At 49.2% G+C, this 70,627-nt stretch overlaps 1 protein-coding gene and 1 long non-coding RNA gene across 3 annotated transcripts; one reads left to right on the top strand and one right to left on the bottom strand.

Moving 5' to 3' along the window:
- Positions 1-29,649: 29,649 nt before the first annotated feature.
- Positions 29,650-68,255, bottom strand: FHDC1 (FH2 domain containing 1). Of its 2 annotated transcripts, none has more exons than XM_079154538.1 (12): positions 68,132-68,255; positions 61,442-62,073; positions 53,647-53,708; positions 53,029-53,131; positions 45,861-45,946; positions 45,554-45,654; positions 43,415-43,485; positions 43,212-43,319; positions 41,074-41,144; positions 38,683-38,800; positions 34,413-34,577; positions 29,650-32,148 (listed from the first exon to the last, which is right to left on the bottom strand). In XM_079154538.1, the coding sequence occupies exons 2-12, from the start codon at positions 61,934-61,936 to the stop codon at positions 30,073-30,075; spliced, it is 3,456 nt and encodes a 1,151-aa protein (XP_079010664.1). In that variant the 5' UTR covers positions 61,937-62,073; positions 68,132-68,255; the 3' UTR covers positions 29,650-30,072. The 2 variants fall into 2 exon arrangements, with proteins under 2 accessions (XP_079010664.1, XP_079010665.1); XM_079154539.1 differs by lacking the exon at positions 68,132-68,255 and adding an exon at positions 66,865-67,030.
- A 179-nt stretch (positions 68,256-68,434) lies between these two features.
- LOC306670090 lies at positions 68,435-69,919 on the top strand. The gene is made up of 2 exons (XR_013766315.1): positions 68,435-68,611; positions 69,061-69,919. It is a non-coding gene; the product is annotated as an uncharacterized lncRNA (long non-coding RNA).
- Positions 69,920-70,627: the final 708 nt, after the last annotated feature.

Raw genomic sequence — 70,627 nt, 5'->3', positions numbered from 1 at the left:
TGCTGATCTGAATGTAGAGAATGAGGACAGGCTTGGGTGGAGGTGGGGAAGCCACAAAGCAGGACAGGCTGGAATGAGAGCAGCCAGACTGGAACCACCACAGGCCTGTCCCAGGGCATTGCCTGCCCGTCAAGTCAGCCGTGCACACTGGGTCTGCCCGTGGGAAATTTTAACTCGTGCCCACTGAGGCGCAGAAGGAAAGTGACTGTAATGGGTCACTGGGCCAGGCCTCTAACTTAGACTCTGAGTTAGAGGCTTCTACCCTACAAAAGCATAAAACCACCTCTCTTTCCAGTGCCCCCTGGATTGGATGCTAAGCCACAGAGCAAATCTTAGAGGGAATGGGGTCCCACCCTGCTGAGGCCCTGGGTCTGAGGCTAGGCAGAGGTGGGCCTGGGCAGGGCACAGACAGGGTGATCACTGGGGACCTACCCCAGATCTAGGATTTGTGGAGTCTGAATCTTATCTGATGGAAGGGTACACTCTTTAAAAGAAAGAATACAAAATTGTAAACACAAGATGAGGTCTGGGACCAAGGAAGGCGTTTTACCCTTCTTGAGCTTCACAATAAATGAACCCTCACTGTGACCTAATCAAAAGCGGGAGGGGGTGTGTATGAGAGTCCTGGAGCTGCTGTAACAAAGTAGTACCACAGACATTTTTTTTTTTTTCTCTCACAGTTCCAGAGCCCCGAAGTCTGAAATCAAGACGTCTGTAGGGCCATGCCGCCTCTGAAATTTGCAGAGGAATCTCTTTGCCTCAGCCCAGATTTTGCAAGCCTGTCTGCCACCTTCAGAGTTCTTTGGTTTGCACCCAAGTCCCTCCAGTCTCTGCTTTTGTTGTCACATGTCACATGGTGTTCTTCTCCCTGTGTATCTGTCTTCACATGACCATGTACGCTTGAGGACGCCAGTCATTTGGGGTTCGGGCCTATTCTACTTCAATATGGCCTCATCTTCACTAATGACATCTGCGACTACCCTGTTTCCAATAAGATCACATTCTGAGGTCCTGGGTAAGAACTTGACAGAACTATTTGGGAGGTGGGGGAGGGAACTGGTCAACCCACAGCAGGTGGTAGGAGAGGAGGGGCCAGTAGCAGCTGCAGTAGAAGTAGCTGCCCTCCCTCTGGAGCCTCAGGGCTGGGAGAGGCCCAGCGGCTGCTCCTGTGGCTCTCCTGGTAGGAACACTTTCCCGCCTCTTCTCCAAACCTGCAGACCCTCTGCTGCCGGAGGCCCTGATTCCTCATCTTCTCAGCATCTCATCCCTGGGTCCAGAGAACCTTGGTGGTCTCCACTTAGAACCATCACGGCACCTGTGAATGTGGACCCGTGAGTAGATGAAGCATGTGCCCAGGTGAGGCCCCCAGAATGCAGTGCCAGGGTGCTCTGGTCCCTGAGGCCTAAGCATTCACAGCCTGGGCAGGCAGCACCAAAGAAGATTTGCCCACATACCCACACAGCAGCTCTGCATCCGGAGCCATGGTCCCACAAGGGCTAAGTCCCGATACCTGCCTCAGCCTCCCGAGGTGCTGGGATTACAGGTGTGTGCCACACTGAGCCCATTGGGATTTGTCTTTTTAATCAGGCTTTCCCTGAGCACTTTGGGTACGAATAGCCCAAAGCATTCTTGGTAGCAGGGAAAACCAGGCTGGGATTAAAACTCACAGATTCCTGTAATCCTAGTGACTCAGGAGGCTGAAGCAGGAGGATTTCGAGTTCAAAGCCAGTCTCAGCAACAGTGAGGCACTAAGCAACTCAGTGAGATCCTGTCTCTAAATAAAATACAAAATAGGGCTGGGGATGTGACTCAGTGGTTGAGTGTTCTTGAGTTCAATCCCCAGAACGAACAAATAAACAAAAAAAGCATAAATCATCAAATCATCACAAAATGGGTTACTTATATTCAATACACCATAAATCATGGGCTGGCCTGGTCACTTCAACATCCTAATTAACTGAATGCCTGAGATGCCAGCTCATTCTCAAAGCCTTCCAATGCCACCCAGCATGGTTCTTCTATGCTGATGCCAAAGACCCCTTGCACACAGTCGCAGATGGGAACCGGCTCTGGCTGTATGAACTTCCCGGCTGTTTGCACTTTGGATTAAGAAGCAGCGTCTAATTCAGGGATCCGGTTGCACTTGTGCAGGAGGCACCTGCCGCAGCTCACAGGCTGACCAGTGTGTTGAAAGCATGCCTGAGCTTGCTGAGCAGGGCAAGGTTGGACCCAGCCCCACGCCCACGCCCCAGGGCAGGACACAAGGGCGGCCTCTCTGCCCCTCCAGTGGTGCCATTCAGGACCCTTCTATGGCTCTTAGACTGGCCTTTGTACCCACCGACCTGCAGTGGGCTCATGGACTTTCACTGAAAGAGTCTAAACATCTGTTCCTTTGCCTCTGGCAGATGTCCATCAGAAAGCAAGGCTGCCCATCAGAACCTACCACCCACAGTGGCCTCCTGCAGTCCCACCTTCAGCTCCAGCCCCAGGGAGGACTGCGCAGCAGCAGGTCAGAAGTGCACCCCGTGTCTGCTGCCCTCAAAGCCTGCAGCAGGCCATGACCCAAGGGAAGGTTTTTTTTTTTTGGGGGGGGGGGGATGGGGATGGAACCCAGGTGCACTTAATCACTGAGCACATCCCTGTAATGTATAAAGCTGCGCCCCCGCCCTTTCTGGTGCAGCCATTTTCCCCGCCTCCCAACCACTTGTCAATCTGTGGACATCCTAGCTAGCTATTGGTTCATCAATCAGCTTGCAAGTATCCTTCTCCAATATTGGTCCCCTGTTAGCCTGGCAGAATTCAACCGCCATCTTTCCTCTCTTGCTTCTCTCTCCTACACACTTTCTTTCTCCTCCTTGCTTTCCACTCTCTCTAGCGCGCGCCCTTTCTCTTTCCTTTCTCTTTTCCTCTCATTTTCTCTCTTACCCTGCAGAGAGAAACTCTGTTTGCTTAATAAACTCCCTTATGTGATTTCCCGTGTCTGGCGTGATTTCATGGGATTTCCTTACAATCCCCAGCCCTTTTTTATTTTTCATTTTGAGACAGGGTCTCTCTAAATTGCTTAGAGCCTCACTAAGTTGCCGAGACTGGCCTCGAACTTGTGATCCTCCTGCCTCATCCTCCCCAGCTGCTGGGATGATAGGGATGTGCCCATGCCTGGTAAAGGAAGACTTTTCTTTGCAGCTGTCACTGTGCTGGTCTTGAGCTGAGTACATGCAACCTGGTGACAGAACACTGCTTTGTGTGTGTCACCTAACTTTGGGACTGCATTCATCCTGCTTGGCCTGGCCAAAGCTCTGCAAGCCAGGAACATCTGTTAAACAAGTAATATGTTATCTGTAGGGACCACATCTATTTTTGCTCTACCCAGTGACCAGCAGAGTGAACTGCATAGAAGAGTCCCTAAATAGGAGTTATTGGTTGAAGGAGCAAATGAAGAAGTAAACAACATTTTGGAGGGACGGATTTAGAAGAGAAGCAAAGCAGAACAGGCATGATGATCCAGCTGAACCGTGTGGAGCACGTTCTAAATCCTCTTCATAGGCTACTGGGTTTAGTATCACTAGCACAGCTGCAGAAACACGGTGCAGAGAGGATGGCAAGTCCATCCAAGATCACTCACAGGGAGAAGAGGTTCAAACCCAGGCTGCCTGAGCCCATGTGCATGGCTATTCCTTCCACTATGTTCAATAACACGTTGAGGATTAAGGGGTCTGCAGCTGGCTCTTGACAGGCCCCTTGCTGAGAAGGTACAGAGAGAACCAGGGAAGGATAATTACCGGGCGAAGGCTTGCTGTGGGAGCCACAGGGAAATTCTACACACAGTCCCCAGAGCAGACGGGGCTCCACCACACACCTGCAGCCTCCAGTTGCTGGAATGTGGGGTTTCCCACAGGCTCACCCCATAGATAGTGGGATTTAGAGGAAGATAAAGTAATCTATACTCCACAAACACTGTGCTGGAGAAAGGGTGAATCTTGACAGGTCTGAAGCCTCTGGCCCAAGCTTGGCAAGTGCAGCCCAGGTGCCAAATCCTGTCCCTATGACACCTGTTTGTTTGTGACCTGTGGGCTCAGAGTGTCATTCACATTCTTTGATGCTGAAAGAACAACACCATTTCTTGACGTGTAAATGTGATATGAAATTCAAATGATAGTGCTCATAAATTGAATTTATTGGAACATAGCCACACCCAATTGTCCATTTATTCATATGGGTGCTACAATGACAGTGACACAGAACACATGGTCCACAAACCCAAAAGCATTTACAAAGTGATTTTTTCTTTTTTTTTTTTTTTTTTTTTTTTTTGGTACTGGGGATTGAACCCAGGGGTGCTCAACCACTAAGCCACATCCCTAGCCCTTTTTATCTTGTATTTTGAGACAGGGTGTTCCTAAGTTGCTTAGGGCCTCACCAAGTTGCTGAGGTTGGCTTTAAACTCACAATCCTCCTGCCTCAACCTCCTGAGCTGCTGGGATTACAAGCATGTGCCACCATGCCTGGCTACAAGGTGACTTTTTATTAAAAATGTTTGCATATGCCTGATTTGGTTAATACTTCACATATTGACACATGGGCTTAGCCTGCTTTTATATAATTATTAATTAACTCAGAATATGATGGATCTGGTGAGGCCTGAGAGTAGATAAGATAAATATGAAAGAGCAGAATGTCAGAGAAACAGTCCTCCGGGTACTAGGCTGAGGATCTGAAAACGAGGGTCTGAACTCGCTGTGTGGCCTTGGCTGGCTCTTTCAACCCCCTCAGTTTTAGCAAGTTCCTCCCTCCATTTTTACATGGTTAGCTGCCGGGATAGCAGTCACCATCACTGGTTGTCATAAGTGAAATACTTTGCCAACCATGGTGGTGCACACCTGTAATCTCAGCTATCAGGGAGGCTGAGAGAGGAGGATCACAAGTTCAAGGCCAGCCTCAGCAAATTAGCAAGGCTCTGTCTCAAAACAAAAGCAAACATGCAAACAAACATATATTTATAAATATACATTTTTATTATTTATTTCAGGGCTGGGAGTGTGGCTCAGTGGTAGAGTATGTGCGCAGCACATGAGAGGCCCAGGGTTCCATCCCCAGCCCAGGAAGAAAAGAAGTGAATAGAAAAGAAAATGAAATTCTGTCCATTTGGTGAATAATTCCCAGGAGGCTCTTAAGTAGGCCTGCTTCTTCCCCCATTTCTCCTACCATCTCCCCAGATTCAGCAGCTAAAGGAGCAACACAGGGTGCTGCTGAGCTACCAAGATCCAGCAGCACCCCACGACTCCTTGTGTCGGCCAGGCCTGTGCTGGGTGGGTTGTTATGTGTCAGTATCAAGTGCCCCGTGCCGTGTTCTGTGAGTAGGACACAGTCATTTTTTTCTTCCTTCTGCTTTTTTTTTTTTTTTGTACCAAGGATTGAACCCAGGAGTGCTTAACCACTGAGCCACATCCCAGCCCTTTTTTATATTTTATTTAGGGACAGGATCTCACTGAGTTGCTTCAGGCTTTGCTAAATAGTCGAGGCTGGCTTTGAACTCACGATCCTCCTGCCTCAGCCTCCTGAGCTGCTGGGATTACAGGTGTATGCCACCACACCTGACCCAGTCATTTAAAAAAAAAAAATTCATAATTTCAATCCTTCAGCATTGTCTAACTTCTGGTCATCATCATAATGTTCTGATCTTTTGTCTGTACTTGGTCCCCAGGGAAGCAACTGAAATAGAGGCGGCAAGCAAACGACTCCGAAATCACGTTACAGGAAGGCAGATGGGGGCAGGAGTGGACTCTTCAGGGGCGTCTGGCCTGTTGGATCATATTTTGTGGTGCTAGACATGGAACCCAGGACCTGCATGTGCTGGCAAGTGCTCTGCCACTGAGCCACACCCTCAGACCATGCTTACTGTGAGTGCACAAGGTGCTGGCCTCCACCAAAAGCATCTCCCTGTGGAAACGGGTTGAGATAAAAGTGGTCTTCACCCTGTGGAGCACAGCCAGCTGCTGGCTGCGCAGGCCCAGCCAGGAGGACTGGGCACACACTTACCTGATCACCCTACTGGGCCCAGGGAACTGGATACAGTCAGAAAGCCACCCCCACTCTGTCCAGGGGAGGTGCCCTGGGCCACTTCTCCTAGGGACCCCATTACCATTTGTTTGCATGCAAATGACCCCTTTCCTCTGCCTGAGTTGACTGTTTGGGGAGCTGAGGCCACTGCTCCCTCCTGGGTGGAAGGGTCTCTAAGGAACGAGGAGACCTGGTGCAAACCCAGCTTGCAGCTGGGTCACCCACCCATCTGCACATGAGGGGCAAAGCGGATCTGCAGCCGCTTGAGTCCAGGTCTGATGTGAGAGCTCAACGAGATAAAGCAGGTGAACAACCTTGTGCTGTGTGCCTTTCTCTTCCTCTCTGTTAAGTTGTTCATTTGGCTCTTTTCTGGAAAAAAAAAAAAAAAAGGCCCACACATCTCCCAGCCCCTCCCAAAAGTGTGTGTTCAGGGCTGGGAGGCAGGGTGAGACTGGAAGCTAATGGCTCCAGGGACCCACAGCCAAGCTTGCTTAATTGTTTACCTAACTTTTCTTGATTGAGAAAGATTCTATAATGCATCAGGCCCTGTGCCAAACCTTGAGCAGAGGGACCGTTCTGGGTGTACAGATGTGGAAACTGAGGCGTGATGTCAAATGACTTGGGTGCCAACACCCAGGACATGAGGCTCAACCTTCTCTGCTGTCAGATGAGTACTTCAGGAAACCTAGACCAGGCGATTGAGGTGGCGCACGTCTGTAATTCCAGCAGCTTGGGAGGCTGAGGCAGGAGGATCTCGAGTTCAAATCTAGCCTCAGCAATTTAGCGAGACCCTGTCTGTAAATAAAATGTAAAAATGGGCTGGGGATGTGGCTCAGGGGTTAAGTGCCCCTGGATTCAATCCCCAGAGGAAGGAAGACAGGAAGGCGTGTGGGTTCTGCCTGCCTCTTGTTCCTCAAGGCTGGGCATGTGAGTACTTCTGAGCCCAGCTATTCTAGCAGGGATGAGGAGGGGCAAGGATAATATTTTGCCACTTGCCAGGTTCTCTGGCTCTGGACTTTAGTAGTGTCTTTTGTCCCACCTGGTCACTTCCCAGTGAGGCACCTCAGAGCCCCCCACCCCATACCATTTTCTTTTAAACTGGGGATGGAACCCACTCTACCACTGAGCTACATCCCAGCCCTTATTTTTTGTTTTAAGACAGGGTCTTGCTAAGTTGCTGAGGCTGGCCTTGAAGTATCTATCCTCCTGCCTCAGCCTTGCAACTCATTTGGATTATAGAGCTGTGCGCCTGCGCCCAGCAGAGCTTCCTGTCTTGCTCACTTTCTGGGCCCTCATGCCCACTCCCGGCCCCTCCAAGTCACAAAAGCCCTGCCCTGATATGTCATTCAGGTGTGAAAGAAATGTTCTCCTTCCCACAGCCTCAGAACAAGACCTGAAATCCTTCGCTGAATTCTGAACTCTGACCTCTCCTGCCTCTTGGGCCTCGTTTCCTGCAGGCTCCTCACACGTGTCCGCTGCTGCCACACGAAAGTACAGCTTCTTCCTGTGCCGCCACCGTCCTTCCGGGGGACTCAGCCGTAGGGGGGTTATCTCCTGAGGTCACCACCCATCTCAGGGCACAGGAGCTACCAACCCTGCCCGACCTCCCCCGCTGCGTGTGAGCTTAGAAATCTGTTTCACAGCTGCTGTGAGGTGCAGCCGGCCCCCTCATCACACACACACACACACACACACACACACACACACACAGGCGGGCGCGTGCGTGGCGCAGCTGGGTGCTTTGGGGGGCCGGGCCTTTGCGGCATGACAATCACTGTCCCTCACCCTTGGCCCTCACGTCCTACTCCTCCCACTTATCTGCCAGATCCATCCTGAGGTAGGAATCAGGAAGTGACACTCCCGGCTCTACGTGGGTTATTTTCAGCTCAGGCCACCATTTTCCATGCCCCAGCCCTGGCTCTTTGTAGAGGTCACCCTGGCTGAGGTTCCTGTCTGGAAGCTGCGAACAGTCTGGATCATGGAGATCCCTAGGTGTCGTGAAAAGACAGGCCGTGACACAGGCTGGCCTGCTGGCTCAGAACGGTGTGAGTCCATGTTCTGGGAACCCCCATCTCAGGCTGTCCCCAAAGCCCCTCAACAGGAGCCCTGACTCCTGCTGGTATTACTGGATTCAAGCCGGAATAAGGAGGGCTGCCTGGACCATCCCAGGGTCCCCGCGGCAGCTCTGAAAGGGTACCCCAGTTCCTTCACACCCGCACTCTGGCATCATTATGGCTGCATTCCTGAAAACATGAGCGGTCTCTCCCGACAGCTGCAGAGCACCTACACGGTAGCAGGCCCTGGCTGTGCAGATAGGGAACCTGAGGCAGAGAACAATGAAGTGATTTGGGTTTCAGGACCCATATCGTAAGTCTCAGGCAGTGCTGGGGTTCAAGCCCAGGGCCTGGGACCTACCAGGCAAGAGCATGACCACTGAGTCACACCCACCCCAGGCTGTGATTTTGAAATAGCATCTTCTCTTCCCAACAGGTAGGTCTGACAAACCCTGGACAGTGTCTCCCAGGATGCATTCTTGTGAACACTATCCCTGCCCAGGGCCCAGTGGAAGAATGTGTCCTAAGATCAAATTGGGAAATTGTCACACATACATTTAATTCCTAGTAAAGCCTCTGAGAAGTTCTGAAGTCAAGAAAATAGTTTAGCCTGGGTACATTTCTTTGCTAGGGCTCCATGAACTGTGTGGTTTAAAGAACAAAAATGCAGAGCTGAGGGTGTAGCTCAGAGGTAGAAAACTTGTCTAGCATTCGTGGGTCCCTGTTTTCCATCCCTGGCGCTGCAAAACAAACCAACAAAATAAATAAAGAGCCAGGTATGGCTATAGCGCCAGTTGCTAGGGAGACTGGGGTAGGAGGTTCACTTGAGCTCAGGAGTTTGAGGCCAGCCTAGGCAACCTAGTGAGACCCTGTCTCACAAAAGAACAGAAGAGAACTACAGAAATTGTCTCCCCATTCTGGAGGCTAGAAGGTGCCAGAAGGATTGAGTGACTGAGGGCTGATGGGGAATCCGATCCTGATCCAGGCCTTCCCCAAGCTTCTGGAGGCTTGCTGTCAATTTTTGGGCAGCATTGACTTATAGGATCATCCTGATTTCTGCCTCCATCTTCCCAAGACATTCTGGCTGGGTGTGGGTCTGTGTCCAGATTTCTTTTTATAAGGACACCAGTCATATTGGATGAGGAGCCTCCCTTTTCCAGACTGACCTCATCTTAACTAATGGCATCTGCCACGACCTTATTTCCAAATAAGGTCACACCCTAAGGCACTGGGGTAAGGACTTGAAGCACATAGGAATTTTGAGGGGGATACAATTCAATCCATAGCACCAGGAGGTTTCAACTTTAATTTTGACTTCTTGGGATTCAAAAGAATTTGATGAAATAGCACAGGAGAACCAGAACACACACCGAGTCCAGAATGTCCATACCAGCCTCTGAGACTTCCCCAGGGGCACTGGAAAGTCCTTCACCCGCTTGAGATGCTCATTCTACACATCAGGAGGGTCAGCTCAGATGAGAGGGGACTACCAGAGCTGCTGAAGGGGCAGCCCAAGGCCCTGACCAGAGGAGAAAAAAACTATACTTCCTCTTTATCCCATCACTGGGTGTTAGAAGAGGGCACACCAAAGGACATGTTCTCCTATCCAGCGAAAGATGCTATTGGGTTCAGTGGCTCATGCCTGTAATCCCAGCGGCTCAGGAGGCTGAGGCAGGAGGATCACAAGTTCAAAGCCAGCCTCAGCAACTTAGTGAGGCCTGAAGCAACTCAGGGAGACCCTGTCTCTAAATAAAATATTTTAAAAAGGCTGGGGATGTGGCTCAGGATGAGGATTGAACTCAGGGTTCAATCCTCAGTACCAAGAAAAGGAATGCCAATGCTGTCCTGATGTTCATGTCGCTGAGCTCAAGGGCAACTCAAACTCTGGGACAGGTAGAAATTTGTCATGCATCAAAGGCATGAGTCCAACTGCTGGAGCAGAGGGAAGCTGTGGAAGTCACTGAGTAGCGAACAGGCCCAGGTAAGTCCCCCCTGACATAGCATCTATAAGTGATGTCCCCTCCTCTACCCTGTGCACTCTGGGACTGTGACCCAAGTGGCTTGCTTGGGGAAGAATGGCCCCACTAGTGCTCTTTTTTGATTACCCCAAGGAGCAGGGGGCCAAGAGAAGGCTTTTTATTAAAACCGTTTGCCCAGCTGTCCTTCCACAAATCACTGAATTTGACACGAACATCTTATTAACCAGAGGCTCACTCAAATGCCACAGTAGGGTGGCTGTCCTGAGATATTACTGGCACAAAGAGTCACATTGAAGGGGACCTGAGTGGTGGCATTTAGATGAGCTCCCAGAATCAGCCAGACCAGACAAGAAGGCGGGGGTGGGGAGGGTGGGGGGGTGGACTGTGGGTGTAGAAGACCAAGGTCGAAGAGACGATTATGCTGGAAATTGAAGAGATAGGCGCATTGCAGAGAGGAACTTTCGGTGACCTTATGGGACTCACATCCAGTGGAGAGGAATATAAGCGAGCATTGCCTATGTGAAGAGCTGCCTTTCCCTTAAAGGGGTAGGAACTTCTGGGGCAGGGAGGAGGCCTGGGGCAAGGGACCTGGGACCTGCCAAGGCCTTCCTTGATTCATCTAGACACAGTGATGGAAAGATAGGGAAGGGGGAAAAGGGGAAAGGGCAAGACATGGGGCCGGTGGTGCCACTCGGTGATGGAGCACTTGCCTGGCATGCACCAGGTCGGGCTGCATCACCAGCACTGGGGTGGGGACCGGGAGAACCCTGGGATGGGCTGAGAAGTGGAAGAGAATGAGATTTAAGAGGAGAAGACACAAGAGAGCAGAGGATCTGTCACTGAGCCATACCCCAGCCATTTCTTTCTCGTTCTCTTTTTCCTTCTCAGTGCCTGGCCACAGGCTTGCTCAATCCAGGTCCACAGGACACATCTGGCTGCAGGCAGGTCAAGGGCAAGGCAGGAGAGGGCCGGCACAGACCCTCCAGCGATTCAGCTCAGGTCAGGCGCTGCCCGGTCCACACAGGTGTGTGCAAGGAAGCTGTGTGGGGTCCCCTAACCCCCTGCTTCCTGGGGCGGGTAGAGGAAGTGCTTCTCTTTTCTTTCCTTCCATAGGAGCCAGCTGTCCAAAGGCACCTCCCTCCAAGGTGGAGATTTGAATGAAAAAGGGGAAAACAGAAAGAAAAGAAGTCCTGGGGAGGCTGCTGCCCCACACCTCCAGCACCCCCACTGGGCCTGCCCCATCCACCCTCCTGGGGCTTGTTTGACCTGGTGGCAGGGAAATTGAGTTTGCAGTTTAATTTTTTTTTTTTTTTAATATAATGGGAATTGAATTCAGGGCTACCCCCTGCTCAAATCCATTTTTCTCCGCTTGTTACCAGGGATTGAACCCAAGGCTGTGTAACTGCTGAGCCTCATCCCCAGTCCCCACATCCTTTTTTTTTTTTTTTTTTGGAGACAGTCTTGCCAAATTGCTGAGGCTGGCTTTGAACTTGTGATCCTCCTGCCTCTGCCTCCTGAGCCACTGGGATTAAGGTGTGTGCTGCCGCACCTGGCTCCAAGTACATTTTTAAAAATCTCTCCAGGTGGTTTAGACACATCACCCATCCCCACCATCCAGGTGAAGATTTAAAGTCAGAGTAGACCTGGGAATGTAGTTCAGTGGCCGAGGAGCCCAGCAAGCACACACCGCTGCATTTGGTCCCCAGTATCACATATACACAAACACACACACACACACACACACAAGTAAAGGCCCTAGCCAGGTGTGGTGGGACACACCTGTAAGGAGTTTGCAGTTTGGGAGGCTGAGGCAGGAGAATCACACACAAGTTAAAAGTCAGTCTTAGCAAAAGTGAGGCGCTAAGCATCTCAGTGAGACCCTGTCTCTAAATAAAATACAAAATCAGGGCTGGGGATGTGACTCAGTGGTCGAGTGCCCCTGACTTCAATCCCTGGTACCTCCCGACAAAAGGTAAAGGCCTTAGTCCTCCCAACTAAAGAAAAATTAAAATTTTTTTTTCTCATTCTCCTTATGAATGTATCAATTCCTGGCTGACTTAAAAATTGGGGAGGGGGATTGGAACACATTTGCCACCAGCAAAGGCCTGGGGTATCGCTGGATAGCTTGGAACTGGGCCAACATTTCCCAAGAATTCCTCTTAATCTCTGCTTCAAGATGAAACCATCGCTAATTCTTTCTGTAAGTCCAGAGAAGTATTTCTTTAATGTTGCTTCAATTGTTTTAGTTGTTAAATGGAGAAATCTCGAGACCTTTTTGTGATTCCCATAAATTATTTCCTTGGGCATTGGGAGGAGAGAAAGAAGCCAAGCTCCTGCTGATTGGCTGGCTGGGGCCTTTTGACAGTGCCATGAACACTCTCCAGTCCTTACTTCCCCTCAGACCCCTGGGTCGGCTTTGTCCTGGGGACCCCAGGCCTTTAGCTCGCATTTATTGAACACCCTTCTCTGAACCAGTTGCTAGCCAAGGGCCCCTCCAGGCCCACCCTTCCTGTGACTTATTCGGACTGTAGTCTGATTCCTCAGGCTGGTCACAGGGCCTATCCATGCTGAGCTCTCCATCATTGCGTGGTTTATTTTTGAACTTAGCTTTACTTCACCTAACTTCCATTAAATCCCTGGAATAGCCACTCCCTCAGGATGTCTCTGTTGCTTGCAACCCTGGCTTCCTGACAAGTTACAGGACCCCAGAGCCTTACTCGCTGTGTCCAAGGAGAAGTGACCTCTGAGTTTGTCTGATCGGCCTGGTTTCTTGCACTAATGTGTTACTCATCTTTCCTCAGCCTGATGAACAATGAGTGAGTGTGAATCAGACAGGAGGCCTTTGGGAGAGCAGGCTCCTTTTCCCCCTAAAGTGAAAGCACATTCTCACCAGCCATCTGCCCAGCTGTGTGTCCCTCCTGGCGGGCTGAGGTGGGCAAACCTCAGCACTGACTGAACTATAGGATCCTACACCTGTTGGATTCTGAAAACTCTGCAGTCCCTGGGCATTTTAGACCACTTTCTAAGTGACATGGGACCCTATGAATTTTAAAAGAAAAAGAAGCCGTCTGAGTCACCGTGCATTAAGGGAGTGGGCAGTGGGGACTCTCTCCACTCCTTCCTCCTGCCCCTGGTTCTCAAGAGCCAAACTGGTCCTCTCGGCAGAGCAGGATTTTCTTGGTGGTGTCTGAACTCAGGTCCCCTTTGGGGCTGGTCCTGAGAGTGTTTGGCAAACCAGATCTGCTAGCCCTGTTTGCGGTGGAGACATGCCAAGGGGGATTAACTCGAAGGAGCTGCGATAAGGAAAGACACCGCTGCTGGAGGCACTTGTTCCCAAGGGTCCGCGAAGCTCCTGCCACCCTCTGCTCCAGAGCCTCTTCCAGCACCTTCCTCCCCAGGTCTCTGGGCTCTGCCTGCCCCTGTGGCTCACCACCCAGCGCTCAGTTCTAGAGTGCCACCTGCCCTTCTTCCCGCCTGGGCTTCCAGCAAAGACCCAGAGGGCACAAAGCCCCTGGGAACATATCAGCCAGGCTCCTCTTCCCGCTGCTTTGTCTCCTCAAGGACTTTGGCTGTGGATACTTGAAGGATTTTAATAAAGATCTCCCTTCCTAGCGGCTGTAGCCACCAGAAAGGGACTCTGGGGCAAAATAGCCACAGACCTCTGTGTTTGAACCTCCTGTGTGCTTTAAGATAGGAGGAAGCAGGGGTGACCTGGTCCCATATCCTCACTGTGCAGTTGAGGAAGGGGACTTAAGGCTAGGGGAACATTCTGTTCCATGTCCCTCTGCGGGTTCTTGACTGGACCAGAGCTGGGCCCCAGGTCTGCTGATTCTCAGTTACCCCTACGAGCTCAACAACTGCATTTTCTACAGAGTAGTGAGCGGTGTCTCAAGGTACTTACGTATTAACATGATTATTTTCTGTCTTTTCTCCACCCACACATCCACCCACAGGCAAGCTCCCTGGGACTTTCTCTCTCATCGCCACTACATTCCAGTGCATGGATAGTGTCTGACACATAGTAGGACCTCAATAAATTTGGCTGTTAATTAGCCGATGGACTCTATCCAATGTCCTTTCTGTGACTCTGACCTACCAAATCAGCGACTCACTTGGGTAAATAGAACAGCTGAGCCATGCTGGACTCTTACTTCAGCAGACCAGGCTAGTCACAAAGTAGGCAAACAGGGAGACCAGCGCTGTGAATCACTCTCTGCTCCTGCCTTTGGCACACAGAGAAGTTACCTCACCCACCTCCGGGCAGGAAGGATTACTCACCTGCTGAGGAGCTCAGCACCAGCTGCAAATCTTGCTGCATGTCCATGAGGCAGTGTTGAGAAACCAAAGGCTGTGGAAGGGTGACATGGGGTGCTCAATCCCACGGGGTAGAATGGCCCTGTAACCTGTGCATACGTGAGAGCAAAGGCCTGAGCGATACGTGCACCCAGTGAGCACCAGTAGCAGTGGGTGTCCCAGCCAGGCATGGCAGCACACACCTGTAATCCCAGTGACTCGGGAGGCTGAGGCAAGAGGATCACAAGCTCCAGACAGCCTCAGCAATTTAGTGAGGAAACAAAAAAGGAAAAAGTGCTGGGGATGTGGCTCAGTGATAAAACACCCCTGGGTTCAATTCCCAGTGCAAAAAAACCCAAAAAACAAAAATAAAAAAAACAACCAGTGAGTGTCCCAAGAGAAGAACTGGCTTTGGGGTATGGTATTCAGGGACAATGACTCTTACTTGACTCTTACTTTTGTACAGTGTGAATTCTTTATAGTATATATGTTTCAAATTAAAACTAAAATAGGGATGGGGGATGGGAATAGGAAAGGCAGTAGAATAAATGGGACATAACTTCCCTGTGTTCATGTATGAAGATACGATCAGTGTAACACGTACAACCTCAAGGATGGGAATTTAGGGCTGGCGCTGGGGCTCAGGGGTAGAGCACTTGCCTAGCATGTGTGAGGCACTGGCTTTGATTCTCAGCACCGCATATAAATAATAAAATAAATATCCATTGACAACTAAAATAAAAATTTTTTAAAAAAAGAATGGAAAGTTAAACTCCATGTATGTATGTATGATATGTCAAAAGCACTCTACTGTTATGTACAACTAAAAAGAACAAATAAAAAAATTTTTTAATTACAATAAATAATTTTTAAAAATAAATTCTCTCTGAGAATCCAAAATAGCTGTGCTGCCCCACCTCCTTTCTGACTTCTTCCATGTTCTCTCTCTTTCTTCGTATCCTACTTGGACCCAGGAGCTCGAAAGTCTGCCTTGAACCATACAAAACGGTCAAACTCGAAGATACAGAGGAAGGCCAGGGCTTCACATGCTCAGTTGGACCCCTGAGGAATGAGGTTAAAGGTTTCAGTGACCAAGGGCCAGATAGCTCACTGGGTTCCATGGACACAAATTGCTCCTCCAAGCTCAGACAAACACCTCCTTTTCAGAGTGCTCTTTCCCAGGGCCTAGACTTAGCCTCTAAATGACACAGTCCTCTCCCAGAAGCAAACAGTACACCAACAGCCTGCCATGGGGCAGCTTCCCAAACTTCAGGTCGCCTCCGAATTCCCTGGGGGAACTTCTGCTTTGATTTGCACCCCACTGAGACTCCTTGGGGTCTATCTCTAACTCAGGTAGGGTGGGAGGTGAGGGAGAACAGAAGGGGAGAAGAGGCGGTGAGGTTAGCAAACGTTTCAGGGAAAACTTCTTTTCGAAGAAGCCAACTGAATGGATTACATTCTTACTTAAAATCATAATCTCCTCCCTGTTGACATCTCCCTAAACAGAAAGCCTCAGCCACATGTCACTTTAATCAAGCCAGGCAGAAAAATTTCCCCAATTCCTGTTCCCACAGGCGGTTAGGACCTCAGGAAGGCCGGGGGCGGGGCGGAGGGGGGGCTGCAAGTCACCAGTGGTGAAGTGACATTGCAGGCTAATTTTTTTGGCACTATTTCCAAACAGAGAGGGCTCGTTTCTGCCAGGAAGTGGAGGTAGCCTGGGGTTTTCCTGGTTAGACAGGACCTTGCAGACCACAGATTTCAAGGCCTTTGGCTGCTGTTGGGGGCAGGGAGGGCCCTGGGGAAGGAGGACAGAGGAGGCTGCCCGGGTTTTCAGCTTGGCCACCTGGCGATGGATCTGAATCAGGGGACAAAGGAGAGATTCAGGGAAACAAACAAACAAACAGAGCTGGGCAGAGGGGGAAGGGGAGGAGGAGAATAAAGACCTGAGGTGCTGGTAACCCCCAAACACTTTCCCCAGAGCTGCAGAGCCTGAAAGGCTGGTTTGGCAAATGGGTGGAGAGGAAAGAAATTTCTCTTCATCTAAGTGAACGTGGAAGCAAGAACAAAGATCATTGTCTCTCCCTCTGGAGCCAGGCTGTCCCAAAACGGGAAGCAAGAGGGTCCTCACCTCACGGCTGTGTTTGTGAAGTCAGCCCAGGAGAGGGGAAGGAGAAAGCGCCCCATTAGGGAGACAGGTACAGAGGCACACCCTCGAGGAAGTGTCCCAAGACAGCTGCCCCTGTACTGTGGCTGTGGCGGGCAGCAATACCAGCCTCCGCCCCTCTGTCCTGAGGACAAGGACAGCCAGGGAGCCTGGAGGACCTTCCCAGGATCAAGGTGGGATGAACACATGTCCTCCATCTTCCAGGCAAGGCCGACTGTTTGCCCAGCTGCCTTCTCTTATTTCTGGAAAACAACTTTGCCCATAGTTGTTTGCTCCAAGAGGACAGGGAACACTATTCTACCAGGGAGGGAGCTCTCTGACCCAGAGGAGACCCTACTACTCACTGGTACCTCAGGTGGCTCTGTTCTCTGGACACCCAGGGCCACAGGTTTCCACACACTTCCATGAATGGAAGTGCTGATCCTGAGACCCGGCTGTGTCCACTTGGATGGCCTAGAGGCCCCTCACCTCACCATCCAACTCTGATTTAAGCCTCCATGATTTCCTCCCACACAGCACAACTGCCTTCCCTCAGCTGCCTCCCACAGAGTCTCAGTTGTCAACCATCCTCCACCAAGGCAGAGTCGCCATCTTGGCCTGCCTTCAGTCTCTTCCCTCTTAACATTCCCAGGCCATCTTCTGAAGTATACGTTGGTTCCCACCTCTCCTCTGCTTATGTTCCCTGATGGATTCCTGCCTCCAGGTTATAGTCCGCATGTTCCCTTCTCACCCCCTCCTACCTTCCTCCCACTGGCTCCTCTTCCATGGACAGCCTCCTCCCTGCTCCCAGCCTACCACGCTGTCCCCACCACCACCCAGTGGCGAACCTGACACTCCAGAGACACAGAACACCAGCCAACGCCTGAACACGCGTGCTCTTCTCTTCCTGTCAGTTTTCCCCACTCAGAAGGCCTTTCCCGCGGTGCCTCCCGACAAGACCCAAGCCCAGTGCAGAAGGTGAAGAAGAATCTAGAGGCAGCATCAGCAACTCAACCCAGCCATGGCTCTTGTTTAGCAGGCCCTTCTGCCCCTGTGTCCCCAGCACGGTGTAGCTATGTCCTCTGCCTTTGCCCCACAGCAGTCTGGCACTACCTAGTGACACTGGCTGAGGCAGGAAGATCGCAAGTTCAAGGCCAGCCTCAGCAACATAGTGAGATCCTGTCTCAAAAAAAAAAAAAAAAAGGGGGCTGGGGATGTAGCTCAGTGGTAAAGTGCCCTTGGATTCAATCCCCAGTACAAAAAAAAAAAAAAAAAAAAAAAAGAGAGAGAGAGAGAAAAGAATTAACAATCTAGTTGTATACACAGCAACACAAAGATCATAAAAACTGAGTGCAGAATGAAGGAACGGACTGGTCCAGGTGTGGTGGAGTGTGCCCCTATCCCAGCGACTCAGGAGGCTGAGGCAGGAGGATCCGGAGTTCAAAGTCAGCCTCACCAGCGAGGCACTAAGCAACTTAGTGACACCCTGTCTCTAAATAAAATACAAAATAGGGCTGGGGATGTGACTCAGTGGTTGAGTGCCCCTGAGTTTAATCCCTGGTACCAAAAAAAAAAAAAAAAGAAAAAGAAACAGGGAGGGATTCAGAGCACACTACTCATTATGTAAATTAGAAACATAAACCTAAAATTGTGGTTCATGGTTTTCAAGGATATGTCTATGCAGACATATAGACACACACATTCCTAAGAACAGATATTAGATCCTCTAGCGAGGCCTACTGGGGAGACAATAGGAGCAGAGATAAGAGGTGGGGGTACAATAATACTCGGCATGAAAGGGCTTCGCACAGAGTGATAGCATTTGAGTGCCAGGAACTTAGGCACCTGCTTGGTCTCATTCTCAGCTAGCGTGACCCATTATTAGACGAGGCCATACAAAACCAACCAACCTGTGAGAATCCTGATTTTGCAGGGCCATGATGATGTCATTGCCGAGGAACTGTTTCAATTCTCACGTTAAGGTTAGGGGACTCAAGGTCCAGAGAGGGCGCTCGAGTTACCTCAGGTGCACAGCTCCTTGGTGGCAAGAGGAGGTGGTTCTAACAGGCTCTAGTCCCCAGCTGGCACTTTGTGTCCCGCTCTCTGTCCAAACACTCAAGCCAGCGTTTCCAGTGTTTGTTTAAAGGGCTGGGCCATGTTTATCTGAGCATGTGGGCACCCAGTCTGAAGTCATGCATTGGTGCTACCTGGCCTTTCCTGTGTGAAGTTCAAGGTGAAGACCTCACGGGGAGCCGAGAGGCTCAGGCACTATTTTATCTTCATTGTTTAGTGTTTTTTGTCTTTCCAGGACAACCACCTCAAAGCTCAGATGAGCTCACTGACTCTCTGGGCAGGTAAAAGCAGAACCTGGACAGGACTTTACTGGGAGTGAATCCTGGATGGAGGAAATGACATCATCGTGGTGCTGAGGGCTGAAGGAGAGATTTAAAGCACCCGTCTTTCCCACAGCCTGCTCAGTAGATGCCTGACCGTGACACGTCCAGGATCCCCTGCACAGTGTGGGTATAACACATTGATGTCAACAGATTTGCTGGAACCTGCAGATCCATAAAACTGCTGACGAGAAAGTTGAACAGGGCATTAATGTGGGCAGCTGGTCAAGGTTTATGACAGTAATTTTCCTGAAAAGGGGGTATGAACAATATGTGTCAGAGAGTCTCTTAAAGGAATAGCTTTCCAAATAGGTTCCTAACACGAATGCCCCCCAAATTCTACACAGCCCAGTTTTTTATTATTCAAGTGCAGAACGCACACGTAGGAAAAATTACACACACCCATATAATCAGCACAGAACACGCACAGACCACAGAACCCCCAACCCCTCACTATGTTCCTTTCAGGTCACTACCTACCTACTAAGGAGCCCCTCTCCCAACTTCTGACATCACGGACTCTGTCCGCAGCTTTACTTAACTGCATCAATGTTGGGGTCATTAAAGGTCAGGAGTCAAAAAAAAACTGCTTTCCAGAAACTTGAAATTTGCTCTAGTTTGTGTCTTACGTGTCCCCCACAGATCCAAGGGTTAGAGGCTTGGTTCCCAGCCTGGCACTGTTGGGAGGTGCTGGAGCCTTTAAGAGGCAGGGCCTACTGAGAGGTCTTCAGGTCACTGGGGGCATGCCCTTGAAGGGGATTGTGGGACCCCTGCCTCTTCCTCTTCCTCTCTCTTTCACTTCTGGCCACAAGGTGAGTAGCTTTTGCTTCACCAAGTGGTTCCACCATGATGTGCTACCACAGGCCCAAAGCAATGGGGTCAACAATCATGAACTCTTGTGAGTGGAAAGAAACCTGTTCTCTTGATAAGTTGATTTGTCTCTGATTATAGTGATAGCTAACTAACACAGGCTTTCAACTTACCTGGAGGGTGAAGATTCTAGAAATCCCTTCCTGGTGTGGAGGTGTTATGTTGGTAGTTCTTTTACTAGACTGAGGTATAACTGAGTGTCTGGAAAAATCTTTCAAGGAGGTCAATGTAGCGACCAGTAGGATGAAAGAGGAAATAGGTAGGCAACACGCTTTCCGATAGTTGTGTTTGTCTTCAGGTTGAATCTACAGCAAAATATTATTCAGAGTTACCTCCTGGAAAGACTATTATGATTAAAATCACGACTCCATTCTAATATACCACCTGCCACTCACTCAAGATTAAAGACCTTTAAAAATGAGATCCCTTTACCCTGCTGGTGAGATGGCAAGTGACGAGCCATGGTCCCATCCTGGGAGCTGCAAAGAGAAATGAAGTGACTTCCTTAGTCACTAAGTTCCATGGTGAGTCAGTCACTAAGTTCCTGGATGATCAGCCAGGAACCCAGGCTGACCCCGGCTCGCCCTGCACCGGCTAATGTCCACACGTATCACCTAATGGTTGCAGCTTGATGATGAGCAGCCTGGGCCAGGCTGGGGGGTCACAGGTTCAGATGTGAAGGGCTGAGTTTCTGCCACTTCCCTCCAAGAAGCCTCAGTGGTGCCACCTCAGCTTTAGAGATGGGTTGTCGGAAACAGCCAGACACGGTGGCCACATGTAAGACAGCATTCTGGCGTGTCCAAATTGCTCTTAGAACTTTTCCTGTGGAAATTCCTTTGGAGCCTGATGACAAGCCACCATCTTTCATCTTATAGTCATATCTCAGTTTGGATGAAAGAGGGGCATGAGCCTGTTGAACTACCCGCCATTTTTCTCACGAGTGCCTGTCAGAGAACAGAGCCCTGACCAATCATCACGAAACAGAGGAAATAGTCACAAAACAGACCTCCCATTTACGAGCACTTTCCACGCACCAGGATATATATAGTTATATATGTACATTTTAATAACCACTTCAAAAGGCAGGCATGGGTGTTTTCCTATTGTGCGGATGAGAAACTGAGACTCCCCAAGGCAATCCTGTTAGTAACAGCCGAGGTGGAATTTGAACCAGGTCTCATAAATTGACCTTTATAGGGCCTCCAAAAGGCTGTGAGGGGGCCACCAGAAAGCTCAGGTTTAGGAGGGTCCTTTGAGCTCCTGGGATAAGACTGAGCACATGGAGCAGAGGGAAGTGGGCCGTGGTGTGGGCCCCAAGTCCCATACTAAGCACCATACCATGAGAACCAAAGAATCTTGACCCTCATAGGAACCTGGAGGTCGCTGAACCCCACCTTCCTTGGAGGAATGAGGATACCAATGTTCAGAGAGGATGTGCTGTTGACCAGGGTCCGCATGGGACAATGCCAGGCGGTGTCTTGAATTCCAGGCCTCTGCTCCTTCCCCAGCATCCTGTGGCCCCTTCTCTGCCAGTAATCTGCAGTCCCTGGGACTCTGGGTATCTCCCCACCTTCTCTCTTGGCTTCCTTGCAGCTGGGGAGGTGGGTATGGTGTGGGTGGAGGACACACCAGGGCAGGTGGCCAGGGGGGAGTAGGCGATCCAGGTGGAGTCGGGAAGGAGCGTGTGGGGCCCTGGGAACAGCCTCCCTGTTGTTCCTGGTGCTTCTGCTGGGTTTTGTTGACCTTGAGAGAGACATTTGGGTACCGTGGTTCCCTGGCCTTTCCCTGCACAGACATGTTGCCTGCTGCTATGTAGGAAGCACCTCCCTCCTGTAAGTGTTGGTCAAATATTATTCAAAGGAGGACACCAGGAGTCCTGGGTGGGAGGGAATCCCCTGAGGACTTTGGCCTCGAGGATGAGCTCATGGGCTTTGGAAGCAAGTGTATTTTATAGATCCAATAAATTAGACACAACCTGGCCATTATATACTGTCAGGTGTCATGGAACCCTGCCTTGAATTCTCACTTGGAGGAGGAAACAGGAATAGAGGTACAGCTGGGTTTGGTGACCTGCCCAAGGTCACTAACCAGATAGGGACAGTCAGGTGAGGATCTGCCGCATGAGTCATCGGGCAGCTGCCGGCCTCCCTGCCGGACACGCATGGATCTTCAAGACTTCTCTCCTGCAGGCAGAGCCAGGGAGAGGGGGGACCTGTCTCTGCCAGTCCCTGAGGGGGTGTTGTTCCATGCCTGAGCTCTGACTGCATTCTAGTGGCAAACTGTCATATAATCTCGGCTGCTCTGAAGCCACGCACAGCTATGGTTTCCAAGCAGATATGCTTAGCCATTTGCCCAAGTCATGCAGCTGATTAATGTCCAGGCTGGCAGGAGCCACAGCTGGTTGAGAGCAGGTGCCCAGCCTGTCTGTATTTCCCATGCCAGAATGTGCTGGGGCCCTTTGCACGTCAGGGCACAGGGCCATGTTTGGAATGCCCGGTGGCCGCTCTTCCTTGCTTCAGTCCCTGAGGGATGGCTTGGGGGTGTCTAGGACAGGTGAGGGAAGTCCCAGAGTGGACCTGTCACCACCCTGCAGCTGTACCTCAGCGAGCCTGAGGGGTGGGCTCCCAGTCCTCTCCAGGTGCCCCGCATTCAGTACTGTCTTTATCTTGGCTCTTGCTTCTTTTCTGGTCTCCAAGGCCCCCCCTCTTCTGGAAGCCCTTTGCTCCTTCCGTGTGGCCCTAGGTGGGAGGCCTGGGTGCTGCCACTTTGCCTACTTGGGCTAAGCCCAGACGGAAACACAGACTGACAGTGGTGGGGGCAGGGCAGTGGGTCCTTGACCTCATCTTCCTCTAGGACACAGGTGATTCCAGAACCTTCCCTTCATCCATCCTCTTCCATCAGCCCACATGTGCTGACTGCCCACGTGGCACAGGCCCTCTCTGGGTCCTGGAGGGCTCCACACATGAAGACTCACCACCCAGGAAGCATCCTGAGAAGCCACAGCACACTTCAACCCCTGGAGAAGGCCAGTAGGGGTCCATGTGATGACCCTGGTGCTTCAAGAGCTCAGGGGAGGGAAAGATCAATTCCAAAGCTAGAGGTCAGAGGGCAGTTGATGGAGGGAAAGTAGAATTCAAGTTGGACTTGCAGGGTGGTGGGCTTCTGAGGACCCCTGGACAACACAGGCCTGACCACCCCATTTTTGAATCTCTCCAAGACTCAGAGCTTCCCTGAGTCCCAAACTTTTCTTAACTTCCACTGAGAGTCCATTGTAGGGTGACCACCTTACACACCGGAGCCCTGCCATATGGACAAATCCAAGAGGAACAGACACCATTTAAGAAAAATTTTTTTCAGCTAGGTATGGTGGCACCCGCCTGTAATCCAGCGATGTGGGAAGCTGAGGCAGGAGGATCACAAGTTTGAGGCCAGCATCAGCAACATAGCAAGGCCCTCATGCAACTTAGCAAGACCCTGGCTTAAAAAGACTGGCGATGTGGCCCCATGGTAGCACCCCTGGAATCAATCCCTGGTACAAAAAAAAAGAAAAAGTACTTTGTGGTGATGATGATGATGGCCAGGAGGCTTCTTCTCAGGACACATTAAGGAGCAGCTGACCGTCCCATGTCCCCTGCATGAGAGAAGTGGCCTTTGGGACTACTTGAATGACTCAATGACTGAGTTTGGGGCAGTCACCACAGGCCAGGGTCTCCAGTGGAAGAGACACAGCGGCTACAGCCCAGTGGGTGAGCAGCTGGCGTCCATTCCCCCTATGCTTCGGCTCGGTTTTTGGTATTTCTGGTTATCGCTGTTGCTGTTGTGGGTTGGTTGGTCTAGATGGTGCTGGGGACCACTCCCAGGGCCCTTTGCGTGGTAAGCATACGCTGTGCCCCTGAGCCATACCCAAGCCCGCCTTTGTGCTTTGAATGACACAGAATAAGATCGACCCCAGCACCGGGCTCTTCTTAGGCCTGCAGTTTAATCCACCGTGGTGGCCTCAGCTGCTCACCCGTAGGCTGGGCAGCCAGGCCCTTGGCTCTTCAGGTCACTCTCTTCTGTCACGATGCAGCTCATCATGGTCCTTCCTGGAAAGTGGGTTCCAGCACTGAGGACAGTGAACGGACCCCCGGGCCTCGTTCTAGTACCATGGCTCCAGGATGGTGGCCAAAGAAGGCGTTTTAGTAGCCACGTTCGAGAGTGAATCCTTCCACTGACAAGTGGGAATGACTTTTCGCTTTGCCTCTCTTGGTGGCTGGGATGACAGGAGTGTGGTGAGTGGCTATCTCCAAAGCCATGCGTGTTCTAGGGACGAGCTGGAGCCAGACCTCAACCCATAAGGAGCTGGTAGAGAACTGGCAGGGGCTTGGGAAAGGGCTGTGAGCCAGTGGACCCCGAGCTGCTTACCTAGCGCCTCTGGCTTCCACTGTGTCGGAGGAGCTGATCTTAAACTTCGGAGTACGAGGCCCTGTGGGGCTGGGGAGGCCACTTGGCTGTCTCTCAGCATGGCAGGAAGCAGCCGGGCGGGAAGCCCACCTCTTCCCTCTCCTCTGAGGGAATGACTCAGCTGCTGGGAACCGCAGGTGACCAGGGAGCCACAGTCGAATCGAGGCACTGTTCTTTCTGCTGGGACAGACTCCAGAGCTGAACCAGCATATTTTTATCCCAATGTACTTAAACCCACTTTTAGCACCTGCCCAAACTGGCAAAACCGTTGACTGTCAAAGTAGCAAGACTGTCCGGATTCTTTCGGCAACCTTGTCAGACAGAGGGGAAGCCATCGGCCGCACAGAAGTGATGAAAAGGTAAATGATGCTATATGCCAACAGCTTCGGAGAGAAGCAGGCCCAGTCCTCCTACCAAGCAGGGCCCACATCCTAAAACTGGATGGGGGCTGTTTTCCACATGGCTGCCCACGTCCTGAATGCCATGGGTGAGTATGCACCCAGCTCCCCTGCTGCATGGTCAGCACCCTGGAGAGCTGCACCCACCCCCTTCCCAACCAGGGAGGCCAGCACAGAGGCCATGCTGGGCTGCCTGGCCCTGTACACTGCAAGAGAGAAGGCACAAGGATGGGACCAGGAATCACCGACCCCAGGTGATTCTGCTGTACACAGGAGCACTCCACACTGCGCCCACTGGGTGCCACCAGGTGCCCTGAGGCCACACTGCAGCCAGCATGCCCTGTCCTTCCTGAGGTGCCCAGCTACCTGCTGGCCTTGGCTTGTGAGGTACTGGCCCTGGTCACAACCCCTATCACCTTCTCAATGGTGGTCCAGAGGCTAAGAGGAGGGAAAGCAGAGGGTGTCCATCATCTGTTGGGCCAGTGTGCTCTCAGAGCAGACAGAAACGGCCCCTATTTCCTGGGGATGGCCTAGGAGATGGAGCCCCTTGTGTCTGCCCCTGCACTCCACCTGAGGGACCCACCTCTGGAGTGGACAGGCTGGTTCACACGTTATGAGTGCCCTAAAATCACGGCACCTTAGACGCTCCGGTGTCAGGAAATATGGGAGACCCGACGCCCCCGGCTCTCCCCCCCAGAAACACTAGCGTAAGTGGGGTTCTCTTCTGTAGAAATGTCAGACCACGGTCTACCTGCAGATGGTGTCTCAGTCCATTCAAGCTGCTGTGACAAAATGCCACTGGCCAAGTGGCTTATAAAGAATATCTAACTGCTCCTAAGTCTGGAGGTTGGAAAGCCCAAGATGGAGGAGCCAGGAGGTTTGGTGTCTGGTGAGGGCTGCTTCTTGGTTCACAGCGGTGCCTTCTACCTGTGAACCTGTATAGTGGGGGTGCAGAGGAACCCCTCAGGCCTTGTTTATAAGTGCACTGACCCTATGCCCGAGGGCTCCGCCTCACACCCAGTGGCTTCCCCAAGCCCCAGTTCCCGTAACAGCACCTTGCTGGGAGGGTTCCAACATATGAACTTTGGAGGAACAAATATTCAGACACTATCTGCTGAGGGTTACTGAGTTGCTGAGGGAAAGTGCACTCTGAACTTCTCAAACCTAATTGCAGACCAACTTGGGGAACATCATCTGAGAGTTAGGGACTCTAACTCCTGGGGGACTCAGCCCTTGGGTTCCTGAGGAGGCCAGGGCAGAGCCCAAGACCTCGTTCCACGTGCCTGACACGAATCTATCAATGGGCACTTGGAGCAGGCATCTCGCTGAAGGACTTTGGCTCCTTGATGCCCCAAGCCTGTGGCAGGGTGTGCCAGGCTCCTGGTGGGCCCTGGGGAAGGGTCCATGAGTGAGCAGACTATGAGTACTGCTCAGGACCACGACCCCTCCCGCACTGGAGTCCAACTGTCCACCCACCAACCAGGAAGCTGAAAGTCCCATTTCAAAGATCTGACCCCAAAGACAGAAAATCCATTTTCTCCAATAGCGAGAATGTTATTTTTGTTTTCACTTGGGTGATCCAGCGAGGCTTTGCACATTTTAACTGGAAGATATTTGCAGATGAAAAAGCCCTAGGGAGAGGTTGCTCTGGGCTGATTTCAACCCTGCCAACGCTGAGCATTGAGCTCAGGGCTATTACCCCATGGATGCTGAGTAGAGTGACTGCAGACCCACTGTGCTCACAGCCCAGTTTTAGAGAGCACTGACTAAGTAACCAGATGCATGTCAATTATACACATTTGGTTTATATATTTGATGCTTATAGGTGTTTGGGGACACACACACACACACAAAGCTCTGGTATTTTTTGGAAGGTCTAAAGTATGAAGTCATGAGAAGTTCAATGAGAAACTAAGAATGAGTTGAAGTTTAATGGAAAAGTCAGTCAACCTACCAAATGTCGTCATTGTCAGAAGGGAGGAGGGGGTGGAGGATACTGCATGTTTGGGGGCAGATGAATTTGTACACCTCAGAACATAAATAACAGTTCTATTGACTACTGTCATGTATAACTAACTAAAACAAAACAAAACAAAAAAACCGTTCTGTTGAAGCTGGGTGCAGTGGCACACACCTGTATTCCCAGCAGCTTTGGAGGCTGAGGCAGGAGGATCGGAAGTTCAAAGCCAGTCTCAGCAACTTAGCAAGACTAGGACGGTCTCTAAATAAAATATAAAAAATGGGCTGGGGATGTGGTTCCATGATTAAGCACCCCTGGGTGCAATCCCTGGTACCAAAAAAAAAAAAAAAAAAAAAAATCAGATCCGATGAAGTATTCCAGGGCTTCTCCCTATAACACATGGATATGCAGAGTCTCAAATGAACAGTTGGGAACCGGTCCCTTTAATTCATTGTGTATCTTTGGGAGGACAGCTGGGACTCAGGTTTCTTACAAAAGTCAAGAAAAGGGCTCTGATGCCAGGGGAGCTGTCAATCACTCCTGGCACAACAGTGGCACAGGAAGAGTTTGGCCTCCCAATCTGCTTGCCTTTGTTACACAAGGTAAACCGAGTTCTAAAGGGATCGTACCGCAACTCACAAATGCATCACCTGCGTCTGGTCTGTTGGTGTCTAAGACGGGGCTATTCATTCCTCTAACCCACTTTCAGGCAGAGCAGGTGGGCCTCTGGGACTACAGTGTGGCCCAAGTCCTGAGGTCTGAGGCGCATCTTACCCACATCCCCCTTTTCAAATCCGCACCACCGCTGCATTTCCAATGAGGCGACACCTCCCTGCCTCTCTGCTCATTTCTGAGCCAGCCAGAGGTGAGCTGCGGTTTCCCAATGGCTGTCCTGAGCCAACTTGCAGGACACAGGGGAGCAGATCCAGACTTGCCGGCCCCAGGGAGATTACACAAATCCTGGCCCGACATGGACTAACGCAAGCCCATGGGAGGCACAGAACATTCCATCACGGTCTCCAGGTCAGATGCATGTAGCATCCCTATGGGTCTGGCACACAGCCCCTCTCCGAGCCACTGTGCGTGCTACCAAGAAGATGTGCTGCCAACAGCTTCATTTTGGTTCTCAAGACTTTGGAGGACAGGACTGCTGCCCATCCTGCCCTCACCGCCTGCATCCTATCCCGCCTTCTCTCCAATCAGGAAATTAAACATCTTCCCCGCAGGATGGTGAGGACATATGCATAGAAGCTGAGGTAAAACAACTCCCATAAACAGGAACTTTATTAAAACTACCTGCTACATAAAAGCACATGTAAGTGGACCTTTAAATATATACAGTTCATCTTAAACAAATTTCTGTAGAAACATATTTACATTTCTCCGCTGTGTAAATTCTCTCTCCCAGCTTACTACTGACAAAAGGTAATACGGTCCCACCTGCTCACAGGGATGCGTGGGCAGCTGTCCCCAGGCTGAGGAAAACACCCCTTCTCAGGAAGCTCAGCCTGTCCCATTGGACAGCACCAGAACATTCTGTGGAACTGTCTTCTGAGCAGCCCTGGAGTGAGGCCTCTGTTACAGGAGGCTGGGGATGATTGCTCCTGAGAGCTGGTCCTGGGGCAGAGATGGGTCCTTGCTTGTTCCCATGACTTGAACCTTTGAAGCTGGAAGGACCCCTAGAAACCCTGATGGAGTCCATGTTCCCATGCATTTGGGGACACATGTGACACATGCTTAGGGAGAAGCAGTGACTTGTCAAAGACACAGCATCAGCAAAGAACAGGGACGGGGGCCCTGGGGGTCCCTCAAAGTGTTCCAATACCCACCAATTCACAAGCTGTGACTTCCTTCATCCATTTCCCACCCATACAGTGACCCCGTGTTGTGAAGGTGCTTACTCTTCCTGGTTAAAACGTGACATCTGAGTCTTTTTGAAACAGTGAGAATCTGCTCGGGACTCCCATACCCTCTCCAGGAACCCAGGACATATCTGCTCAGGGCTACATTGACAAGAGGTCTGTGGTCACAGCCCTAATTCTCCAACCGTGACATTCACCTTTGTGACTCAGCTGACTTATGGCAGCTCCAAGTTTCCAATTAATTTGGGTAAAAGGCAACATTCCACAGGAGGGGCTGTAACATTAACTACGAGGATTCAGCACAGACGCATCCATCTACCCAAATCCATCCAGCTGCCAAGGCTGAATTAAAAGGTTTCACCGAGCCTCCCAGAGTGAATGGGGGGCCGGAAACCACTTTTAAAAAACAAAAACGTGTGAAGAATTCCCCCATTTCCCAAATCTCAGAAGGAGCGCGACAGATATTGGGGAGGAGTTGGGCTTTCCTCAAAAGAAATGGAGCCTGTCTCCCCCTGCCCCCAAGATAAAAATTCTGAAATCAATTTCATTTTCCCCCCCTTTGGTCTGCTTAACAAGCAGAAAAACCCGGATTTTTTTTTTTTTTTTTTTTCCTCCAGGATTTAAATACCACTGCTCAAAGGAAGAGATGTCAACATTGGTAAGTATTAGGAGGGATGGGGAGGGAGCTGGGGACAGGTGGAGGGCCTAGGAGGGGGTAGGCTCCCAGGCTCTAGGTGACATTAGAAATGGTTAAAGGCTGTGAGAAGGCAAGGCAGAAGCAGGGGAAGAAAGCCTGGGGACAGAGGGTTTGACCTTCCCTGTAACCAGAGCAAACACACGTGACAAATGAGAACAGAACGGGAAAGATGCGCTCAGCAGACAGCATCACCTGCAGCCGCGAATCCCCTCCACACCAGGCCCCGCCATGGCAGCACACAAGAGCACCCGATTACTGTCCACCTGACGTCCCTTCCTTCCCACACAAACCCCCAGCCAGGTCACACAAGAAGCAGAAAGCCAGAAAGCCTTCCAGGAGGCAGCCAATCAACACCCAGGACCTGTGAGAGACTGGAGGCGAGATGCAGGGTGCCTGGGCAGGCAGAACCTAAGACCCGGGGACATGGGAAGATACAAAAATTTTCATGTCAAGTATAATCCCTGCCCCCCTCCCCCGAGGTATTTCACTCTGCAAAAGGAACCAACTAAAACATCATTTTATTTTTTATAATATTAAAAAATAAGTCTTACATATATAAAAACTGGCCAGAAAAACGTTTTTCACTTGTTACATAAGAATGCCATCTTATATGTGAGTCCATCAAGGAACCTTTGTCTTGCGGGAAGGAGTCAGGATTAGGGTCCAGGGTGTGTGAGGGAGGCACTGGGGTCCTGGCATAGTAGTGACTGTGCCTCTGGACTCTGGGTTCTACCACAGGAGTCCGCACAGCAGGCTGTAGTCCACAGGCCTCCCACATTGTACCTTAAGTGATATGATCCCGCACCAGTGGATTGCTTAATGTGTAACAAAGACATTCAGTGTTGGCCTCTTCCCAGCCTCATCCCAGAGGTCAGTCCTCACCATCCGAATCCCAGGAGACGATGGAGGCAGACAGGTACCCATCACTTGTGCAATGGATTCAGGATCCTCCCCAGTGTGGTCCGACCTGAGTCTTTCAGCCTAAGGGAAGCCCTTTCCCCAAGCCCTCTGCCCTTCGGAGGGGCCTCCAAGTTGGCACCGGGACTGTCGGCAGATTCCGGGCACTTCTTGGGAACCCGGGCACTGCTGGCCCGCCTTAGGACGCTGCTGTCCTTGGAGGCAGCATCCTCGGGGCTGCCCTTTACCCTCAGCTGCCGCTGGGAGACCGTCCGAGTGATGCCCGGGGCTCTGGCCGCAGCAGCGGAATCCGTCCTCTGGCACCGAGAGGAGGAGGCCACTGTGTTTCGGGCAAAGCTTGGGATCGGGGGCGGAACACGGGGGACGCTGGGGGCCGGTGGGGCCTTGGGTTCTTCTTCAGGGCTCTCGGGGCCCTGGGAGGCGGAGCGGCAGACCTTATTTTCCTCAGGCTTCTGTCTGGGGATGTTCCGGAGGGGCTTGGCACTGGGCTTCTTGAGGGAGCCCCTGGGCTGCAGGGGGGCCTCCTTCCCCAGCCGGGTGTTGCTACTCCCCCGAGACAGCCTCTGCTCCTCGGCCGCTGTTCCGGCAGCCACGGTCCCCATGGGGGACCTCCTGGGCGACGTGTCTGAGGTCCCCTTCACGGAGCTCCGACGTGGCAGCACGTCTGCGCTGCTGGGGGTGTCGCGAGGGGAGCCCCGGGAGGGCGGCTCTGGCCGCTTCCAGGCCCCAGAGCCCCTGCCGGACCTGGATATGGGCACCACCTTGCGCATGCTCTCGTTTTCTGAGGTGTTCAAGGTCCGCACAGGCTTGGGCGCTGCGCCCTGGCTCCGCCGGATGGTCCCAGGCTTGGCGGCCCCCAGAGATGCCTCTTTGAAGGAGTTTCTCTTTGGCCCTGTCACATCCTTCCCCTTGCTAGGCCTGTCCCTGGGAAGGTCACCCTTGTAGTCTGGCTCGCTCTTCATGGAGGCCGGAGAAGGAACCTCGCCAGGGGTGCTGGAAGCAGGGTTAGAGGAGACCTGGCTGCTCGCCATCTCCCCAACCCCAGAGGACACAGAGCCGCCCCCTTCCCGCTCTCCCTCCAGCCCCCCCTGCCCAGGTCCGCCGTCGGCTCCCTCGGAGTCCAGGGTCAACGAGCAGTCGGTGGTGTCGGAGGCACACAATGGAGGCCCAGGATCCTTGTTCTCGGGGTCACTGGTACCCACAGACGCCACAGCTGCGCTGCTGGGCTGGCCGGGGGCGGCCCTGTCACCCTCCGGGGCTGGGCTGAGACCCTCCCTGGGTCCCCTGCCCACGGGTGTCAAACTGTCACTACCAGCACTGAGGGACGGTGGGTTCCCGTCACTGGAAGACTCCAGCTCCACTGGGCTGAAGTCACTCAGGGTCAAACGGGATGTCTCCTCTGGGCCCTTGGGACCCTGAAGGCTGAACTGGGCCAGCCCTGTCACCAGCTCATGCTCCTTAATGCCCAGAGCCAACGGTGAGAGTGGAGGGGCCCACCCCGGACCCAAGCCCACCGGCTCGCTGTTCCTCTTCCGGAGGACGCTGGTCCCCACGCCCACGCGCTGGGCTCCGGGGAAAGCAGAGGCAGGTTCCTTAGGCTGGGGGGCTGGAGGCTGGCTCTGCCAAGCTGAGTGCAGCTCGGTGGCCTTCTCTTGGCCCTCTGAGGCCTGAGGTTCTTGTGCCACGCTGGGGCCTCCATCTCTTGGTTCTCCCGGCTCCATCCAGGCCACCAAGGGCCGGGCCTGCCGGGGGCTCCGTCGAGGCAGGCTGTTGAACTTGTTGAGCACCTTGGGGCTGTCGGTGCTGCTCTCCAAGAAGGTCAGCAGCTCGCGGTCAGCGGAGGTGCCCAGGGAGAGGCGAGAGCGGCGGGTGTTGGGCGGCCGGTAGGAGGGGCTGATGGGCCTGGGGTGCAGGAAAGGGGACAGGTCCTCAGCACCCTTCTTGGTCAGCAGCTCTACATCGTTCTCACTGCTGCTCCGGCCAAACCCGAGCTCCCCAGTGGCCCAGGAACGCCTCCTCTGTTCCTGCTCCTTCAGCCGCTGCAGCTGCCTCAGCTCCTGCACCTCCCGGTCGTGGTTGTCCTGAAGGAAGAGTGGAGAGAAGGCAGCATGAGACATGGGCCCACATGCAGAGGGGGGCCTTGCGTGGAGGAGATCCTGGGTTACATCCGGGCTGAGAAAGACGGTGCGCTGGCTTGGGTGTGTGTGAGTGTGCAGGCGGGCAAGGCCCCCTGAAGAAATGTGGGGATCTGACCGAGCCTTGCAGGCCTGCTCCAGCCACCTGTCTAGAGTTTTGTCTTATTCCTGGGCCCAATTTCCAGTTCTCCAGCCCGTGCACTGTCCCTCCATCACAGGCTCTGATTCCACACATGCATGCAACCTCAACCCCAAGGAAAGCCAACTTGTCCCCACCATCAGGAAAGAGAAAGAGGAGCAAATATGCTTTACAAGTCCTTCCACCTTTCATCTGACCACACCCTTCCAGAGAAACTGACTCATAATCAAACACACCTCCCCTGCCTGTGCAGTTTAACATCAGCGGTCCCTTGGTATCTGCAGGGGACTGGTTCCAGGATCACCACTTGGGTATCAAGATCCTAGCTGTAGGATCTGCGTATGACCCATGAACCTCCTCATGTACACTTTAAATCACCTCTAGATTGCTTACAATGCCTGGTGCAATGCAGGCGTTAGGCGAACAGTGCTTATGCTGTATTGTTTGGGGAGCAATGACAAGAAAAAAGTCTGCACAGGTCCAACACAGGTATGCACTTTGCAAAAAAAAATATTTTCAACTTGTGGTTGGTTGAATGTGCAGCTGGGAGAACCGTGGAGGTGGAGGGCTGGCTGCATCTGTGTCACAAATCACGGACCTCTTCTGGGTTGGGAAAGCCATGTAATCATGTCATTACATGGATCTCACAACCCAAATCTGTTGTTGTGAGCAGTTTTTACTTGAAAATCAATTTTCTCCTACAGTGGACTTTCCAAGTTTCAGTGAGGCTCTGGCTGGGGACTCTTTGGCTCTGGCCTCAGCCTCCCCCCCGGGTCCCTAAGCCTCTCCAGCCTTCTCCTTTCAAGGCTGTGCATGGTGAGGGTGAGGCCAGGTCCTGGCTTTCAGGACAGCTGGGCTGACAGCATCACACAGGTGGCCTCACGGGCCTGTAGAACTTGGATGGGAAGTGAAGGCTTCAGAAAGTCAGAAAGAGCCAATTTGGCCTCTGCCACCCAGTCCCCCACCCCATGGCCTCCCACAGTTGAGCTCACTGCTTGGACAGAGGACAGTAAACGTGGCCACAGTCTAAGACTCCTTCTCCTAGCTGGATAGAGGAAGGAGCTCAGAGTAAAGTTGGGCTTGAGAAAAACGCGACCAGTCCCTCCAAGGACGCTAGTCAGGGACAAGTCTGCATGCAGGATGAGAGCACCAGGTTCTGGGTTCCACCAGAACCAGCACCAACTAAGTTAATCAATCAAAATAAAATACAGGGCAAGAGGTGACTCTATTGCCACCTGAAGGAAGGAATGAGGGATTTTGTTTTAATTGACATTTTGTTTAAAAGTCCGACTTGCAGCCAGGCATGGTAATGCACGCCTATAATCCCAGCAGCTTGTGAGGCTGAGGCAGGATGATTGCAAGTTCAAAGCCAGCCTCGGTAACTTAGTGAGGCTACAAGCAACTTAGCAAGACCCTGTTTCAAAATAAAAAAATAAAAAAGGGTTGGAGATGTGGCTTAGTGGTACAGCACACCTGGGTTCAATTCCTGGTACCAAAAAAAAAAAAAAAAAAAAAAAAATTCTGATTTGCAAAGCCAAGCAACCCTGAGCGTTTCCTGGCTTCTGAATTCAACTGGAGATCCCTGGGATGGGTGGCTGCAGGGCACCAAGTGTGGCCCCCGTGCTCAGGGCAGCAGTGGCTCCCTGTGGATCTGGGAGCGACCAGAGCCCTCGATGGCCTTCAATAACGGGGATCCCACCGGCATCTCCCAATCATCCCACTGTAACAAAAGTATCCCCGAGAGTGGAAATTCTCTTTTGGGGAGGGGCTGAGCAGGACATTTAGGATCTTCAGGAGGACTGTACATATGTGACTTCCATCACGAAGTTTGCTAACAAGACACCTTTACTGCAGGTGTTGGTTTGAGGCCAGACTCTTGGTGATATGGATCCTGCAGGCCTGGAAAGGCAAAGCCCCGTCCCAGCCCAGCCGGGTCCTGTCGGTGCCACCTGGCCAGATGCTCCTGAAACCATGGAGGTGCGGAATTGTCTTTCCACCATGGGCAGAAGACCGGGTCAACCAGAAGAAAAATAAAAATCCGAACCACTCTGAAAGCATGCAGACGCCGTACCTTAACTGCTTTGTTGAATCTGGTACAGAAGTCTCTGAATATCTGGAAGCACTCGTCCAGTCTCATGGTTTCTTTGTCTTCGCAGAAGAAATCTATAAGTGTGTGGGCTTCGCCTTGGAGCTCCCGTTTCCAGCGCTCCAGCTCGGTCAGCTTTTCCAGCGCAAACTGCAGAAAACCACAAAGGGACAAAACAAATGGGGTCAGCTGAAGACGCAGGGCACTCCATCTGCTGCCCGGGGAAGACCCGCTCTCAGGGCTGGATTTCAGGTCTTGGAGAAGGGAAGGCTTATTGTAAGGCCATTGCACTCAGAGCCAAAAGGAAAACAAGTCAACCCAAACAAAGCAGAGCAAGCAAGGGGACCTGCTGCTGGAGACCTAGGAGCACAAAGCAGACTGCAGCGAGGTGTGCTGGCGTGCGCCTCCAGTCCCGGCTACCCGGGACGCTCTGCTAGTCCCAAGCCCGGGAGTCTGAGGCCAGCCTGGGCAAGAGAGCGAGAGGCTGAAGAAAAAAAGAAAAAGACTGATTTAAGACCTCTGCTCTGTAGAATGCCACTAACAAAATTTTTTACCTTCAGTGTTACTGAATAAATTACTCAGGGAATAGGTAGTTTTCTTAAGAAAAACTCTGCAGTGATACACATCTCCATAATCCTAGCAACTAGGGAGGTTGAGGCAGGAGGATCTCAAGTTCAAGGCCAACCTAAGCAACTTAGTGAGACCTGTCTCAAAATTAAAAATAAAAAGGACTGGGGGTATAGGTATGGTAAAGTGTCCCTGGGTTCAGTTCCCAGCACAAAAAGCAAAGCAAAGCAAAACTCATTCTGCACCTGTTCTTCCTTCTCTTGAAACTGACTCTCATGCTGGCAGAGGGTTTATTTTAGGGTCCCAAAGTACGTTTGTATCCATAAGTTGCCCCTTTTGCCCTACTGAAGGGGAGTCTAAACTTAATTTCAAATAAGCTCTATGGGGTCCATGTCACAGGACTGAAGCCCTTGTGCCTAAACCAGGGGTGCCATTGGAGTTAGCTGAGAAGCTTTGCCAATGGTCCATGCTTGCACCCCAAATGCAACTGATGGATTTGGGGTGTACCCTGTATTGACATTTTATTAACGGTCCCCAGGAGATTCTGGAGGGTCTCAGGGCTAGGAGATAGTGTCCCATATGACCCCCTTCTCACTGCTTTGGTTTTTCCTTCTTGAGTGCTAGTTTTAGTGTTTCCAGGTCTCCGAGGCCTGATTCCAGTGTGGCCTCAAGAAAGTGGCAGGAGAAAGGAAGCTTGCTTTTCCCCAGGAATCACCAAGCCTTTTAGGACAGGGTCCGCCACACTGGAGGGTCACGGGCTGCAGTTCAGGGACTTTAGGTTGCTCTGTCATGAGGAGGCAGTGTGGTAAAAGGGAGACTGCTCGGGATCACACTGAAGCCTTTCTAACTTACTGGGGTCTAAGTTAAGAAGGGATGCAGGAGATATGCTACTTCATGAAATCCCTCGTACCATGCTTTGGAGACAGACTGACACTGGGCAACTTGTTTTGGAGTAGTGGGGTGGTGGGCCTACCTGGCGAGCACAGGGCCCAGGAGAAATTCCTTTAAGGTCTGCCACTTCCCACTGGTTTGGAGCACTTTCTCTGCTCCAAGGCCCTTTTCTTAAACCAAGCACATTCTAGAGGTAGATGGAAACCAAAACTATTTAGGAAGCCGAATACCAGAGAGAGCAACCATCTGAGTCAGTAGCCCAAGGCAGTGTGTCCCTCGCGCTGTGTTTTTCTTTATGGAGGGGAGGGTATTCACGCAGGGATAAATCTCTGCCTGTCATTCTTCCACGGGGTGGGGGGGCGGGGGAAGAGGGAGTCCTGCCAAGAACAGCTCAGCTGCGGAAGACTGGCCTCCCGACAGGAATCTACCCGGGAGCTCGGCTCCACCTCACGAGGCTCTTCTGCAGAGACTGTGGGGATCCACGGACCCCGGAAAGGGAAGCCCTCAACGCACCCACGTCACCCCAGCCCCCGGGAAATGGACCATGCAGAATGTGAACTGCACGCCATGAGTTCGACATGCTTAGGGGCACGGACAGAAAGTCCAAAGCTGTGCTGGCAGAGGACAATGACGAGAGGTCAGCAGTTGGTGTATCAAACACAACACATCTCTAAAGTGCCTGCTGTGGACCAGAGTCCCAGACCAATTCACTCAGCACGTCTTACCCAAAGGGTCACAGTGCCGACAGGGATCTGTAAGAAGATGCGTTCCTGTCGCCTTTCCGCTCAGAAACCTCAACTGGTTCCTCTGCTTAGCCTCTCCAGGAGCCCCAGGCTCTCTGACTGCTGCTCAGAGCCTGATCCTGATCTACTTTAAGAATTTTCATCTTACTTATCTAAGAAGTCGAGTTTAAGGAAGAAAAAGACAAGGCCGTGTGGCACTTTTTATTACAGAGATAAAAACGACTACCAGGGCTGGGGAAGCAGCCCAGAGGGGAACAATCTACCTGGTACGTGTGAAGCCCTGGGTTCAATTCCCAGAACCACAAAATAACACACACAAACACTAAAACAACCTCCCCACCCCCGGCAACCAGGAAGAAGAGCTTACAGAGTTAAAGTAGGTTGCCAGGAGGTGAGGAGAAGGAAGAGCCATACTTCATTCTAGACCTTTCTGTATCAGAATTTAGTTAGTATAAGGCAGGGGCTAGGGATATAGCTCAAGGGAGAGCCCTTGCCTTAGCATGCTCGACGCCCTGGGTTCAACCCTCAGCACCACAAAAGTAAAAAAGATGTGGCATATTATTGATATTTAAGATATGAACTTGAGGAGCACATTTTTTATTTTTTGTGGTACTGGGAACCCAGAGTTTTGTGCAGGCCAGGGGAGTGACAATCTACTAAGCCCCAACCAGAATCTTCTTTGCTTTCCCTCTCTGTCTGTCTGTCTGTCTCTTTTTTTGTGGTAGCAGGAATTGAACCCAGGGATGCTTTACCACTTAGCCATGTCCCTCGCCCTTTTTATTTTGAGACAGTCTCCTAAGTTGCTCAAGGCCTTGCTAAGTTGCTGAGACTGGCCTGGGACTTGCAATCCTCCTGCCTCAGCCTCCTGAGTCACTGGGATTACAGGTGTGCACCACTGGGCCTGGCCCAACAACCAGAATCTTACCCTTGACACGTGACAGTCCTAATTCTTGGCCTTCTGAGTTTGTCTTACTTGCCAACTGTACTTACTGCTGCTTTGTGTTTTGTGGTCCTGCTGGTGGTGGTGGTGTTTGTTTTGGTTTTGGGCTTTGAGAAAAATGTGCAGAAAAGGAAAATTAGTGTTTGGTTATACTTGAAAGCAAATGGAGAGCACACGTTGAATGATAAAAAATAAGCTGGCAGTGAGGCCAAGCAAAGTCCGGTGTCAGCGGAGGTGAGCTGAAGTGGAGAACATGGGGAAGGGGTCCAGTCAGCCAGTGAAGGCCGTGGTAGTACAGCCTCGGAGCGCGCTGCTCCTGCCTGGTGCCAAGGCAGCCCTACCTCCCAGATCCCGCCTGCTGCAGCTCAAAGCACAGCAGCCTTTGAGGCAGCACACCATCTCAGAACACGAAAGCATGAGATGGTGCCACTTTTTTTTTTTTAATGAGGAAGATAAAAGAAGTATGTCAGACTATGTGATTAGTGAGTCACAATGAGCCGTCACAAACATGTCCACTCGGCTGTTTTCTGTTGATGTTATTCGGAACAGCTCCCGACACACCCTGTGGGGTTGCTGTATTTGGGTGTTGATAGGCACTGCGACCGGCGTACTGTGTGTGTGTGTGTGCGTGTGTGTGTGTTAGCGGGTATGTATGCTGCTCTCATTAGAAATCATGCCAAAATGCAGCTTGTCTCTTCCACGTAAACAAGTGAAGGAAAAAGAGCCTGCATCCTAAGTGTCTGGCTGAGTTCTGTGTAACTTTGTGCTGTTGTCCAAAAGCTGATTGGTTTAGAACCAAGACCCCAGTTGCCAGGCACATTCCAAATGCAAGTGCCCTCAGCTGATGCCAGCTCGCTACAGCCAGGAGGGGGGTGTCACACAAAATGAACAGTGATAAGCAGAAGCTACATTCCTAAACTAATACCTGAGCTTTAGACCAGTCAATATGCTCTGTAAGGAAAAGGCATCGAGAGATGCGAGGTTCCTGTACTGACTTGGGGGGAAACGTGAATGGGGACCTGCTGCTTCTTCAAATATGCCCTACAAATGTAAGCAACCCTGGAGGGAGGATGAGATCAGAGGGACTGGGGACCGACCATAGTCACCTACGAACCTGGAGGAAATCTTCCATTTGTTGACAGAGTTCTCTGTCCTGCTGGATGTTTTCCTTGAGCGATCGCGTCCGGACAAAGAGCGAGTGCAGCTCTGCCTCGGCGTTATCCAGAGATAATCTGAAAGAAGGGGAGAGTGGGCAGCTGGCACAGGAAGCCCTGGGTCACGTGGGAACATCACACGAGACCCACGGCTTGCCAGCCCTGGAAGCAGAAGGGAGAGCCGCTGCGGTGACGTTACCCAGCCCTGCGTTTAGATCTGGGGGTTTCCACATGTGTTAGGAGGCAAGTGCTTCCTAAAAGCACGCCCTGGTTCAACGAGAGGCAGGCTCTCGGAAGGAACTAAACCCCAGGGGCTTGTGAAGATGTTCACAAACTGGATCTGAGCACGTTCACGCAACAAACATTAACACTAAAAGCCGCCAGGGCTCTGGAGGCACGCGCTGACCTGGGGTCGGAAGGCTCTACCTCCCGAGAGGCATAGCAAGGGATGCTAACAGCCCTGGTACCAACTGAGGGTCACACGTAGGCCTAAGCCTCACTGCTCGCCACAGCCAGGTGGCCCAACTCTGTTTCACAGAGAACTCCAACACAGCCAGCAACCCTGAAAATGAGAAGCTACCCACATTGCAATGCTTTTAATATCTATCAAGTGAAGACGAGTAGAACATGAACGGTGGTCTCGCAACCTGGCAAAGTGAACAGGTAAAATTCATGACCGAGGCTGCGTTCACACTTCCGTCGATGCTGACTTAACCTAGGGCGATGAAGTTTTCCACCTTCATAGGTCCTGGGTGCCCATCTGAGATCGTTGTATTTCACCTGTGTATTCACCTTCCATTTCACATAAACGAATCTTACTGAAAAGGGGTTTTTTTTTTTAGTTTTTTTTTTGGTACTGGGGATCGAACCCAGGGCCTTGTGCTTGCAAAGCAAGCACTCTACCAACTGAGCTCTCCCCAGCCCCTGAAAAGGGGTTTTCTAAGACCATATCTACCTAAACTTCTGATCCAACTCAGATCAGAAATCCCCCTTTCAAAACCGGTAGTTCACACCTGTCATTCCAACGGTTTGGGAGGCTGAGGCAGGAGAATGGCAAGTTTGAGGACAGACTGGGCAACTCAGAGAGACCCTATCTCAAAATTTTAAAAAAATGAAAAAAAAAAAGAACTGGGATACGGTGCAGTGGTGTAGAGTCCCCAAGTTCAGTCCCCAGTACAGGTAAAAAAAAAAAAAAAAAAAAAGCAATGATAATTTCTCCTTGTATTATCTTTTAGAAGGATCTCTCCACTAGTCAGAGTAAAAATATTCCCACGGATTTCTTCTAGTAATTAAAAAGCAAAACTGTTTGTGATTTCTAAGCTATCCATTCTTTTTGGAGAATAATCAGGTGATCTGTAAACATGAATTATGAACTGTTTACACCTTTGCACTGATAATCCTCCTTTAGGAAAGACATGTAATCTGTGGTTAGATGTTCACAGAGTCAATAACAGTGAGATACTGGCCAATGACAGGGCTGGGAGCCATGGCTCACTGTTTATATGTGTATGGCCCAGAGCGGTCACAGCTGGCTGCAGTCACTCACATAGTAAGCACATGGTACGAATTGGGTTGATACCTGGAGTGGTGCCCTGGGCCAGCTCCTGAGAACCAACGTGGTGTCTTTCCCCACCTCTGCATCCAGTAACTCTGTCAATAGCCTGTTACCAGCCAGGTACCAGTATTCATGGCCTGAAACCAGCAAGTGCTACAAACTAGGGCTTCTTTTCTTGGAGAACTAGTTATCTGAAGCATTTACGGTGGAATGACTCTGTGCTATATATTGAAAAACTCAGATCTCAAAATGGCACATACACACAGACTATGCCTATGTTAAAGCATGCTTTTCCATATTAGGTTTAGAAGCAAATTAGAGTGGTATAATTAGAGCTTTGTTTTGGAGATACTCTTTCTGCAAAGTTGAGTGACTAGTTTAAAATCAAATCCTTTCAGAGCTCTTGGTAGGGTTCCAACCCCTTTTAATGCAATAGAAAATAAATGTACCATGTTAGATTCTATAAGGAAACAGTGATGTATGGTCCTGAAAGTTTGACTGATACAAACCAACTCCCAGGGTAAGAAGCTGTGTTGTTTGAACTCTATCTTTTGGGTGTGGAAGGATTTGAAGTTCTTAATCCATATTTTTTTATACTGATGACATTCATTAGAACAGACTAAAAAAATTTAAAAGATAAAGGTTAATTTTTCAAAAAGAAGGCCTGCAAGTTCAACAAGGGAAGACTTTTTACAGTTCAAACTGGAATCCAAAAGTTGTAACTGCCGAGTCGTTTTCCCAAGACAACAGCTAAAACAAGCAGTTCTTACAACTCACGCCTGCCTTCCCCGCTTACCTAGCAGTCTCCTGAACATGATGCAGCTTTTCAGAAAAGTTTAGCAGGTTGGCATCTTTCTTCTGGGCTTCCTGGAACAAAAACAGATTTTTTTTTTCTTCCCCTCACTGGATGGATAAAACTGGAAGGAAATCGTTTTCTGAAGGCTTAAAGGAACCATGAAATCACTGCTCATTTTTCTAAAGCAATTCACTAACACATGAACTCTGATCCTCTTAGTAAGATTTTCCAGAATTCTCAAGATACATTGAACTTCCCAGAGCAATCGATCGTGACATGAAATGCAATTCATGTGCACGGAGGCTCAATGGAAGTAGGTGGTGGCTTTGCAGGGCCCTTTGTTTTTCGGAGAATCCAATACCTCCTGCCTAAATGCCACCATGCCTACGAGGAGCCTTTACATGGCTGGGACGCCCCGGCTGCTAAACCAGTTTGCAAAGCGAGTTTAATCAGAAGGTACCAGTCCTGGAGGTGTGCGGGTGCTTCACCTGCGGGGAGGGGGAACGGAAGGCAGGTGGGAAGGGTGCCATGACTGACTCAGGAGACTTGCTCACAAGGGCAGGGACCTAAGTGAGCCAGAGCGACTGGACGCAGATCTGACAGAGCTTGGCTAAAGAACCGACTGCAACCCACACTAGAGGAGGACTACGGTTTCTTCTCTTAATGCCCTGAAAACTAACTTCTGAATCGTGTGCTCAGGGCTGGGGAAGTAGCTCAGCGGTAGAGTGCTTGCCTAGCATGCACGAGGCCCTGGGTTCCTCTCCAGGGCTGCCGAAACAAAAAACAAGTACAGAGTTAAACATGGCCCTTTGTCTTCAGAAGAGTCCAGGAACAGTACTGCGAGTTATTTAAGGAGCGCTTACCATCTGCCAGAGTTAGGTCAGGCACTTTATGAACTTAACCTCCTTCTGTCCCCTGGATGACCTGGTTTTGCAGGGAGTTGTCACTACCCCCACCATTAGATGAAAAATTGAGGGTCTAAAGATTTAAGTAGTTTGTCTGAGGGGGTTTAAGTAGCTCAGCCGAGGCTGATAAAGGACAGTCAGAATCCCCTTTTCCTATCTGTCCATCCTGCCCTGAAGCTCACGCTGCAAACATGCATGTGGCTTCCTTCCCAGATTAAAATTATGTCTGTCACTAGTGAATAAGGGAATTCAATGGAAGGAAAGCCAATCATTACAGTTAGCTTAACCAAAAAGAGAGAACTGTCATAACTGATTTTTTTTACATTGCACCTAGTCATTCTAATAGCCCAAAGACCCTGTCTAAATAAGAAGCAATGGACTGGGGGTGTAGCTTGGTGGCAGAGCGTGTGCTTAGCATGCAGGAAGCCCTGGGGGTTCATTGCTCAGCCCTGAAAGAAGCCACGGATTGGATCAGACCCCAGACTCTACACAGCAGGAAGGCACTCTAATGCATAGTTCACAGAGAAAAGGAAAAAGGTGATATCTCTAAACACGACTGGTGACAAATCTGGTCGAGTCCACACTGGGAGTGTTAGCATAGTCAGCCTCTATTTTCTATTCCTATGGGCCACTGCTCTCTCCAAATAACCAACTTCCACCAAGATGTGCCCCTATTTCTGGTTCTCTCCTCTCCAGACTTCCCAGGATCTTTTTTTTTTTTTTTGATATTTTTTAGTTGTAGATGGACACAACTGACCTTCATTTTATTTATTTATTTTTATGTGGTGCTGAAGATCGAACCCAGGGCCTTGCACGTGCCAGGCAAGTGCTCTACCACTGAGCCACGACCCCAGCCCAACACAGGATCTTTTTTTCCTAAAAACCCAAAATGCTGATCATGCCACTAGGCTATGCATGAACTTCTGTTGGCTCATCACTGCTGAAGCATGAAATCCAAATTCCCCATCTCTGACATCTGATTCCTTCAGGACAGGCTTCCCCAGCTCCTGGCCTCACCTGTCCCACTTCCCTCCTGCCCTGTAACCCGAGGTGCAGCTCAGCTCAGCTCAGGAATCTGCATGCAGGCAAATAAGCCTTCTGCAAACAGGACCCTCCTGGAACTCGCCCTTCCCTAACTCAGACAGACAGCCTCTCATGCCTGGGAAGACCTCCACACAGCCTCCAGCAGGGCCTCATACCCGTTCCCTCTCCACAGCCATCATTTCCACATACCTGTGCGACAAAGTGCAAGAGATTCATCCCGGGTTTGTTTGCTTTTGTGTCGGCCAATTTGAGCAAAGAAGATAGTTTAAATCCTACCGCATTGCCGGCATACCCTCCCTAAAAAAGGCGAAGCAAGAGAGAGAAACGAATTATGCCTTGAAACCGACAATAAAGCTGAAAACAACATTTTCACTTCTTCGGATTTTGCTTACTGCGTTCATGATGTTCCCAGCCTGGAGCACCAAGTGTAATATTGAGTGCAGCTCCTCACAGGACATCAGCTCTGTCAAAAAGAACACAGCACAGTGCCTCAGAGGAGCCTTCCTCCTCCTGTGCACAAAAGACAGTGGCCAGGTCCAAGTTCAAGTGTGTCTGAAGCAAGTGCTGACCTGCAACTGCATACGAGGACTGAACAGGCCAACAAAGGAGCACACTCCACTCCAGACCAAAGGCACACTTGCTACTGGCAACACATGTCATAGTGTTTAGGGATCAGACATGTATGGCAGTTAAATAATACAAGAGTTCAATAAGGAAAAACTTCAATCAGTGGAAAGGCAGTACACTGCAGTACAGGAATTAACTTTCCTCTCCTCTGTAGTTATTAATTTTTTCCTTTAGGCCCACTAGCTTTTGAGACTGTGTTTATGGAATATGAAAACAAACAGCAAGCAGCCTTTTGCTTACTAATGAGTTAAGGAGAGATAAAAAAATAAACAAGCTGGAATGACATGTAAATAACTTGCAAAGCACCAACCCCTGGGGCCCTGGCACCCATAGCACCTTTCCATTTTATTCAAAGCTATGCATTTAATTTGGATTGGATGAAGGGTTTCAAAAGGAAGTTACCACCATAATGTACTGGCTAGATAGCTCCCTATTAGCACAAACCTCTTGTACACTTATGTGAAGAAACTCAATTACATTTAAAAAATATATTTGAAAAGTTAAAGAGAAAACTTGATTATCAAAATTATAGTCTACATAGTCAAACATTACCTGTGATATTTTAAAGTCAATATTCTCCTGTACATGTATAGTACCTTCCAAAAGTTACATTTGGATTGCTGCCTATATTCTGTTATCTAGGAAGGCCAGTTTGGGAAGGTCACCCAGATAAGAAGCATTTCTGTCATGCCCGCAAGTCTGCGACTCTTAATATGAAAACATGCTTTTCCATCACTGTTTGAACAGAAAGAACAAGCTCCTGCAACAGCCTTGGTATAGAAAGAAATTCTAAAAGGCCTCTGCATTGGAGAAAGAATCATTCCTTTTCATTCTTAGTGTCCTCTCTAAAATGAAGAAAATGTGGTAGGCTGGAGAGAAAACTTTTATCTCAACATACAAAAACCAAATAGGCATAGATAGCTCTACAGCAACAACTAGTAACTCAGAAAATGAGCTGGAGGAAATCAGGCTGGTGCTTAAGAACACCAGCAAGTGGAGAGCCAGGGAGGGCTGGAGGGTCCACTGGGAGCTGAGCAGGGCACAGCCACAGCACTGCTGCGGGGGCCCGCGTCCCCAGGGCCACCCATGCACACCAGAGATGAAGGTCCCAATTCTCTGAGAGATGTCAGAACAACTCTGAAAGGCATTTGGACAGGTGATGGTTTAGGGTGTTTCAGAAGCGAAAATGAGCCAGGTGCAGTGGTGTATGCCTGTAATCCCAGCGGCTCGGGAGGCTGAGGCAGGAGGATCTGGAGTTCAAAGGCAGCCTCAGCAATAGCAAGGCGCTAAGCAACTCAGTGAGACTCTCTCTCTAAATGAAATACAAAAAAGGGCTGAGGATGGAGCTCAGTGGTCTAGTGCCCCTGAGTTCAATTCCTGGTACCCCTGCCTTCCCACCTCCAAAAAGACAGGAAAATGACCAACTTGCCCCTTACAAACTTAAATGGCCCTCCAGAAGCTGGCTAGGGAAGACGTGGGTGGGAAGAGACACCACAGACCAGAAGTGCCAGGAACCCTGACAGAAGAATAACACTGAGGCCTGGACAGGAAGTCTGCTTCTAGAAAAGCGAGGGACAGACACCAACAGAGCAGGGAGATAGCTGGGCCAGGGGTGCCGGCAGGGGAGGGGCAAGGGCAAGGGCAACCAGCAAGGTTGACTCTGAAGCCTGAGACGGAAGAAATGCTCTTTAATGGGAAGATGACAGGCAATTAATATTCATCAGGAGAAAAGAAAGTGGATGGAAATAAACTTTAAATGCATCCCAAGTAACAGCTCGCTTCCCTTTGTAGGGTGTACCAAAAAGGGACTTTCCATTTCTAATTTCAACTGTAGTTTTTTTAAAAATAAACTCCCAATAAAATTAATAAAAGCAGACTTCATGCAGGGTCATATATTTACTTACCTTGTGTAGCCTTTGTTAAAATCGTTATATCTGTGTACAGGGAGGAACAGGAAGGTAAAAATTCCTTCTTTAGCACCATGGCTTCAATCCGAAGTGAATAGCTGAAAAAATAAAAGGCTGAACTGTAGCATTCAACATCAGCTTAAAAACCTTACTCAGGGCTGGGGATGTGGCTCGGTTGGTAGAGTGTTTGCCTCACAAGCATCAAGACCCTGGGTTCAATCCCCAGCACCGCAAAAATCCAAACCAAACCAAACAAAAAAACCCTTACTCTGCAAAGGGCAACCATCAGGGATTTTATCCTTACTTTGGCACCTGAATTAAGCAGTGCAGAAAGGAATCAGCCAGGGAGAGCTTGGTCACATCGCCACTGAACGTTTTCAACTTCTTTACCTAAAAGACAAATGCAAAGGGAAGGAGAGGAAGAAACCCATTATGACTGAAAGTCAAGGTTATTTTAAATTTCATCTTAGGATCCTTCTAAGAAAATAGGATTTCAGTGCTAAATTCAAATTAATAAACATGTAGACCTAAGAAAAGCCAAAAAAGGAAATCATCAGAGCTACCACCTTAGGGCTGGGGTTGTGGCTCAGTGGTAGATTAACGCCTACCACGGGTGAGGCACTGGGTTTGATCCTCAGTACCACATAAAAATAAATAAATAGCTACCACTTTTCTTTCTTTCTTTATTTTTTTTGGATGCTGGGATCAAACTCAGGGCTTTTGTGCCTGCTAGGTAAGCCCTGCCCAACTCTGTTTTCTAAAAGAAAAAAAAATGAGCTCAGAAACTTGAAGGACGTGAACTAGTGTTGCTTATACAGATACAGGTCACAGAGCTGGAGCCACTAGGATCCTCAGTAGTTACTACAGGCATGCACAGGGAAAGGGCTGTTCTCAGGATGAGTTTCCTGGGAGTAATAATCTGGAAGTGAGATCATCGTTTGAAAGAAGAAAGAAATGACTGGTTAGTCATTACAACACTTTAAGTACTAAATGGAAAAAAAAAAAAAAAAATCTTTTAAGTATTTTGGATATAAAATACTTGACCGGTTGGGTGAAGTCTAACACAGATTGCTCCATGGTCCAATTCCACTTCATGTCTAACAGCTTATGGGAAGGGATGACTGTCTTTTTTTGTTTTGTTTTTGTTTCACGGTACTGGGGCTGGAAGCCGGAGCCTGGCACGGGCTTGGCAAGGGATCTACCACTGAGCTCCGTCCCCAGCCTGGATTATGGTATCTTGAGGTGAGTAGGTGCTAGCTCTCCAGCAGAAAGGTAAAAAGGAAAACTGCTTTAAAAACTGAAAGATCAATGTTAAGATCCACCCTGCCCCCCATGATGTGGCCCTACTCATAACTGCTAAGACGCAGAATCAGCCTAGGTGCCTTCGAGATGGATGGATAAAGAAAATAGAATATACACACACAATGGAGCATTATTCTGCCATAAAGAACAAAATTCTGTCCTTTGCAGCAAAATGGATGAACTGGAGGACGTTAAGTAAAACAAGCCAGACGTAGAAAGACAAGGACCACACATTCTCTACCACGTGTGCAGGTTAAAACATGAACCTGCATATACAACAGTGATCAGCAGAAACTGGACACTGAAGCCGGGAAAGGGGGACAAAGGGAGCCGTTTGATGGACTCAGGCAGCACACACGTATAAAACTGTCACGCTGAGCCCCACTGATATGTATAACTGATATGTCTTAATCAAAAGTAAGATATTAAACAAGATTTCCCCGTGAAAAATCCAAGTAATAAAATAGCACGTACAGTAGCATCCCATTTTTAAAAGGGTATCCGTGACCCCCCAACCCTCCCAGGCACACACCTCTGCACACAGTTAAAAGGTGAGAGCCCCCACACACTAGGCCGCAGGCCCACAGGGGAATACTTTCTTCTGCTGCTCATTTTTATTTTCTAAAATATCTACAATGAACATGCATTGCTCTTATAAAAACTATATTAAATAAAGTCTTTAAACACACAAATATTCCTTTCACTGTAATAAAGGAAAGCAGAGTTCTGATGTAGGTGTATAGTCCAACAGCTGACAAGTGGAAGTGCAGGCAAAGAGGAAGTCCTCCAATATCTCACAGAGAAAAATCATGCCCTACCCACACAAAAAACTGGACCAAGCAACGGTAAAACCACTTCTAAGGCCTCTGTTAATAGAGTCTTCCAACAAAATTCTTTATGGTAAGTAGTACCTTAGTACTCTTGGTGAAGCACACAGTCTGTCTGTATAGCTACCTATTGCCTGTAAGTACTTATCACTTTTTAATGCTGTTTCTTTTCTTTCTTCCTTTCTTCTTCTTCTTCTTCTTTTTTTTTTTTTTTTTTTTCTGGTGCTGGGGATTGAACCCAAGACCTTGTGCATACTAATCACTCTTTCTTACCAAGGAGTTACACCCCCAGCCCTATTATTCCTTATAAAAGTGTACTCTCTTCCATTCCCTGCATTATGATTAATAACACGATTTTAAGTTCTTTGAAAAACAGGACATTCAAAAACATAAAAAAGTATTTTCAAGCCAGGCATGGTGGTGCACACCTATAATTCTAGAGACTCAGGAGGCTGAGGCAGGAGGATTGCAAATTCAAGGCTAGATTAGCAACTTAGTGAGGCCCTAAGCAACTCAGTGAGACAAAATGGGTTTGGGATGTAGATCAATGATTAAAGCCTCTGGGTTCAATCCTCAGTATAAAAAAAAAGAAAAAAAAAAGGATTTTCAAAGATCTACATACGGAAATATCTACTTTCATTATTTGAGAACATAAAATGTAACAGTGCAAAGTCACACCCTAGTATTATGTCTGATTCTTAATTTTTTTTTTTTTTTTTTTTTTTTAGTGGTACTGGGGATCCCAAAGCTTCGTGCATTGCTAGGCAAGTGCTGTACCACTGAGCTACACCCTCAACTTTTATTTATTTTTATTATTTATGTATTTTGCAGCACTGGGGGGCTGAACTCACAGGCATTTTATTACTGAGCTATATCCCAGGCCCTTTTTCTTTTCCAGCCCTTTTTAATTTTTATTTTGAGACTGGGTCTCCCCAAGTTGTCCAGGCAGGTTGGCCTTGAACTTGAAATCCTACTATCTCAGTCTCCCAAATTGCTGGGATTAGAGAAATGCACCACCCACCACACCTGGTTATTATTGTTATTTTTTTAAGATCACAAAATAGCCATTTGTAAAACTGCATTTGCCTTACCCACAGAGCTACAAAGTAAAGTTACCATTTTTAGCCTTCCTGAATGTTGGGGCACAAGGCACTTCTGGTTTAGCTAAACCAAATCAGTAGCTGGTTTCTGAACTGAGAAATCCCTACGATGAATTCTGATCCCTTCTGAAACAGAGTAAAACAAACTGCTATATATGGGCAGGAGCAGAACGAGGCTGTGCCTTTTGAAAAGACCCTGTATGTAGCACGTACGAAGCTTCTGGAAACAACAGCACGGATTTCAGTCTTAAGTGTATGAACAGGTCATGCTAAGGAAACTTGGTACATACTTCCATTAAACATGTGCTGAACTGTAACTGAGCAATGATGAATCCCCATCACTTACGTAAAAGGCTAAAATGTTTACAGATTTCAAGAGAATGGTGATGGAAAGACAGTTTTTAAATGCCAGGTGTACAGTCCTTCATTCTATTTCAAAATGAGATTTATGTTCATTAAGAGGGATTACTGCACCTTCCCAACGGTAGGGAAGTAAAAGAGAGGTGAATGAACCCTATAATTATTATGCATTCTCATCATTATCAAAAAGCATTTATTAAACATTGTTAGGCATAATTTTGTTGGCTGAGCCAAGAGACTCTCATTAGGACCCTGGCTGGGCCCAGTTTCTGTCATGTTAGCAAGAGCGTGCTCCTTATGTTCTCAAGTTTGAAGTGGCAGGGCTTCCCACAGACACATCCGCCCACAGAAGACCCTCGGCGTCTTCCCTGTCAACCCCTCCCAGTAGCAGCAGAGTAAATGAAGAAGGTGGGAAAGAGCAAATGAACATGTCTGGGGGCTGGGGAGTAGCTCAGAGGAAGAACACAGCCTTAGCAAGTGCAAGGCCCTCCGTTCTAAACCTGGCACTGAGAAAAAAAAATTTTCCAAGGCGGGAGGAGGTAACTCTTCCAGAGAGCAGGGAAAGTTTCCAGCACCTTCCAGCCCTGGACCCTGACACTGAGAAGGCTGATGGGACACCAGCCCATGGCACAGGAAGGGCTCGCCAGGTGGGGTAGGATGCCCTATACCTCCTCATGCCCCTTCTTGGGCACGGGACACCTTGTGGGAGCAGAGCCCGCTGGGTGTGTTCACTTCTGGGCCAACTTTCCTCTGCAAGTGTTAACCACACACTGGAGGAAAGATGAACAAACACGCCAGATAAAAGATTTGTGGTGAAGGGCTGAGAAATTCCTGACAACAAATTAACCTTGGCTTGGCTGGCTGGTTTGTCCGCTGAGAAGGCCGAAGAGAAAAGGGCTGTTTCCGCTCATAATTTCCAGCATGCTGATAAGATTACAGTATTATTCGAATGACACTCACTCACACCAGGGCTCTGTGACAGCAGGTGATGAAAGGCTGTGAGGTGGCAGGGTGCCAGGCACAGCTTTGACAACCCTTGCCCTTCCTTCCTCAAGGGAGGTGGTGGAGGGCAGCAGAAAGAACTGCTGCAGGGTCAGAGGGATCAGGGTTCAAGTGCATCCCTCCTCTACCGCCCAGCAGTCACGGGACACCCTCTAGCCCCTGAGAGCCTGGCTTCTCCTTTGTAAAATGAGGAAGGAGTCTGTTAAAATGTCACTGTAAGGGCTGGGGAGATAGCTCAGTTGGTAGAGTGCTTGCCTTGCAAGCAGAAGGCCCTGGGGTTCAATCCCCAGCACTGTTAAAAAAAAAAAAATGTCATTGTAAGATTTAAGTGAAAAAATACACAAAATAATCACAGCTATGACTGACTGACCTGTGGGCCAGGCACTGGGCTGAGCTCGTTAAATACACACTGCATTTCATTAAGCAACTTAGCCAGACCCTGTCTCTAAATCAGATATTTTAAAAAGCTGGGATGTGGCTCAGTGGTTAAGCGCCCCTGGGTTCAATTCTTGGTACCAAAAAAAAGTGGTTACGCACACACTTCTGCATTTATCAGCATATTCCTGCCACATTCCTAAACCTCCCTTGCTTTGCCCTGCCTCCTCCCTGGCCTCATCCTCATCCTCCAACACCCGGGAGACCAAAGAATGAGTCAGGTTGTGAGTCTGGGTGGTGCCAGAGCCACGGTGTTGGCACCAAGGCAATCTGTCCTTGGAAGGGGCATCAGTCACAGGCGGCTTCAGCTTTCCCCACGACCACTCTGACAGCACAGATCCCAGGAGTTCAGGGAGGGGCGTCCTGGGAACTGTCAGGGTTGCTACTGAAGGAAGCTCCCAGCTGAGCGTGGAGGGTGTGGCGAGCTGAAGCCAAGAGTCAGTAATGTAAACAAGGGGCCTGAGGGTGGCCTGCAGCAGGAGGGCCAGGGGAGAGGCGCTGAGGCTGGGTCCTCCGGCTGCAAAGATGGCTGGAAAGCCCAGCCAGTGACGACCCCAGTTAGCTGTCAGGGTGAGAGGGCCGGGGCACGCGGGCCGTGCTTGGGTGGGTTTTCCTCATCTGGCCCTTAACATCCTTCTTTTCTAATTAGATCCCACATTCAACTCAAAAATAATTTTCTCAAAGTTTTAAAAAGAATTCTTTAAAATGTGAGGGGGTTGACAGCTCATCTGCTTCTCTGAAAAAAAAAAAAAAAAACCTTTGCATTTTCTAATCGCTTCTGAATTTTAAATGAGCGAAGAAGACGTTAACTAAAATGGAATTCCATCTCCCACCTCTTGGTGGCATGAAGGTGGCAGCCCAGCTTTCCTTTAGTTAGGCACGAGGGCGCTTCACAGGCACTATCAACTTTGATTCTTGCTTAAAAAACTGATGAGATCAGTTAGGAGTGGGTACCAAAAGCAGTCCTAAGGAGGAGTCAGAGAAAAGGTCCAAGCAGGAATAATATTCCGAAAGCAAATAAATTTCTTTTTGTTTTGCTTTTTTTTTTTTTTTTCAGTGCTGGGGATCAAATGCAGGGCCTTCTGTGTGCTAAGCAAGTGCTCTACCATTGAGCTACATCTCTAGTAGGAAAGCAAATAGATCTTCTTAAAATTCACATTAATTAAGCCCCACCCATCCTAACAAAGATTCCGGAACTCCTATTCTTCAGCGAAAGAAAAAAAAAAGAAAGAAAAAGAAAAAAGATTAAGGACTATTCAGTGTGCAGGATCCAGGGTAAATTATGATTGAATGTACTTTTCTTTTAAGATCCTTCACTAGCATTAATAAATGCCATGAATTAATATGGGGTTAGGTTAATTACACTTAATTTACAAACAGAAAACTTGAGGTAAAGAGAGAGCTGCAGATTATTTCAGATACCTAGATAAAACTAGAGTCTGGTTACCCACGAATCTACACTTGGCATTGAACTGAAGAACCACCAATGTAAGAGAAAAAGCCCTATCCCACCTCTCTTCTTGTTACTAATGCCATTAAAAGTCAAGTTCCATAAATTATGTGTGGGAAAAGAAGTGGGGTGGGGGAGGGAGGACCCAGCAGTCTGTGTGAAAAGAATAATTTATACAAAAGTCATCCTTTGTCCTTATAAAAATGTCACCCTTTATTTTTACTTATATATGTAAATACATTTGTAAGCTTCTAAACTGTTTTATTTAAAAGTGTATAAGCACATGTGTCATTTCCTACCGAATTTCTCATCAGAAATAAAGGAAAATATCATCACAATTTTGGAAGATTTTATAAAATTCTTCTGTTTCTTCCTGTCAAGCACCTAACCACTCAATAATTCAGTTAATTTGGTCCAAACAAAATACATACCTTTATATTATGATACTTTTAGCTACCACAGCAATTTTCACCTTTCACTAAATTAGGTAAACATGATGTACTAACAGTTCACACACCTCTCCTAATTACAGAGCATCTTCCAAAATGATTGCTCCCTTTTTCTTTTTTTAAAAAGTGTATGTATTATAAAAGAACCCCGGATCACCCTAGGCAAAGGTCATCGTTAAATGATGGAAAAGAAAACTAAAAATTTATTGAGCTCTCATTTGCCAAGTACCATGCCAGATGCATAACCAGGGTTTAGTCATCTCGGCAGCCTGATGAGGTAAGGGTCATTATCCTCATTTTACAGGTGGGGAAACTGAAGTTCACAGGAGTTATGGACCTTGCCCAAGGTTCTCCATTAAGGTACAGCTCCATCTGCACCTTACAGTCTCTCTGACTCTGTAAGCCTGGCTGGCTCTATGGGGTCGCCTTTTATTTTTATGGGAGAAAACTCTGGCTCTGGGCAGAAGAGTGCCCTTCCCACGGGAGTTCTGACACTTCCAGGAATGCCAAGCTTTTTGCATCGCTCCTCACACCCAAAACTCCTTACCTCTTCCGACTCTGGCAAAAGCTTCAGAAATTCCCGCAGCATCTCTGATCCATAATGCTCACTCTTTCCTTGATGAATATCTTCTACAATGGACTGAGGAGACCTTGAAAAGATAATGAATCACATTCCATGTCACGTGGCTGCAGTGTCAAGAGGGAACAGGCCTGTGGAAATTAAAACAGATCGCCTCCGCCCTCCTTCCCATCCCAGCTTCCTCCCAGGCTGGACTCTTCTTTGGGGGAAGAAAAACAATCCCTGTTGGTCTCCCCAGAATTCCCGCAGAGCCCCCTCCTTTGAGTTCAACAGCGATTTGCCTTCTCAGGCCAATCTCCACTGAAGGAGCAACACTAGAGATGGATCTAGAACTTCCCAGGCACAGCTGGCCTGAATGGACAGCCCTGGCAATTCTGCTCACTTCCGGCAGCTAGATTACGCTTTTACAGCAGAAAGTGTGACAGACACTAGCGGACTCCTCTGCTGCTCCTCTGAGGACCAGGTGTGAGGAATGCCTTTGGCTCATATTAGCAGTTGAACTTCAGCTGGTCACACCCACAGACTTTGATGCTGACAGCCTGGAGAGGTGACTAAAAGCTCTGAATGTGTGCAAAGAAATCTTACTTCTTAAATTGCTTAAGAAATATCCCAATGTTCATGCTCCGTTTTGCATCTAAGATGGTAATCTGGGAAAAAAAAAAAATAGAGACACAGATTATTAAAGTACAAACAAAAAGAGCCGGGGGAAAGAACACTGAAACCTGTCAAACTGCGACACAAACTAACAAAGGAATAATTACCAATTCGTCAATCTGGTGGTTATAAAGCTTAATAATGTTATAAATATGAATATTATCATCTCTCCAAACTTTCTGCCATGTTATATTTTCTGAAATATAATAATTTTGATATTACATAATTTTAAATATATAACATATCTCACAACATAGGGTTTTTTTTTTTTTTTTTTTTTTTTTGGTGGTGCTGGGGATTGAACCCAGGGCCTTGTGCTTGCAAGGCAAGCATTCTACCAACCGAGCTATCTCTTCAGCCTATAGGTTATCTTTTGACTTAAATATGGCATAGCTCTTCCAATGTACTGTCAAAACCCAGATTCAGGCTGCAGTATTTTAACTGTTCAAAATTAATAATATGGGAGGATTTTATCAGATTAGAAATTAGAATCTTCTTCTTTTTTTTTTTTTGGTTGCTAAATACTGAAGCTATTTCTAACTCTAGAGGTAAATGCATGAAGGAAAGATAACCTACAACAATGGCAATTTTTTCCATTTGTTTTTTGGTGAAGGGAGACTAACTAAAATAGGAATTGTTGTTATAATCCTCTTCCTTCCAAATGTATGTGATTCATTGTGAACAAAAGAGAATCAAGTTTCAGACTAAATGCCTGATCTCTGGGTCCGCTTCTAAGTTTATAAGCAGCAGCAAGACTGGAGACTGTTAACCCACGTCAATGTCACTTCCTGGCTATAAGGTTAAATTTTTACATAGTATTGGTGCCTTCTTTTGAAGACTAATCTTGAACAATCACATTATTTACCAACCTATGGGTCTATTTCGTGTTAACATGATCACCTGCCAGCCATAAAATAAACTCCTCCTAAGTTAAAAGGACAGACTTCCTATTGGAATCCTACCCAGGAATTGCAGTTCAAGTTCAGTGTGAAGGGAGAGGGAGGAAGGCGGGAGAGTTTTTCCTGTCAGACTCAATAAGCTTTAAGGAGTAAAGTTGGTACCAAAAAGAGGAATTTCAACTTATGAAAACAGAAAATGTGCTTATTATAGTTCATAAACTGAAAGATCACAAGTATAAGCATGCATATTGATATAATTATGTACACATCTGAAAACCTTTCTCTGCATTCACTTCTACCTAGAATGGAGAGAGAACTCATTTATATTTCTCTAATTAAATCAATGCCTCCTGCTATATTTAACCCTTGCCTTCAGCGTCCTCCCACCCCCACAGGCTCCGAGCCCCACCCTCATCCTGTCCACCCCTCACCGCTCTGGGGTTCTGTACACTTGGCTTAGGTCCATAACCATTGTTGCTGGAAAAGTGATGGAGAAAATTACTCGTATTATCCCTATTTGACAGATAAGGAAACTGAGCCTCAGAGATAACATTTGGTAACTTCCCTAAAGCAGTATTGGCATAGAAGCACTAGCCTGGGTCTCTCCCATTCCTCTTCACTGTAGTTTCTGTGAGTTTTAGTACTGGTGGGCTTCCTACATAGTAAATGTCCCCTCCCAGGCCTGGTATTCCCATGAGGAGGTTTCTCCAGAAATGGAGGCAATTCTGTAGAAATTTGCCACCCACAGTGCCTGGCCAAGTCCTGGTGACCCAGAGTTATATCTTTGGGGACACTGGGCAGACACCCATTCTCAGCAGGTAAGACAACCTCCAGGATCCTCGGCCTTCCTCCAGGGGCTCAGCCCACCATGCTCAACCCAGGGCAGCCACTGCCTGTAGGAAAAGTTGTCTCCACAGCTCAGGCTGTGTTTCTGAAACCAGTCACCAGTTCCTAAGGAAAAACACGGGCTGGCCTTGATTGAGTACCTTACAGAGAAAACAAAGCCCTGTGTGCAAATGAGACAACTGATAACATCCGAGGGACAGGCCTGCTCTCTCCAGGCACCCTCAGGTTTGCCTGGTGCCTGAGAAGCCTCTTTCTCCTACCTTATCAAACTCCAGCCTTCTAAGCACTGTTATAAAAGTGTTTGTTAAAGTCCTCAGAGGGTTATCACTACACGTGTAACTCATCTTATCTCACTCCCCAAATGCCAGCTGGGCTGTCTCAGAGCTGGGCCGTCTCAGAGCTGGGCCGTTCAGCAATGAATCCGTTTGGGACTGGGCGATGGTGCTTTGGAGTCATTCGGAGAGTGGAATCTGTACCTGGGACCCCACCTGGGTGGCTGTCCAAGCTGAGAAATCAGAGGAGACAACAAATTGCCCCCAAACAGGGACGAGGCAACCAGCCAATGAATGCATTGTTGTCCGTCCCTGCCCTGGCTCTAATCGACCCACCATCTACTCTTCTAGACACACCAGGCGCGTAGACAGGACTGAGGGCCACAGAAGCCAGTGCTGCACCATCAGGTCCAGGAGGCATGCGACAGAGTCCATCAGCTCCTCCCGCAGAAGAGTGGAGAACCCGGCGTTATAAAAGCAAGGGGATGTCAGGTCGTGTGCCCTGCTTACTTCAAGGACCTCCCGCTAGATTGTGAAGGGGACTTGGCTTCAGTAACAGCACCCCCAAAATTGCCAGAGTGGCCAGGCTTGTGATGTCCTCTGAGACCCTGCATGAGCTGCTGTGCCATGCAGGGCAGGGTGTGCTGTGTGTGATGGCTGCATTGCACCTCTTGCTAAAGCCCTGGAATGACATCTCCCAGTTCTTCTGCTACCATTCTTGCAGCTTCACCTGGCATTAATCCGTTGCAAAATCTGCCTCCCATATCCTCTATAGGAAGAAGGAACTTGTTTAAGTTGCAGTAAATGACAAATAACATTCCCTATTCCAACATTTTTTTTTTTGGCACTAGGGATTGAACCAGGGGCACCTGACCACTGATCCACATCCCCAGTCCTGTATTTATTTGTTTAGAGACAGGGTCTTGCTAACCTGCTTAGGGTCTTGCTAAGTTGCTGAGGCTGGTCTCAAATTTGTGATCCCCATGCCTCAGCCTCCTGAATTGCTGGGATTGATTACAGGGTGTGCCACCATGCCCAGCTATTGCAACCATTTTTAAGTGGACAATTTTAAGTTGTATTAAGTGCTGCCATGACCAACATCCATATCCAGAACTTTCTCATCTTGCAAAACTGAAGCTCTGTGCCCATTAAACGCTAAGTCCCCATGCCCCAGTCCTTCTCTTTTCAGTCTCTCTGACTACTCTAGGTACCTCTTACAGGTAGGATCATACTTTGACCTTTTATAACTGGCTTATTTTACTCAGCATAACGTCCTCAAGGAAGAAGAAACTTACAAAATCACTTCTGTTTCAGTAACTCAAAGGCAGCTTCCTCATCCTAACACTGAACAGTGGCCACTTCAATCCCACTTCAAATTCTGAAAAGCAAAAATTTAAGTAGTCCTCTATCCCCTAATATAGACCTAGCATTTGGTCTTTGACAGTTTTTTATTTTCTGGGAGGCTGGCTATCAACTAGAAGTTGGTGCTCATCTCACTTTAGGAAACAAACCAAAACCCCCGCTTAAGCACATTTAAATAAATAATAATTTGAATATTCGACGTCATTCTTCAGTTCTGGTTGTGAGCGTGTCCCAGAACTTCAGGACACACTGGGATCATCACTGCAGTCGAGGAGCAATGACGGATCCCTGAACTGCAGTGTGGGAGAATAAAACGTAACTCCTTGCAAATTCACAGAAAGCAGTCATCCTCTGTCCCTGCCTCCTCCTCCTCTCTTTCCCGTTCTCTTATGCCAGCTAGTGATTCTAATTACTTCCTATGTGGTCCCTGCACATTCTGTGTCATGTCTCAATATTTGCTTTTTCTTGGGGAATCCCAATTTTGACCTGCAGAGACCTCAGAAGTGTCTGTCTGCTCCGTTGGTCCAGTTGTCTGTTCCGTTACCTTTTGTTTCCTTCGGAGGATACTGAATGACCTATCCTTCAGAGGTGGTCATCTTGCAGAGGGGACACAAACCCAGCGAATGCTATTAAGGGAACCAAGGGACAACTGTGACAGATGGACAGGGATCTGGCAATTTCTCAGGGGATGAGATCAGCAAACTCTGGAAAGAAGGTGAGTCTGAGTCCTCTTATTATGATCCCCAGGAATATATCTGTGCTATCTTCAATTACTTTATTACAGTTTAATTACCATTGTACCATCACATCTGAAATCTTTCTCAAGTTAATTTTTAGGTAACAAAGACACAAGGACGGAACTAGTTCATAACCTTCTTCCCCCCACTAAATGTTCTAATTTACTACTGTAAGTGTAGTTCTATGTTCGGCCATTCCAAACTCAAGGCTTCCCTATCTTCCAGCAAAGTCTCCTTCTGTGGTGGAATGGAACTTATTTGTAATGGTTTAGAAGCCCTTTAAAGTATAAGCCAATTGCATAATGTCAGCTGTTTCTGTGGGAGGTCATTACCCTGCAAGGGGACATAATCTGATCCTCTGCACGTCTGAACCTCAAGAATTACAGCCTGTGTTGCAACGTGTTTTAACAGCCCGAGTTGATGCTGTGATCCCGAGCTCGAGACGGGTCCTCTGCTGAACACGCTGTTGTGCTCTCCAGGCCGCCTGAGGACTGCTACTTTTGACCCTGGACTCCACTCACTGCAGGGTGAGTTGGAAGGTTTATTGCTGATCTGTGTCAGACTATAACTCTGTTGAGTTATAACTTCTTTAGAAGAAAATCTAATGAGAAAAGTAACATGTATCCTGTTCTTTTACTGTAAAAGTATCCCTAGTACTTCCAGCTATGTTGGAGAACACATGAAAAATGGAAAATAATTCTGGATCTCCTTTAAGTGACAATGTTACCCAGCATGAACTTAAATGAGTCAATCTAAACTATTTATACCTGCTTACTAAAGAGCTGAAGAGTTAAGATTATCTTAAATCAGTCATGCTGATTTAATTTTCCTTTATGATATGCAGTCGTTCAGAATAAGACCTACAGATCTTACTCTTTCTACAGTGTTGAAAGTACAGATCTTGCTGGGTGCGGTAGTACACTCCTGTAAGTAATCCCAGTGGCTCAGGAGGCTGAGGTAGGAGAATGGAGGGTTCAAAGCCAGCCTCAGCAACTTAGCAAGGCCCTAAGAAACTCAGGCTGTCTCTAATAAAATATTAAAAAAAGGACTGCGGATGTGGTTCTATGGTTAGGTGCCCCTGGGTTCAATCCCCAGTACCAAAAAAAAAAAAAAAAAAAAAAAAAGTACAGATCTTTGCACCCCTGCGTGTATTGCAGCATTATTCACAAAAGGTAGAAGCAACCCAATTATCCACCAAGGGATGAATGAATTAAAAAAATGTGGTACAGGCATACATGAAATGTTATTTGGCCTTAAAATCCTGACAAATGCTACAACATGGATAAAACTTGAAGATACTGTGCTAAGTGAAAGAAGTCAATCACAAAAAGACTGACCCTAAATGAGGTCTGGAGGGTAGTCAAATTCATAGACAGAAGCAGAGTGGAGCTGCCAAGAGCTAGGGGAAGGGGGAACTGGAAAGCTATTGTCTGATGGGCAGAGTTTCAGTTTTGCAACTTGAAACAGTACTGGAGACAGATGGTGGTAATGGTCCCACAATCATGTGGAGGTACTTAAGGTCACTGAACTGTAGGCTTAAAAATGGTTAAGGTGGTAAAGCTTAAATGTGTTTTACAATTAAAAATATTTTAGGGCTGGGGATGTAGCTCAGTGGCAGAGCACTTGTCTAGCATGTGTAAGGCCCTGAGTTAACCTCAGGACCACCAAAATAAATAAATAAAAATAAATAAAATAAAATAAAAATTAAACTATTCCTCTTCCTCTTATGCAAAGTCCCTTTATCTGTCAAAGTCTCCTTTTGATATTGGAAGAAGCAAGAAGTCATTTCCTTTAAAAACAGAAGTTCAAGAAAGAAAGGGGCATATGAAAAAAAAAAATAAAAAATAAAATTATACCTAGGGTCCAGGGTTGGAGGTAAGCAAGGAGAAAGATGCTTTTGCCTGAATTTTAGACTTGGCCTGGAAATGGACATTTTTGCTCCGGCCACCGCTGGGGAAGGACGTCAGGCCGGTGCCTCTTCCTCCTGTTCGTTCTCAGTGGTTTTCAACCTCTCTTCAGTTCACAACACAAAGCGGCATGTTCCCTTCCCTCTCTCCGGAGTGCCTTGCAATGTTCCCAGGCTACAGAAGGTGCCACCTGCTCTGCCCGGGTGGCTCTCCTCCAGGGACAAGGCGCTAACCCCCCAGGCATCCAGGCTCTTCCCTGAGCTGCATCCCGTCTCCACATGCAGCCCTCCAGGGGCTACTTCAGGATCCTGGATCTCAGCAAGGAGAGCCAGGAGAAGGCGGCAAGCCATGGCCACTGTACAATAAAGAACCTCTGTTGGAGCTGGGGCAAAGGCCAGGGTACTAAGGAAATGACTTAGTGCTCCTTCCAATGCTGAGAGGGGACTGGCAAATAAAGGGACTTTGCAGAAGAGGAAGAGGCAGGAAGCACTGCGGCACCATGGCTTCTCCTGACGAGTTCCTTCTCCAGTTTATTTCAGTTTATTTTACACCTAAACTATCCTAATCCTGGCCTTCCCAGAGTTTCATAATAAATAAACTCCTGGCGATCTCAACAGGGGATTCAGGCAACCAGCTTTCAGGGCCCCCAAGTGAGCTGAAAGGAGGAGTTAACAGGGTCCTGAGCCAGAAAGAGAAAAGAGGCCAAGAGTGTTGGCTCAAGAATTCAGTAATGCATAGAGCGAACGCTTCATCCGGGGCCCTGCCCACTCTCTTATCTAGTCAGTTCCATCACTGACCTATTTTCTCTGCTCCTTTACAACAGATTAAACAATGAAGAATTTATGCAGTATTGCCTCTCTCTTCCCTCCGTCCCTTTCTCCTTCTTCATTCTCGAAGGAGGGTTCCGTCCTTCCTACCTTTGAAGCATTCTTTCCTTTCAATCCCTGGCTTTCTAATTTCTCCTAGCAAGTAAAGGTTTCTTAATTGGCTTTCGTGTTTCTAAACTGGGAGTACTGATGAATACAATTTTGGGTTCAGTTTCTGTACTGGATGGTGCCCAGTTAATATCTTATAATTTAATAGCTTTTATTTCCTCTCAAAGTGAGACATTGAGTGTGAACTGGAAATACACTGCTTTACAAAATCTATCTGAAAATAGCTTTTATGCTTTGGCTCTCTGGATATCTCTCTTCCACAATGGTCAGAATTTAATAGAGACATGAGAAATAAAGGTTATCCCAAACCACATGTTGAGGGAAAGCTGCAGGGGAAAATCTGGGTAAAATGCTGGTAGTTGATATCATTTAACAAAAGGCATTTGACCCTAGACAGCTCTGGTTCATTCCAGATAACCAAGTTCAGGAGCCCAGTTTTTTGTTTCAATGAAAACTAACAATCCTGGACTCTGGTGGAACTTCTCCACCCAGGAAACCATCCCAGATGTGCTAGAGACAGGGCAGTGCTCAGAGGCCAGAGACCAAGGGCCCCTAACTAGCATGCTCTCCGCATGAGGTCATAGTCCCCGAGGACATCTGGGAGGATGCGCTTGCAGGCTCCTCAACACTTCCACTGCTGGCTCAAACTCCTCATAGGCTCTTCCATCATCTCCAGGCCACATCCCCTTGCCTTCTCTTATTTCTTAGTGACAGGCAGGATACCGTGATCGCAAAACAACGGGGCACGGGAGGACTGCCGGCCCTTACCTCTTCCCGAGCGTCCCTGAAGGATGAATTTAAAGATCCTCCTCTCCTGGGGAGGCAAGACTTGCTGGTGTCTTCTTGCTGCCCGAAGAGCTCCTCGATGGTCTTGGCGTCGATCTGGTAGTGATGCTGCTGCCTGGCGGCCAAGGTCCAGATGTTGGTCTTGCCGCGAACTTGCTCCTCTGGAATGGTTTTCCAAAAAAAGCTTCTCATCCTCTTCTTACCCAGAGAACTGTAGCCATTCATGTGAGACGTGGGGGGTGGTCCTGGAGGGGGAGGGGGTCCAGGAGGCCCCCCGGGGAGCGGAGGCGGTGGAGGAGGAGGAGGGGAGGGGGAGCATCCTTTCCCTGAGTGCAGACATGGTGGAGGTGGAGGGGGTGGAGGTGGCGGCGGTGGCGAGGCTGGGGGTGACTCCTGCCCAATCATGAATCCAGCTGCTGTGGCGATATTCCCATTTTCTTTATCACTGGCCAGGGAGACACAATTCATAACATGCATAGTACTGTTGCCTTCTAAGGAGATAATTCCTTGACCTTGGAGAGGCAGACACAAACATCAACCTTGTGTCACGCTTTTTTGCCAGCGAGTTGGCAGCCAGGAAAAGAGGCAAGTGTTCTGCGTGTCATCTTCCAAACCTGCCAAGATAAAGTGAGTTTAAAATCTGCACTGGCAAATGATTCCATACCAGTCATCCCCCCAGAGCCAGAACCAGACCTCCTACTGAGGGTGGGCATTCAAGTCAAGGACATCCCGAGGGGCATTAGGAGGAGCTAATACTTCTCTGAGTGTGAACCAAATTTTACCGGGAAATACTGCCAAAGCAGTAAGTGCAATCTGGAAACCTTCCCCTCATCAATACAGCATACCTTCACTGAGAGCCTACTATAGGTTCAGCAAGTACTGCTCGCTTTATGAATCACTACTTGTTCACCAACTAGTTCATTCTCTTTTGGGCAATGGATACCCAACCCCTCGGGAAACTGCCCAAATTGCTGAAGCATTAGGCAGGTAGTGACCCTGCCTGTTTCCAGTCTGGACCTGTCTCCTACCAATCAGTGGGCCAAAAGGCATCTTCCACCATGAACACAATAGGCGGGGCAGCTGGAGATGACGAAATAATGGCCCAGCTCATTTCCCTGGAGTCAGGGTCACTATGTTCCTGCTCCACTGGGTGATGTGGCTTTCCCTTAAATAGAGAAAAGAAGGCCAGGTGTGAGCATTGCATGCTCTGTGTCTAAAGCAAGTCTGACTGCTTACAATACTAGGCAAGTCCCTTGGTCTCGCCAGAGTTCAGTGTTCTTATCTGTGAAATTAGGAGGCTACGTTAAGTGACCTTTAGCATCCCCTCCAATGCTGTCATCTTGGATTTTGTTAAGCTGCTCTTTGGAAACCGTCAGAACTTCCACCCACCTCTTCTGTTTCATGACATTATCTAGCAAACAAGAGATACACAAGGGTATGCTGCCCATATCACATCTGCCACATGTGTGTCCCTTATCCACATAACTCACTCACACTGGTGGCCTTGTATCCTTAAGGACCTTTAAATGTTTGGTTTTGGTTTCAGTTTGTTATTGACCTGATGAGAAACAGGGTCAAAACAACTGCGCTTCTTCTGATACAAGGACAGGTGTGACGGGGTGGGGAGGGGGTGAAGCGAGTAGGTGCAGCGTGTTGAGAGAGCCCTTTTGACTCTTTCTTTCTTTGAGAAAAGGGCCCGACCTCCACAGGGCTCCTGGTGTGATTATCCTTTTACAGCATCACTGCCAGAGACCAGACTTGATGAACACAAGCTAGGCAAACGGTGCTGGATCTCCCGAGGTAAACTGTGTGACAGCACTCATCAAACATTATGAGGTGTTTTACATAAAGCCACACGTAAGAAAGCGAGGACTGCCTTGGAAGTGAGAGAGGAGATTCTGAAACCCAGGTCTGCTACTTTCTGCATGCTCAACCTCAGCAGAGATAGGTCAGTTAACCTACACTTTAGCATGTTTCTCTACAAAATGAGGATGTACCTATTTCACTGACTTGTATAAGAAAGAATGAGCTAATACATGCACGGTTCTTACCAAGATGCCAGGCACATATTAAAAACAACAACGAGTTGCTCATACGCATATATGATTTTCATTACCTTTGCTTTGAAATGTGTTTTGGGTTTATAGATAAATCTTAGTTCCCCCTAGTTGCTAAAAATATTTTTTTAAATTACTTCCATTTTGGGCTATCAAAGTTTGTGGTTTACAAGATCTGTCCTTTTCCAATACTTAGTAATTGCATACTAAATTATCTTTTCATTACAAGAACAAATATTTTTATGAAATATTTGAAAATTTAGGATGTTTTATTTTTTGATGCTGGGAATTGAACCCAGGGCCACACGTATGCTAAGTATATGCTCTATCACTGAGCTACACCCAGGGCCCCTGAAAATTTAAGTTTTGAAAATTGCTTATATGTGAGTAGAAAATGTCATTTCCAGAGCCAGAGCTGGAGTTCAGTGGTAGAGCGCTTGCCTAATAATATCTGTGAGGTACTGGGTTCGAGCCTCAGCACCACATAAAAATAAATAAATAAAAGAGAGGTGTTGTGGGCTGGGGTTGAAGCTCAGTGATAGAGCACCTGCCTAGCATGCATGAGGCACTCACTGGGTTCAATCCTCAGCAGCACAAAAAAATTATTAAGTAAAATAAGGGTGTTATGTCGACCTACAACTAAAAGAAAATGTTTGTTCATCTACAACTAAAAAATTCATATAAAAAAAAGAAAATGTCATTTCCAACTATTCATGGGATACTTTAAAAAAACTATTATAGGGATTTTTAAGTGTATAAAATAGTGGCCTTAAGTACATTCACAGTATAATGCAGCTATCAGCACTGGATAACTTCTAGATAAGTAGAATTAAAAGTATGTATCCAAGCCGACCTACAGCTCACTTGAGATGCAACAGGCTTGCAGAAGGATTTTTCATAATTATCATCAGGGGCATAACGAGGCTGTTTTCATAGCTGGCATCCCTAAAGCAATGACTCATTGTCAATTACAGTTTATAGTTATATTTGAACTCTTCTTTTTTCAAGACCGTACAGGTAATTTTGGCAGTTTATTCTTACATATTTTAAAATACTCTTGTACATAAAATATTTCATGTATAGAAGAATTGCTAATCCTCCAGTTCACTTCCAATTCCAGGTATGCTGACATATTTATATATTATCTCTCTAAGAATGGTAATAGCTGCGGAGTAACTCAGTGGTGGAGCGCTTGCCTAGTATGCTTCAGGCCCTAGGTTCCAGCCCCAGGTGATAAGCTAAAAAAGTCTACAACCTAGAAAGTAATAAGTCATTCAGTGCTGTACATATGTGCCATCAACCGCCCCCCCATGCAAGTGTAGAAATACTGATAGTGAGAAAGACTATACACTCAAAGTTGGTACAACATCACTATCTTTTAACACCAAAGCCCCAAAAGGTGCACATCTTTTGAGTATTGCGTTTTGCACAGAGGAAGTACTGAATAAAATTCAAAGTAAAAAGTAACACGTTGTTAGCTAGCTAAGAGTTGTCATGATTCAAACCATTGTCCCATCTCTGGAAAGAAGGCTATTTTTAAGTTAAAGGAAAATGTCTCACATTGTCGCTGGTAAGTTGTCTGGTTAATTTTTTCCCAGGGTAACACACAAGGGTCCTAGCCCCCCAACAGCTTCTCCTGAATCAGTTCACCAGTAATGATTAGCTCTGATGCTAACGCTTTTGATGCTAATGCTTTTACTACCCGTTAACTTCCATAATGCTTTCCCTTCAGGCAAGATTCCCAATGTCACAGTGGCAGTAGGAAAAGGAGAGCACAGACAGAATCCTAACTCATTCCACATTCACATAAAAGAACATTCATACTGCCCACAATACAGATGTAGTGTATGCTCTCAGGGACACCTGGAACACGCAGGTGAAGCCACAGCCCTGACCGATGACACTCCCCACCTGTTTCTCACATCTTGCAACTGCCAATAGGGACAATGGGATTAGACTTGGTTCTGTCTGGGACATGTCAAGCATCCCATCAATCTCCCCAGGACAGTGACAGCTAGTATTTAACATCTTACCTACAGGCTGGGGACCTCAGCAGCAGGGAGGATGGCTGAGCCTGCCCTGAGTGAAATGCAGGGCTTCATGGTTAGGCTCTGAAGCTGAGAACTTGCTTTCAAGTCCTATGAAGTGCTAACGACCCTTCAGAGGTGGGCTTGAATGACAGACCCTCCAGGGGGTGGGGGCTGTAGCTCAGCTGAGCATCTTTTACCATGTGGAATTTCAATAAGGCAACACCATGATCACACATTTAATCAGCAGCATTTAATCAGCAAGCAAAGGCTCAGAATGAGAATGTTGCTAAGGGTCTTCAGTGGCTTCTGGCTTCATAAATGCTCTTCAGCAAGAGCCTTGCCCTTGGCTTCAGAAACATCCTGAGGTTCCCTTCTCTTGAAGAGAGCACGCAGGAGAGAAGAAAGGAGTGTATGGAGGCTTCCTCTTACAGTGCCTTTCCTGAAAGAGGGTCAGGCCAGTCCTGTTGTTCAGCTGGACACTCTCCCCCTTGGCCAACAATAATCAGAAGGAACGCCAGTGCCAGAAAAATCTTTCCCCCTGACTCCTATATCACAGATGAGGTGGGGGTAGGAAGGACTGGCCCACATGCTTCTGAACATGAACCTGGGCAGAGAGAGCCAGGTTTGGAGAGAACAACACACACCTATTTTAGCTGGGGGAGAAGAAAGGTTCGGGAAAGTTCAGACAATTCTAAAAGGTAGAATTTTTGCTCTCACTGCACTTCGTCCTTAAGAAGTCTCCTCCACCAGGACCTGTCAGTTACTAAACAGTGTCAGCCGGAGCAACCACACAGCCGATCCCACTTAGAACGTCCAACCTGGCACTGGGGCCAGCAGTGAAAGAACGCAAGGGAAGACATTTCCAAGAGAGCGTGTGTGTAATCCGTCCCATCACGTAAACATTCACAGCTGCCCTGCAGCAACACCCCGGAGCACAAGAATGCCTGTTTCTAGATGTGCATTTTCAGTTTCTTCTCTTACTGTCCCAAAACCGAGGTGGGGGAGGGGAAGGAGTACACGAGTGCCAAAGGATGCTCTTGAGAGAGGGAAGGAAGCGCTCGCTACTCATTCCAGGAAGACAAGCGTGGGTCAGCAAAGTGGGGGGCGGGGAGTCAAAGACTACCGAACTCAAGGAATAATTTCTGTGCAAACAGATGTTTGAACACTGACTACTGAGTCTGAAAGAAATTCGGCGTGGAGGGCACGATTCCTTGCAAGTCAATCTGGACGCAGGTTTCCTAGGTCTGTGCTTTGAGAGAGGTCCACCACTTCTTTCTGTCCCCAACCCGGCGTCCCCTCCCCTGCCCGAATCACTCACCAAAATGCCACTGGCTCGGCAGCCTCCCGCAGCGCCCAGCACCGAACCCGGGTTGGCAGCGGCGCTCGGGGGCAGCGGGAAATACGCGAGTGGGCGGTCCCGGGTCGCGCAAGCCGCGTCCTTATCTGGGCCTGGCGGGAGCGCGTCGCGGCACCGACGGCCGCCCCCAGCGCCGCGCAGGTTCTGCGGCCGCAGCCAGGCAGCACTGGAGACGGGTGCGCTGGCAGTGCGGGGACAGGGGGTCGGGAGGAGCTCGACCCTCGCGAGTGGTCGTCTTCCCTCCTCCCGCAGATGCCACTGCGACGGCCGCCGCGCCAGCTCGCTCCTTCCTAGGTCCCTCCGGTCGGGGCGGGCCGAAGGGTCGCTCCGCCTGGCCCTGCGCCCCCCACCCACGCTGACCCAAGTGCCCGCCCCTCTGCGGGGGCCGCGGCGCAAAGCTCCCACAGGTGGGGGAGGGTCAGAAGGGGAGGTGTCTGCGGGCTGAAAGCGAAAGGGGGCCTTCCGGTCTGCGGTGACCGCCCCGGGCTACGCCCCGTCCTCGGACCTTGGCTGCTCCACTTCCCTGCGTCCCCGGTCTGGGGAGGAAAACCTCACTGTCACGCTCCGCTCGGCCAAAAAGGAGCAGCGAAGAACAGGCGAGAAAAACGCATAAGGGAGACTCCTGGCGTTAGAAACGGGGGTCGGAGGATGGAAGCGGGAGCCCGCTGTCCAGGACCTGGGGACAGCCCCGGTCTGGAGGGTGGTGACCCACCGGCCTCCGCCTCTCACGTGTGCAAGAGCGGGGCGCCGCTTGGGACATGAACTTCCAGGACGAGCAAGCCCGGGCCAGAACCGCCGTGTCCTCGGCCCGCGGCGCCCGACTCGGTCCCGCCAACCCCGCACCCACTGTCGCAGGGGTCGCTGAGGCTGCGGGCGGGTGAGCGCGTCCAGTGCGGGGCTCCCGCTCTCCGCGACACACTGAAGTCGCAGGAAAGCCCCACCAGGCGACCCGGGTCCGACCCGCAGGCAGCCCGCAGCCGGGCCGGTTCTCCGGATGCAGGTCCAGACCCGCCCGTCTTCGCCTCAAGACAAGGGTCGCCGCCTCCTGCGGCCAGGAACGGGCGGCCACCCAAGTCACCGGGTCGGGGATGGAGGGAGCTCGAGCCTCCTCCCTCCCCTCCAGCCTTCGCGGGAAGCCGGAGAAGGGCAGACCCGCCGCCTGTCGCGCTCCGCGTCCCCGCGGCCGCACCCCGCCCCCTGGAGCCCGTGGGCTCCGCCGCTCACTCACCGCGCCCCGCGCCCCGCGCCCCGCGTCCCGGCTCCCGCCGCAGCCAGCAGCCGCGGCTCCCGACGCCGCCGACTCCGGCCGGTCACTGCAGGCCCCGCCGCCCCAGGACCGCGAGGGGGCAGGGCAAGGCGGAGCGCAGCGGGGCGGGGCGGAGCCGCTGCCTCAGGTAACAATGCTGCGGACCGGGCTGCTCCCCGCGCCGGCCGCGAAGGGCAGCACGCCCTTTCCTGCTCGGCGGCCTCCCTCGCTCCTCCTCCACCCTCTGGGCGCCGCCGCTGCCGCCAGCGCGCTCGCCTTCACCTGCTCGGGGCTTTCGGGTGTGGGGAGCCGCGGCTCGCAAGCTGCTCCCGGTGCGCGAAGACTGTTGCGGGGTTGCGGAGGGAGATAGGCGAGAAGGGCGACGGAGCCTGCGCGGCTGTGAAGAGGAGCCGGGTGTCCTAGTGGAACGAGCTAGGAGGCGCCACGCTGGCTTCTGAGCAGGCAAGCGCCTTCCACAAAGGAGCCTCTGCCGCAGCCTCCCGGACACCCTCCTCTGCGCACACGCGCGCGCACACACCACACACACTCAGGCAAGCACGCACACTCTCCAGCACACTCACGCACCCCCGCGCGCCGCGGCCGCGCAGGGCCCGGTCTCCCTGGAGCATTGGGCAGCACTTGGAGGGCTGTCCCAGTCGCGTGGCCGAACTTTGGCGGGCCCGAGCTCCCCAAGTCTGCGCCTTCCTGGGGCCTGGCAACCTGTAAATTTGTTACTTTTAAAAAATCTTTTCGTTTTATTAAAGACAAAAAGAACAGCAAGAAAAAGTCTCTTCCAGGCCTGGTTGAATGGATGGGCGCTGTCTGGGAAGCGCTCCTCCTAGTCTGCACAGAGGGAAACAGAAATCGATCTTATTTATTTATTTATTTATTTATTTTTTCCTTCCCCCTAGTGACTTGTGACGCCAGGCAGTGAGGAGCGAGTCGTCAAAGAAAACTAATCTCGGGCAAACCGGCTGCTAGAAATCAGCCGCCGGGGTGTGAGGCGCCCTCTGCGGGGATGAAGTCATCGCCACCTTTGACTCCGTGATCCGATAACCGACCTTGGCTTTTCCAGCCTCAGGTGCCTGAGGACTTCCTCCTTCTCCACCCTGGTCCTCGGTTCCTGAACCCACAGGGCAGAATTCCTCGTGTGCCTTGGATAGAAAAAGAGGAACTAATAGCGTAGACCTAGCGACCAAGCAACAAAACCCCAATCCGAGTCACCAGTAGCTCGTTTTCTTGGTCATGGATCAGGCGTACACTCAGAAAGAGGAAACGGATGCAAGTAAGATCACAGAAAATCTCAAGGAATGAGAAAATGTGATTAAAGACAGCCCCTTATTTTATTTTGAGATTAATCCCAAATGAATATTGACTAGACTGGCAAAAGTTAAATTACAGGGTGCCCTAAGGGAGGGGCGGAATGTTATCCTCTGCCTTTCTTTTCCCGGCAGCCTTGTCCGATGGGGAGTCCACACCCGCTGCCTACTTCCCACTCCTCCCGCCCTGGGAACGTGGGCTCGCAACACTGTAGTGAGCATGCGCTCTAAAGCAGTCACCTTTTAGCCCTGCCTGGTGATGCTCACCTGTAATCCCAGCTACTGGGAGGCAGAAGCAGGAGGATCGCTTGAAGCAGGAGGATCGCTTGAGCCAGGAGGTCTAGACCAGCCTGGGCAACACAGCCAGACTCCCGTCTCTTAAAAAAAAAAAAAAAATCATTCACTGTTTGAGGAGCCACATTGGGCAACCCAACCTGGCCCCGGTTCCTTTGGGCCCCCTGCAGGGTCCTGGCCCACAAGGGCTTTCTGCTTTTCTGGCCTTCCCTGAGGACCCTTCTTTTCCTTTGAGGATGGTCAGAAGGCTCTTCCAGGTCTCTGTCTCCTATTATCCATTAGTATCCCATGGAATGCCTTTTCACTCCAACCTGCATGGTCCTGCTTTGGTGGGGCCTGAAGCTGTACAACTTGGGAGGGAGCGTTTTAAATCACAATAAAAACTTATAAACACAAGCTGGGTATCTATCCCTGGAAGGATCGAGAGAAAGAGGGACATGGAAATACAAACTTCAAAGCAAATCCACTCCTTATTTTCCTACTGCTGGGACTCTTGCTTTCATTTTCTTCTAGTTTCTAAAGACCAAATTCAGTATCTAAAGTGTCCTCATCCTTCTGTCAAAACTGATCCTCTTCCCTCCCTCCTTTACCTAAGTGTTCTTTTGCGGTTTTAGGTCTTGTTTCTGGTTCTGGGGTTCGAACTCAGGGCCTTGCTCTCTGCTACCTAGCTAGGCCAGCCTAAAAGCTGGTTTTTAAAGGCCAAATCCCAGTTTTTCATTTGGGTCTCTCTCTCTTTCTCAATTCCTTAAATCCATGAATTTGCCAAGTTTGCCGTTCTTTCCCAAGTAATCCCTCTTACGTCCGAGCTTTATATCCATTGTCATCACACTACCCCAATTAGAGTAAGGGGGACCCGAGGTCTCTT

Source organism: Sciurus vulgaris (assembly GCF_902686455.1).
Source record: "Sciurus vulgaris genome assembly, chromosome: 9".
Taxonomy (NCBI): domain Eukaryota; kingdom Metazoa; phylum Chordata; class Mammalia; order Rodentia; family Sciuridae; genus Sciurus; species Sciurus vulgaris.
This window is presented reverse-complemented; position numbering and strand designations above follow the sequence as displayed.

What these genes read in the sequence shown, in the direction of transcription:
- FHDC1 (XM_079154538.1), bottom strand. Translation starts at nt 61,936, where the DNA reads ATGCATGTTATGAATTGTGTCTCCCTGGCCAGTGATAAAGAAAATGGG. An exon ending in TCTTGCACTTTGTCGCACAG is followed by an intron (nt 41,145 to 43,211) that starts GTATGTGGAAAT and finishes TTTTTGTTCCAG; the next exon opens with GAAGCCCAGAAGAAAGATGC. An exon ending in AAATGGAAGATTTCCTCCAG is followed by an intron (nt 34,578 to 38,682) that starts GTTCGTAGGTGA and finishes GGTTTTCTGCAG; the next exon opens with TTTGCGCTGGAAAAGCTGAC.